The sequence below is a fragment of the Capsicum annuum genome, chromosome 5 (genome assembly GCF_002878395.1).
Source record: "Capsicum annuum cultivar UCD-10X-F1 chromosome 5, UCD10Xv1.1, whole genome shotgun sequence".
NCBI lineage: Eukaryota > Viridiplantae > Streptophyta > Magnoliopsida > Solanales > Solanaceae > Capsicum > Capsicum annuum.
The window spans coordinates 190,238,698-190,303,430 of NC_061115.1; the positions used below are offsets into that span (position 1 = coordinate 190,238,698).

At 37.0% G+C, this 64,733-nt stretch overlaps 2 protein-coding genes across 2 annotated transcripts; one reads left to right on the top strand and one right to left on the bottom strand.

Annotated features, from left to right (window-relative positions):
• The first annotated feature begins 33,683 nt into the window (after positions 1 to 33,683).
• LOC107871049 (carboxylesterase 1) lies at positions 33,684 to 35,268 on the top strand. Its single transcript, XM_016717842.2, has one exon. The coding sequence runs from the start codon at positions 34,179 to 34,181 to the stop codon at positions 35,169 to 35,171; it is 993 nt and encodes a 330-aa protein (XP_016573328.1). The 5' UTR covers positions 33,684 to 34,178; the 3' UTR covers positions 35,172 to 35,268.
• A 16,885-nt stretch (positions 35,269 to 52,153) lies between these two features.
• LOC124898582 lies at positions 52,154 to 54,755 on the bottom strand. The gene is made up of 2 exons (XM_047412221.1): positions 54,351 to 54,755; positions 52,154 to 52,525 (listed from the first exon to the last, which is right to left on the bottom strand). The coding sequence occupies exons 1-2, from the start codon at positions 54,753 to 54,755 to the stop codon at positions 52,154 to 52,156; spliced, it is 777 nt and encodes a 258-aa protein (XP_047268177.1).
• Positions 54,756 to 64,733: the final 9,978 nt, after the last annotated feature.

The window sequence follows — 64,733 nt, forward strand, 5'->3', positions numbered from 1 at the left end:
CAGTCATGGAGCATCTTCCTGACAAAATCAAACCCCCTACCTCATCTACTTCTTCTACAACCTCTTTTTCTTGATAAGTCATCATAGTCCGCTCATAGTTCTAGGGGATGCTTTTTGTGTTGACTATCGAAAGTTAGGTCACCTTTTTGATGATAATAGGTGATGTAAGTGCTCCTTTTACCATCAAAATAGGCGTTCTCGAAGCTCCTACCATTGTTAACTTTGGTTTGTCCTGAGTTGAACCAACAGCCTTTTCGACTCCTTTCACCGTGATCACGAGTTTCACTATGTTTTCTTGGACCTTATCTTTTATCATTCCTTCCTTTCTTAGTGACATTGCTTTCAATGAATCTACCGCATTCACCGATTTATCCTCATTGGTCTGTATTCTGACAATAGGCTTATAACACATTGATGATTTTTTGCCATCATAAATTAACAGCAACATATTGGTTTCAGCATGGGTTGGCAATGGATTCTGGTTAATGTTTGGAACTTCCAAGGCCTAGACCAAAATTTGATTTACGTTGATTAAATCTTGGACAACTCTCTTTAAATACCAGTATTTCTCGATATCATGGCCTGGTATGTCAGAATAATACGCATACCTTAAGAAATAATCAAGATTCCTTGGAGGTGGATTTGAGGCCTTTCTTGGATTGGGCTCAAGACCTTCATCTTTCTCAACCTATCAAACAAGATAGCATGTGACTCCCCAAGAGGTGTGAACTAATTTTTAACGCCTTCGCTTGCCTATACTTGGGCCTAGGTTAAAAACCGGGTCTGGAGAGGTTTTGGTAATTTGGTGGGGTTGATGGATGATTTTGTGGAGCTTGCACGTGCCATTGTAGGTAAGAAGAGGTTTGGGCATATGGATGTGCGCTATATACTGGGTACGGGGGTGGTGGAATAGAATATAGTGGGCTTTGTGAAGGGTAGTAATGGTGGGGAAGAACATATGGAGCTTGAGCGTAGGCTTGGGCTTGGGATTGGGGATAAGGGCGAGGCAATCTTTTAGGATAGGAATGAGTTCCATCTACAATGGTTGCCATGTCCTCTTTTTTCTTCTTACCTCCAAACGCTCCAGAGCCACCTTAAATTGCTTGGGTGGTGGCTTTCAATCCGGCAAAACTATCTATCCGGCCGGTCTTGCTTCCGTCCTCTATCATCTCTCCCATTTTGAGGACTTCAATAAAAATCTTTCCCATTGCCAGGAGTAAATATTGAAAATAGGTCTTATCATGTACCTGAATGAAGACTTCTACCAGCTTACTCTCCTTCATTGGAGGCTTTACCCTGGCAGCCTATTCACGTCATCTTATCGCGTATTCCTTAAAGCCTTCAGTACTTTTTTTCTTCATGTTGAACAAGGATTTTTCTTCAGGAATCAGGTCGACGTTATACTGAAAATATTGCACAAACTCAGTAGCTAATTCATCCCAGTTGTTCTATTTGTCAATATCCTGATCGACAAACCATTCTGAAGCCAGATCGTAAAGACTCTCATGAAAGAAAACCATGAGCAACTCTTCCCTTCCTCCTACATCCCTCAATTGGTTGCAATAACATCTCAAGTGCGCCACGGGATCACTGTGCCCAGCATACTTCTCAAATTTAGGAATTTTAAAACCAAGGGGAAGGTTAACGTCTGGGAACATACAAAGATCTTTATAGGAAACACTCTTATAACCTCCGATTCCCTGCAAATTTCTCATGGCCTATTCCAAACTTTTCAGTTTTCGTGCCATGACTTCCTGTTCCTCTGTTGCAATAAGCTTCTTCGTATCAAATGGAAATGCAGGTGGCTGAGTGTACCCATATGGTTCATTCATCCTCAAAGTAGGTTCCGGGGCATAATACTGATTATATGAAACCTTCAATACTAGATCTCTAGTAGACCGAGGGATTACCATCATCAAACGCACAACATAGGTGGGGGCTTCAGGTGGTGGCGGAACCACGAACATAGGCACTGCAGGTGGCACCGGCTGAGCAGCCGGCCTTGGTTGGGAAACTGTCAAGGGCACACTAGGGGTGCCAGGATAATATTGACGTGGAGTGAATCCTGGCGCGTGTATAGGTGAATCAGTGGGAGCATAGAATTACGCCTGAGAGAGAGGTGAGAAATTAGAGATATTCCCAAGATCTTTAAGGAGTGGAGAAGGAGGCATTCCACTAGCCCACGCCAAATGAAAATCTATCAATTATTGCCTTAGCCTTACTACCTCATTATTGCGTTCTGAACTTTCTTCCCTAGGATCCGGATTCGGGTCAGTGAGCAAATTTTTAATCTCCCTGCCAGCCATGCCAAGATTTGCTTTTGATCTAGTGAAGTATGGGTGACTAGCCAGAGTGCTATAATACCAACCACTTTTATCTGAAAGAACATGCTCATCAAATACAACACCCGTTTGGATTAGGTCACACAACAAGCATGGGAATCATATTTACAAAGATTGTATTAGATTCATGCATATTTCTACCATCCTTTGAGGGTAGCGAGATAATTTTAACATCATCCCAATCTTTCTTATATGCACAATTTCTTCTTTCCTCCAACCACACCTCTTTTTTTCTTTTCGCCCTCACTTTTCTCGTCTTTTCATCGGTCTCTTTTCTTTCACCTTATTCTCTCGTCACTCTTTCTATTTTTTTCTTCTCTCGCTATCTACCTTTTTTTATCATTGTTTATGGCTTTTGCTTTTCTTTAAAAGAGGAAAAATAATGAAGAACGAAGAATCAAAATGATTAGATCGAACCCACAAGTAGATTGCCTACGTATCATGTTGTACATGTATCAGATCTTGCGTAGTTCAGGAAGCACATGTACAAAGTTGAAGATTTTTTTTTTTTGCGAAAAACGAAAAGAAAAGAACAATGAAACATCACTATATTTCATAAAAGAGACGAATCAAACATATTCAAATTTAAGACAACCTTAAAACTAATCAACAAGGACTAAACAACACTCTAGGCCCATAGGACAACATGCGTAACATTCCTTATAAAGACCCTAACATTAAAACAAACTTGACACCGACATAACGAAGACACAACACTACAATGGCAGAAAAGTAAAGGACTCAAACTAAACAAAAGATAGGAAATGCTCTTTCAAACTGGTTCTCTGTGTGATGACTCTGGTTGAGATGGACCTGTCTGTGAAGTTCTTGCTTTTCCACTTAGACTTTGCAACATATCCTGCAATGATGCTTCGATACTCGGGAATAAGATTCTCGCACGTATCCCCGCCTCTTGGAGACTACAACCAAAAAGGTTTTTCTAACACTCTTCCACAGTTCTTATCAAACCTGACAGTTGAACTCTCAAAAGCTCCACTTTGGCACCAGGATCTTCCTTCTCATCATCCTCAACCACAATTGCTTCCCGTATTCGCCTTCTAAGTTGATCTGGTAATGGTCTACTAATGCCGCGGGGTATAGATTATAGCCAGATTTCATAGTTTTGAGTGCACCCCAGATTTTCCAAACCTTCCACGAGGGTATCGACGTCTAGCCTCATTGTGTTATTCTAGAATTGCTCATATTTGCTTTCCCCAAAGGCTTGGTCTTTAAAATACTCTACATCCTTTAGAAGGTCCATTATCAGTGGGACATCTTGCACCCTACCTAACTGACGCATCACCCTTCTTGGACTGTAAGGTCTAGTTTAGTTAAGTCCTATCAAAACTAGAAAGAGTTGCATTTAAGATCTAATCAAGATTCTCTTAGGACGAAACAACATATAGGTCCAAAGAATGTTGTCCGGAGTTCTTAATTCGAGAAATTCAATCCAGGCATTGACTCCCACAGGGAAAGAAAATCTATCAAAACAAATTCTCTCTTACATGGATTGCACTCGATCACCCAGACAACGGTCGATCACATCTGCTTTAATCAAAGAAGGGGTATGAAAATGCTCCATCATCCATAGCTGCAATATCGAATTACTCCCCTAAAAAAATCATACCCCTCATTTTACTTCGGTTAAAGCCTTATATATTTCTGTTAAGACCATTGGTACTATGGTAACCTTATCTTTTTTCTTGAATAAAGCTATCACCACTGATTATAGACGAGTATTGATTCACCTGTCATCTAACGGGAACACTAAGATGCCCAACAAAGCTAGACAGAAAACCTCAAGATGATGCTGTTCTCAGATTTTTTTGGTAGTACAGAATATATCCCAAAAGCAGTCGAAACCTTCTAACAACCCAAATCTAGAAAAAAAAATAGTCATCCCAGCTGCTTGTTATCTTTCAATCCACAGAGTCGAAGAAATATTTTGCGGGTATGATTGTGGGCTAAAATCATCTGTTGATCCATATAAGACAATTGAAACAAACGACATATTTCAGCCAGGATGGGAGTCAACTCACAACTTCCGAACCTAAACACCAAATTGTTTGGATCCCAAAAGGTCAACACAGCTTCTATTAGATCCTAACGAGGCGTGAGATCTAGGAGTGCTGCAAGATTGCCTAACGCTTTCCTCCCTTCATGCTTTTCAAAGTAGTTGAACGTGCCCCACAACTTGATCAACTTTTTAGGCACCTTGACAACCATAAGGACCCTAGACTTTGTGGACAGATCCATCCTGTAATAACAGATAAGACATTATCTCAAAAATTCTAGAAGAGCAAAAAAAAAAATTCCCAACCCTTGGGACTTTTGAAATGAACATATGTCGAGGGGACAAATCACTTCATGACTCTAATTCACCGAACGGTATCACTGAATAAGATTAGCCTACTTAGATAGGACCCACTAACAATACTAAATTACGAGGAGAAAGACCTAAGCTAAGACTAAGACAAAGGCCAAAAATAAAGATCACCGAACCCATCGAGGGTTGCCTACGTATCCCGCCCTGAGGGATGGGAATCAGGTATGCGTAGTTCATCCAGATTGGACAATTAAGGATTAACGAACCAAACTAAGACTTGACCTGAGAGACACGATTACAGACAGACGATAAAAGACGTCAATAAACTTTTTGAGTTTTTCAATTTGACACTTCACATAAAACTGACACCAACGATTATGAAAGAAAAAATCTTTTTGGGTATTTTAGTTATATGAAATGTATAAAACTTCTACCATCTTTTTTGCATTTTTCTTTTATAAAAAGCACCTATTAAAAGAATCTTTTTGAAATTTTCAAATTATGGACGCTTACTAAAGAAACAAAGAAAATCTTTTTGATGTTTTTGTTTTTGAAAAAATGAGTGCAAAAGGTAAAAAATCTTTTTGAATTGTGAAAAACAAAAAGCCATAAAGAACACTAAAAGCTATGAACCCTTTTTAACTCACTTTTTTTTCAAACACACCTTACTTTTGATACATGCTTTCCCCAAATCAGTCTGTCAAATGACCACATTACCCTTAAAGATGCAACATTTAGCTCGAAGGGATGCTTTAAAGGTGAATCTCCTACAAAGGACTATGTGGGCCCTGCTAGGTCTCAATATGATGCATATACGAATAACCTAAAGGCTGACCTACGTTGTGGTTTACTAACAAGGCTGTTTGGGGGAGCATATTTAGGTAATCGTGGATAATATGACTAAGTTTTCTCACTTTTTACCTGTGGGGACTAGTTACTCTGAAGAGGATTATGCTAAGTTGTTTATTCAAGAGATCGTTAAGTTGCATGGTGCTCCAGTTTCCATCATTTCTGATCGAGGTATGCAATTCTTTTCTCATTTTTGGCATTTGATTTAGAAAGTCTTAGGCACACGGGTGAATATTAGCACTGCATTCCACCCTCATATGGATGGACAGGCAGAGAGGACCATTCATACTTTAGAAGATATGCTAAGCGCCTATGTGATTAATTTTGGAGGTAGTTGGGTGGATCATTTGCCTCTCATTGAGTTTGCGTATAACAACAGCTATCACTCTAGTATTGAGGTGGCTTCTTTTGAGGCTCTTTATGGTAAGAGGTGTAGATCTCCTATTAGGTGGTTTGAGGTGGGTGATATTAGATTGTTCAGTTCTAACTTGGTTCACGAAGACATGAAAAAGGTGAATGTGATCAGGGATAGGCTTAAGACTGCTCAGAGTCACCAAAAGTCCTACGCAGATATAAGGTAAAGGAAGTTGGAGTTTGATGTTGATGATTGGGTATTTCTGAAGGTATATTCTATGAAGGGAATAAGATTTGGAAAGAAGGGGAAACTCAGTCCCCACTATCTCAATCTGTACTTGATTTTGAGGAGAGTAGGCAACGTCAATTATGAATTGGATTTGCCTTTAAGTTTGGGTTTTATTCACCCAAGTTTCCATGTGTCTATGTTGATGAAATGTGTGGGTAATTCCACTTTGGTGGTACCTATTGATAATGTTGATATTTTAAATTCCTTGTCATATGAGGAAGTTCCTGTTGAAATTTTGGATAGGCAAGTCCGTCATTTGAGGACTAAAGATATAGCTTCTTTGAAGGTCCTTTGGAGGAACCATAAGGTAGAAGAAGCTATTTAGGAAGATGAAGAGGACATGAAATCCAAATATCCGTTATTGTTCTCAGGGTTGGATAATCGTGCTTAAGGTATGTGTTTTACTACTCTTTTGTTTTCTGACACAGTTAAAGGTTTTGATTGTATTTCCGTCTTACATTTATGCTAATGGATATCTTGACTAATCATTCAGGGACGAATGATCTTAAGGGTGGTTTAATGTAACACCCCAGATTTTTGCCTCTGAAAAAATTTTGGAGTTTTGAGCTTACTGTCCAGGGTACGACGTAGCTGATGAGTCGTGAAGACTCCTCTCGAGTCGTATGTCTCCAATCGTTGTCTGATAAGTAAGGTGTCTATAGTTTCTGCTGACGTCATGACTTTGACCTCACAAGTCATAAGGTGAGGTCACGAGTCATAGGGTGGGAATCGTGACCAAACCAGTGAGATGGCCCAAGGTTGATGTCTTGGTAGTTGTCACACCCTGATGTCTTGGTAGTTGTCACACCCCTTTTTTAACCAAAAGATTCGATTTTAAGGTTTGAAGGGGTTTTATTATTAAGTGACAAAAAGATGAAATTTCTTTCGAAAAGGATTCATTTTATAATTAACTCAGAGTTGCCACTTCGCATAATTGGGTGTGCCAAGTAACTTTTGGAAATCTTTTTTCAAAATATTTTTTGACTCTTTAAAACTGGTTTGTACACGGAGATTCCAGTTAAGAATTCTGCTGATCAGGGGGAAGGTGTTAGGCACCCCTCGATCTCGTGGTTCGACCATGGTCGCTTGGTAGAGCATATCAGCTAATTTGACATTATGAATATATAAACCACATAAAAACACACAAACCAATCAATTAAACAAACAAACAAAACAAATCCAAGATTATAGTGTCCAGTTCGATTATTACAACCCAAAATAAAAAAGGTACTGAAAATTAAACCTACGCTAATCCTAAACTATGCTCTAATGCTTTACCCAATGCCCCGGGTCTTCATCACGAACGTCCTTTGAGTACTAGATACCTCGAGGCATTCCCCGGTGAATAATTATATAAGACCTCAGGGCATTCCCCGGTAAAATGAATACACTTTCTCAATTTTGTGTGTTAAAATAGAAAGAACCATTCAACAAATATTAACACATTCAACAAATCACCATCTTCCATTTCTATAAATTGCCTACCCAAACTTAAAATTTGCCTACCCGTTTAACAATCTAAAACATGATACTATCAATTTTAACAATATCCAATAATGAATCAAATCTAATCAACATTCACCTTATTCGATTCTCAACTCCTCCCCCAAATTTCATTCTTAATTGATGATTACTTAACTCTTTGGTTAACCATTCAATTTTCTCTCTTCAACATCCAAAACCGCATCAATCATACACAAATTGAAGATTCAAACATGGTAAGTAACAAAAACATTCACGTCCACAACATAATCAAAACTCCAGATAAAAAATAGAGAATGAGAGAAGAAATAGACCTCAAATTTTGATTTTATTTGAGTATTATCTGATTAAACACGATGGAGCCCGCACCAAGAAAAACTAAATTCAAACCTTGACCAACAAACTCCGTTTCTCCAAACTCAACAAAGCCCCAACAAGAAGATTTGAACAAAATCGTCGACTGTATTTTCTGGCGGAATCTCCGGCGAGACTCCACGATGCATAAATTGGTGGGTTAATTTATGGCTACCGTTTTTGGTATTTTTTGGTGGCTGTCAAAAAGAAGAGTGTCTGGGTTGGCACCGACGGTGAATTTACCACCAGAACAGTGACGCCGCCGGCTACTTCTCCTTTATTCACGTTCTTTTTATCTCCCTCTCGGTTCTTCTCTGTCTATCTCTCTTTCCTAATATATAATTTTGTCATTGTTTTTTATCTTAATTCAGTACATCTCTCTCAATTTCTCTCACTATTATCCAGTCTACCTCCTTCGATCTCTCTAAATTTCTATCTTTTTCCTTCTCTCACTAGTTTTTCTCTTGATTGTGTGTGTCAAGGGTTATGAAAATGGTAAGATGCAATCTCTGTGTATGTATTTCTGATGGTGAGTGTGTGTATGTTATGAGTATGAAAATGGAGGAGTGTGGGTGTGTGAATGGATCTTCTGTGTGGATATTATATTGTTAGTCCCTTTTTATCGAAGTTGATGAGTGTGTAAATACTGTGAAAGATGAAAACAAAAATCTAAGGGGAGGGGTACACGGGTAGGGGTGTGTAGGTATGGGGTGGGGTAGGGGTGTTAGGTGGTGTGTGGTAGGGGTATGAGGTGGTGTGAGTAAGGTATCAAAATAGATGATGGTAAGACGATGGTAAAAATAGATAAAATGGGTTTTCGGGATGGACAAAATTAAGTGTCTATATCATGCCCCTTTTTGGATGTAAACACTAAGTCTTTTCAGACAAAAAAGTAGAAAACGAGACCAAATTTTGACCTGACCATTATTCAAAGAAAGAAATAGAAGGAAGAAGGACAGCTGAGTTGAACTTAGGACATCCTACCTACCCAAGTTATGAGAGAATCAAATCACAGGTATCTTAAATGGTTGAAAAAAGAGGAACTATACCGAGTTGGAGAGTAGAGTGAGGCCCTGTCGAGGTTTTGGTCCGCGGCTCTGTCATTACATCAAAAATGAAAATTACAAGTTAAAACATAAATAAAATTACAAAAATCCTATCTATGCAGCTTCTTTTGAACTCTTGACTTGTGTTTCATTACCCTATTCTTCAACCGGGCTCCTGACTTGCAATTTCTTTAACTTGTTGCTTGGCTTTTAATTTCTTCACCCTGTTCTTCAGGTGGGCTCCTGACTTGCTATTTTTTAATCTGATGACCTTCAATTTCTTCACCTTGTTGCATGAATTTCAACTTCTTCACCTTGTTGTTTGACTTTCAACTTCTTCACCTTGTTGTTTGACTTTCAATTTCTTTGCCTTGTTGCTTGACCTTCAACTTCTTCACCCTATTCTTCAGGTAGGCTCCTGACTTACAATTTCATTACTCTGTTCTTCGGGCGAGCTCCCGACTTTCAATTTTATCACCCCTATTTTCGGGAGGGCCCCCAAATACAATTTCCTCGCTCTATTCTCTAGGCGAGCTCTCGACTTTCTATTTTATCACCCCTATTCTCTAGGTGGGCCCCCTGACTTGCAATTTCATCACTTTTTTCTTCGGGCGAGCTCCCAATTTTCAATTTTATCACCCCTATTCTTGGGACGAGCCTCCCAACTTGGAATTTCCTCACTTTGTTCTCCGGGCGATCTCCCAACTTTTAATTTTATCACCTCTATTCTTCGAGCGGGCCCCCGACTTACAATTTCCTTGCTCTGTTCTCTGGGTGAGATCCCGACATTTCATTTTATCATCCCTATTCTTTGGGTGGGCCCCCCAACTTGCAATTTCTTTGCTCTGTTCTCTAGGCGATCTCCCGATATTGGATTTTATAACCCTATTCTTTGCGGGCCCCACGACTTGCAATTTTCTCACTCTGTTCTCTGGGTGAGCTCCTAATTTTCAATTTTATCACCCCTATTCTTTGGGTGGGCCCTCGACTTGCAATTTTCTCAATCTATTCTTTGGGAGAGCACCCAACTTTCCATTTATCACCATGTTCTTCAGGTGGGCTCCTGAAATCAAAATCAAAACTAGAACAAAAATTATCTCAAACAAAGATTATGTTAAAGAAATATTCCATATTTCAGAAAAATAAAGTCTCACTTTCTAGGAGTTCCTAAAGTGAAGTTCCATATAACATGAATTACTTTTAAGTTTTTGCCCCAGTTTTCATCAAAAGCTTTTGCGGGTGTCAAACCCAATCAGAACTTCTGCAACAGTGCAAAATGCTAAGATGAATCAAGATCCTGATCAACAAATGTCCCTTTTGAGGGTAATATGGAATGATTGAGACCAACAAGTCCCTCTCTTAAGAATGAAAGTGAAAGGTTCTTGTTAAAAGTGCATCTTTTTAAAATTAACGGTTCAAATTGGGAAGTGCCTCCTAGCTGTGAGACATAAAAGACCTAAATTAGGGAATATATCTCTTAAGCATACAAGATGATGAGTTTTACCATAATTGTGATTACCAAACTGTACAGCAACACTGCTCTTGCATCTGCAAAAATGAGAAATTTCACCTATGGATATTTGCGGTTTGAAGCCTTTGATTTGAAGGCAACAGCTGTTCCTGTTTCATACAAAGAAAACTTGTGAGTTTAAAACAGGGTAGTTTGCTTGTGACTTTGGCATTTGACGAGATTTCTCTTGCACTTTTCCCATTTAGATCTTGCTTCCAATCATTAGCATTCGTCGTTTCCTTGTAGCACCGTTGGTCCAAACTCAGAATATTAAGAGTGACTCTAAAACAAACACAGTATCTCTACTTTGCTATTTTTCTCAGACAATCCTTTTGCGCCTGGGTATTTCCACGAATTTCCAGACTGTTTATTGACAAAACTTTCCGCATGTCTTATTTCAACTCACAATCACGTCTCTTTCATGTGTTGTCCTTTTGTCTTGCATTGTACAATTGAAAAAACTTATAGCCAGTTTTGAAATCTTCTTACTTGCTTTGACATTGATTTGACTCAAAGACACAAAAAATGGCTTTTCATTTGAATAACTGACTCAAGAAAAATAAAATAAAAATAAAGAGAAGAAATAAAAGAAAATGAATGTTCCCATTTGAAACAAAGAATGAAAAATTTATCTAAAACTGATAGTCAACTCTAATGATTATACCATGCATTTTGGATTAAGCTGCCTGATCATTCCATCCAAACTTTCTACCAATTGTTGTTGAGTTTATGGCCTTGAAACTAAGCTGCTTTCTTAGGTCAATTGCATTAAAGACCTTATTCGGCTAGTGGCGCCTTGAAGGGTTTTCGGCAACAAGCCTCTCTCATTTTTATATATCAGCTCACCATTGCTTTATGGTGTCCGTGAGGTTTTTTTTACCTATGAGCTCTTATATTTTCATTTCTCTTAACTCACACTCATCTTACAGTTCTCGTGAGGGTTTTCACCGATAAGACTGTCTCATTTTTATCTCTCTCAACTTACCATCATCTTACGATGCTTGTGAGAGTTTTCACAAATAAGACTTTTTTATTTTTATTTTTCTCTTGATTTCATATGTTGAGGAAGACGAGTATCTCCCAGAATGCATCATCATATACATTGCATACTTTAACGCCCCGAGAACCCATCCCAAAATGTCACATGGTGCTTATGACCCCGAAGGACCACAAGCTAACCCTTTCCTGATATTTGTACCTGTACACTGCATAATATCTAAAATAAATGAGGAAACTAGCCATAAGGTTCAACACCTCTATGAATACTCATAATACAGAAAATTAAATACTAATACATCCATCTGAAAAGCCTCTAAACTGTCTGAACTGTGGAGTTAATGGGATAAGTCCCCAATTAAATCCATCAACTGAAAATAAATAAAGTCTGAAGAAATAATAGTAAACTAAGATTCGTCCTCAAAAGAAGAGGACTCACTGCTACTGCAGCTGACTGGGATTAAACTGCTGAGGATACTCTGGATCTTGTGCCTCTGAACCTATGGTGTCAAATAAAACACCATAGCGCAAATATGTCAGTACAGGAATGTACTGAGTATGTAGACGGGGTAGGCTAATGCAAGGGCTCATGCATGCATAATATCTAAATTGAATAATCATGAAGATGCCACATGAGAACACATACATGAATGTACAGAGCAAGAACACAATCATCGCAACTCTAGATACTAAAACTTAGATACCACTTTACTGTAGACTGAACTCACTACTAACACTAAGATACTGAATCACTGACTCATCCAATACTGATAACTGAGGATCTGGATGTACTTACATCAAGGACTGAATTCTGAGCTTACTGCTTTTGACTGACAGAATTAGAGATTAATTTTTCTAACAGATTATTTCAGAAGCGATTATCAATGATAAGAAGTATGATCATGTCTGAATCTGACAACAAGAATACTCAACAGAATCTGAGATGCATATCAAGGCTTTCTGATGGGAGATCTCTTGATATGATAATAAGAATCTGTATATGAGATCAAGCCTATCTGACGGGATGGTCTATGAATTAATGGAACTATCTGAGTTCCTCACTGAGATAGACGACTGTACAACACAGTCCTAATTTCTGAAGATCGCTACTGAAACTGCAACTATGGGAAGTAGTTACTTAACTGATATGCCCCAACCTACCACAGGTGGGGTCTAACCTATGACCCCCAGCTGGAAGGGTGTCAATACCATGCCATGGGTAAAGACCTCTCTGGTCAAGTTTCTCTGATGGGATGACCCTCGCAGGAAGTAAGCCTGAGGCAATATAATAGTCAAACCTCTCTGCCAATGATAGCCTCTACTGATGGGAGACTTCTACATCCTACGCTGGCTATGTAGTTCTAGAGTTCAGGGATTTCTCCTAACAACTCGGCCTCTCTGATAGGAGAGTCACCATCCCTTCTCTCAGTCGGTGCTAGCTTCTACTCCTAACTGAAAGACTCTGAACTGAAATCTTAACTGAGCACAACTAAACTGAATCTGATACTGATCATGTTTCTTAAAATATCTGACTGAGTTACCCTGAGATTACTTAGTTCCCTATCTGATGGAAAAGATATTGAATCATAGTATCTGACTGACGGTACAGATCTTGAATAGATTACTCGAATTAATTCTAAAACTAGAATTGCATCACTTGAATACTATTAGATCTGAGATGATTACAGGACTGAGGCTAGATTACTGCCGATATAGAGATTACAGAAATAATTAAGATTACTGAGCTTTCTTATGTTCTGCACTTATCTAAGGATACAGAGTTCTACAATTAACTGAGTTTTGAGAATCATGGCTCGACTGGAATTTTCTAGAAATTGATACGGGCTCTAGACAACATCTGTATTATCAGATATAAATACCCCCAGGAGTCGATAGCATAAAAGTAAAGCATAATCATTCATTCATCATCACAATCATCCATGTATCATCATAATCATTCATGTATCATCAGAATCATTAAAGCATCTTCCCAATCATTAACACATCTCTCAAGTAATTAGGAATCGGAAACGTCTATTCATTATCACAGTCGCCAAAGAGTCACTTTAAGCATCTAGAAAACATAATCATATAATAATGTAGGGGAAACATGCTACTAGATCGTACTCCATTCAACCAAGTTTTACCTCAGCTATTTCATACCTATATCAGTCTTGACATATGTTTAGATATCACATAGCTTGGGGAAACTTCTTACTATCATGTCACAACTTATTTGCTAACCACTTGACATGTATTAAAAACTTAGCATGTATCAAAGAGCACATAATCAGGAAATTTACAACTATTATATCTCGACTTATTCACTAGGGTCTATCAACAACCACTTGACATGACCGATTTTACACCTACTTAGGGATTTCATTCTATCTTGGCACATTTCACTCACTAAGGCATTTTATCAAACACTAGGCATGCATGGACTAGCTCACAATTTGGAGTTTCACATTCAACATACTATAATGGCTCTTATGTTTCACCTAAGCTCTTTATCAAACCTATGGGGAACATTATTCACTTATTCAACCATTTCTACACCCAAAAGTCATGAACACATCACATGGAAAAACAACTTCAAAAGGGTCTATCACAAACATCACATGAATTCCACATACTAGGGTCAAAGCTCATAAACTTTATAGGCACACATAAATCAAAACTCAAAAACACATTAAACATCAATATCAACTCATACAAATCATTAACAACTCATATATATAAAAATCTTTTAGTTTTAAAAAGGGTTCTTGAGCTTCTTGGATGAAAGGGACCCAAGAATCAACATCTACATACCTTAACCTTTGAAATTGGATGAATCCTAATACTTGAGACTCTATCCGCACTTGTAATAAATAATACTTGAAGCCCACACTATGAGGAACTTGATTTTGGAAGAAACCTTGAAGAATTTATGGATGATTTTTTTTGAAGGATTAAGGTTCTTGATAAAACCCTAGATAGATATTCTTGAGAGAATTGAAAAAAAAATGATGAATTTAGGGTTTGAATGAGGGTTCTCATATTTATAAAGGCTCACAAAAGGTGGGAAATAACCAGAATATCCTTGTAAAAACTTCTCTATATTGCTGAAAAAAAATAGTTGACGACATCCATGACAGGCCGTCATACCAGTGATAGGCCATCACAAAATGTCGTCAAAAAAAGATCGAATTTTTAATTTTCTGCCTAAGGCTGATGACATCATCAGAAATGTCATCATAAATGTGAAAACGTTGTCAGAAATGTCATCAAAAATGTGACAGGCCGTCAGAAACATTACAGGCCGTCAGAAACGTCGTCACCCTTTTCCAGATTGACATGCTGGAGTAAATTGGGTATAATTCCTTGCTCCGATATCATTTTTTGATGAAATTGGTATCATTGGAAAGATAATTTAAAGATATTTCCTTTGATATATAGTAGGTCCTCTAATTCAATATATACAAGGAGTAATGGTCGATTGAAGTTTACCCAAATTTTGACGGTCACTAAAACTTGAACAATAGGAAAGTTTTCAACTCGTCCATAATTTAGGGGACCTCTATGATCTCAATTCATGCTCAAATAGATTCCCACATGATTCAAAGTATTTCATACTTTGGAGGATATTTCTGAAACATTTTAACTCGGATTTTTGCTTTATCAAATATGCTCTAAAGCTTAAACTGGAAAAGAATTTTACGGGGCATTACATCATCTCCCCTTTGAGAACATTCGTCCTCGAATGTCGCTCGATAGACTGAGAATATGGATCGATAGAACTTACTCAAGAAATGGAAACATCTCAGATCAGGACTATGCAATTGGTACAACTGACATATAGAGTTCTCACACTGGGCATGCATATCTGATGCATGGAATACTCGACTGATGATACTTATAGCTAAATTCTCATAATACGCATGCATATTTGATGCATGGGCTCATAACTAGGATGATATCATGAATACACGACTGAACATACGCTGACAAGATGAACTCTTTCTACTAAATGCGTATATCAAATTCATGAATGTCCAGCTAAGCTGACTTTTAAAAGTACGATCGACAATGCAATGACAACTGATGCTAAATCTATAAAGAAAATTTGAACATGCATCGAGATGAATCTAATGGCATACAACATCATAATACTATAGGGTATCTCCCCCTTGGGACTCTATGTCCCTCTAAACACACTTTGCTGAAATACTGGAGCGGTGCGCAGGGCACCTATAGACTGGGTCATAATTGACCGATCAAGATCAAAAACTCATACATGACTCGTGCTAACATATAGGATCAAAATGGGAGCAAAGGATCTATCAATTCATGTCATAAAGATGAAGGGCTCAAAACATACCCGTGTCAACTTTAAGGAATCCTTCCCGATCAAGGCGAGCCTGAAACGTATGATGTCTACCCCTTTGAGTCAGCACTTTACATTCTCGCCTTCTATGGATTGGCTCACCACACCCAAAATATACATCACTACCAGCTCTACACATACCTTGGTGGCACCTGCCACACTCTCCACAACGCAGATGGGTACGAACACCACTAGCACTACTCTGGGCTTTGGAGCTTGGCGCTCCCTCAAATTTGACACCCCCAAACACAGGTACGAGTACACTAGCATAAGATTAAGCTAGAACTAAGAATCTCCGACTCTACTGAGAACTACTACCACCTTGAGACCCTGACTACGAGAAACCACGACTACCTGTCTTAGCTCTTTTACTCACTCTCTCTCTCTCATTTATCCTATCTGCCTCAATTTATTGTGCATGCATCATTAGCCTAGAAAGATCCATATTTCTACTGAGCATGAAAACTCTACACTCTTTCAACATATCTATGAATACTCATGATACAGAAAACTGAATACTAATATATCCATCTGAAAAGCCTCTAAACTATCTAAACTGTGGAGTTGATGGGACAAGTCCCCAACTAACTCCATCAACTAAAAATAAATAAAGCCTGAAGAAATAATAGTAAACTAAGATTCATCCTCGAAAGAAGAGAACTCATTGCTACTGCTGCTGACTGGGACTGAACTGCTGAGGATACTCTAAATCCTGTGCCTTTGAACCTAAGGTGTCAAATAAAACACCATAGCGCAAATGCGTCAGTACAGGAATGTACAGAGTATGTAGAAGGGGTAGGCTAATGCAAGGGCTCATGCATGCATAATATCTAAATTGAATAATCATGAAGATGCCACATGAGAACACATACATGAATGTACAGACCAAGAACACAATCATCGCAACTCTAGATACTAAAACTCAGATACCACTTTACTGTAGACTGAACTCACTACTAACACTAAGATACTGAATCACTGACTCATCCAATACTGATAACTGAGGATCTGGATGTACTTACATCAAGGACTGAATTCTGAGCTTACTGCTTTCGACTGACAGAATTAGAGATTAATTTTTCTAACAGATTATTTTGAAAGCGATTATCAATGATAAGAAGTATGATCATGTCTGAATCTGATAATGAGAATACTCAACAGAATCTGAGATGAAGATCAAGCCTTTTTTATGAGAGATCTCTAGATATGATAATAAGAATTTGTATATGAAACCAAGTCTATCTGATGGGATGGTCCATAAATCAATGAAACTATCCGAGTTCCTCACTGAGATAGATGACTGTACCACACAGTCCTAATTACTGAAGATTGCTACTGAAGCTGCAACTGTGGGAAGTAGTTACTTAACCAACATGCCCCAACCTACCATAGGTGGGATCCAACCTGTGACCCCCAGCTGGAAGGATGTCAATACCGTGCCACGGGTAAAGACCTCTCTGGTCAAGCCTCTCTGACGGGATGACCCTCGCAGGAAGTAAGCCTGAGGCAATATGATAGTCAAACCTCTCTGATAATGATAGCCTCTACTGATGGGAGACTTCTGCATCCTACGCTGGCTATGCAGTTCTGGCGTTCAGGGATTTCTCCTAACAACTCGGCCTCTCTGATAGGAGAGCCACCATCCCTTTTCTCACTCGGTGCTAGCTTCTACTCCTAACTGAAAGACTCTGAACTAAAATCTTAACTGAGCACAACTAAACTGAATCTGGTACTGATCATGTTTCTCAAAAGACCTAACTAAGTTATGCTGAGATTACTTAGTTCCGTATCTAATGGAAAAGATATCAAATCATAGTCTCTGATTGACTGTACAGAGCTTGAATAGATTACTCAAATCGCTTCTAAAATTAGAATTGCATCACTTGAATACTATTAGATCTGAGCTGATTACAGGACTAAGGCTAGATTACTAGCGATACAGAGATTACAGAAATAATTAAGATTGCTGAGCTTTCTTATGTTCTGCACATGTCTGAGGATACAGAGTTCGATAATTTACTGAGTTCTGAGAATCATGGCTTGACTGGAATTATCTAGAAACTGACACAGGCTCTAGACAACAGCTTTATTTTTGGGTATAAATACCCTCAGGACTCGATAGTGTAAAAGTAAAGCACAGTCATTCATGTATCATCATAATCACTCATGTATCATCATAATAATTAAAGCATCTTCCTAATCATTAACACATCTCTCAAGTAATTAGGATTCAGAAACGTCTATTCATCATCATAGTCGCCAAGGGGTCACTTTAAGCATCTCAGAAACATAATTATATAATAATGTAGGAGAAACATGCTACTAGATCGTACTCCATTCAACATAGTTTTACCTCAGCTATTTCATACCGATATCAATCTTGACATGTGTTTAGATATCACATAGCTTGGGGAAACTTTTTACTATCATGTCACAACTTACTTGCTAACCACTTGACATGTATTAAAAACTTAACATTTATCAAGGAGCACATAATCGGGGAATTTACAACCATCATATCTTGACTTGTTCATTAGGGTCTATCAACAACCACTTTACATGACCGATATTACACCTACTTTGGGATTTCATGCTATCTTGGCACATTTCACTCACTAAGACATTTTATCAAACACTAGGCATGCATGGACTAGCTCATAATTTGGAGTTTCATATTCAACATACTATAATGGCTCTTATGTTTCACCTAAGATCTTTATCAAACCTATGGGGAACATTCTTCACTTATCAACAATTTCTACACCCAAAAGTCATGAACACATCACATGAAAAAGAAACTTCAAGAGGGTCTACACAAACATCACATGAATTCCACATACTAGGGTCAAAGCTCATAAATTTTGTAGGCACACATAAATCAAAACTCAAAAACACATTAAACATCAATCTCAACTCATACAAATCATTAACAACTCATAAACATAAAAATCTTTTAGTTTTAAAAAGGGTTCTTGAGCTTCTTGGATGAAAGGGGCCCAAGAATCAACATCTACATACCTTAACCTTTGAAATTGGATGAATCCTAATACTTGAGACTCTATCCACACTTGTAATAAATAATCCTTGAAGCCTAAACTATGAGAAACTTGATTTTTGAAGAAACCTTGAAGAATTTATGGATGAATTTTTTGAAGGATTAAGGTTCCTGATAAAACCCTAGATTGATATTCTTGAGAGATTTGGAAGAGAAAATGATGAATTTAGATTTTAAATGAGGGTTCTCATATTTATAGAGGCTCACAAAAGGTGGGAAATGACCAAAATATCCTTGCAAAAATGTCTCTATATTGCTGAAAAAAATAGCTGATGACATCCGTGATAGATCGCCAGACCCGTGATAGTCTGTCACGAAATGTCGTCAAACAAAGGTTGAATTTTTGATTTTTTGCCTAAGGCTGACGACGTCGTTAGAAATGTTGTCAGAAACATGACAGGATGTCAGAAACGTCGTCACCCTTTTCTAGATTGACATGCTGGAGTAAAATAGGTATAACTCTTTTCTCCAATATCGGTTTTTGACAAAATTTGTATAGTTGGAAAGATAATTCAAAGAGCTTTCATTTGTTATATATTAGGTCCTCTAATTCGATATATACAAGGAGTAATGTTTCATTGAAGTTGACCCAAATTTTGACGGTCACTAAAACTTGAACGATAGGAAAGTTTTCAACTCGTCCATAAGTTAAGGGACCTCTATGATCTCAATTCATGCTCAAATAGATTCCCACATGATTCAAAGTATTTCATACTTGGGAGTATATTTCTAAAACATTTTAACTTTGATTTTTGCTTTATCAAATACGCTCTAAGGCTCAGACTGGAAAAGGATTTTACGGGGCATTACACATACTTAGCCTTAATATTCTCAAAGATTGATCTGAAGGTCTTTCTTTGGTTATAACTTGGATTTTGGATAAGGTTAGAAAGAAAGGATGGTATTGGGCCCAAACGATACTTGAAGTGCGCTAAGACTTACAACTTTTGGAATTGACTGAAACTATGAGGGTTAAGTCATATCCCAATTTCTTTTGGCTGGATGACTCTAAATTGTTTATTTGATTGTACTGAGCCCCGAGTAGGTCAGCCTACGTATCTTACTCCCAAAAGAGGAGGATCAGGTAACACGTAGTTTCGACAACTTGTTTTGCTTGATTCTGATTTTTTTTTATTTTGTTGACTCTTTTTCTCTTTGAGACCTTTTCTGACTCTATTTTTCTTGACGCTCTTTTCCTTTTTTTTCTTCTTTTTTTCTTTTGTTTTTTAAAATTTTTCTAACTCTATTGGTTTGCTCGATGCTTTTCATTTGATCTTCTCTGGCTTTATCTTGATTTCAAAAGAGGAGTATGAAAGAAAATAATACTAAGGCTCAAATGGGGTAAACAAAGAATGACACAATGTTTGGATAGCAGAATGAAATGGCTTCGTCATATCAATCCTTGAGAATGCAAGTACACATCATGCAATAGGAAGTGAAAGATGAAGATCATTTGCGACACTTTAACAATACTAACTTTAAATGAGCATGTGTGTCACTTCTTCTTCTATACTTGTCAAACATACAACTCCACTTTTGTTGTACATCCCTCACATTGAATGACTCATTCTTTCGTGGAATTGATTTTCTTTATGTTCCTCTTTATATACGATAGCACATTTTTTACCTATTTGAGGCATGTCTTTCAATTGATGGACAAGTTATTCGTGTAATTCTAAAATTAATTGCCTTAATTTTGAAAGAAGGCTTCAACATGGTCACCAAATGTATCAACACTCCATCAATTTCTCGAATGCCTTTTTATTAATTCTATCCCTCTAATTCAAAGTTCATGCTCAAATTAGATTTAAGATCTACCTAAAAATTTCGCAAGCATGTCATATCACTAGAGTCAACATAAAATGTACTATGTAAAGAAAACAAACAAACAACACATATTTAAAATACAAAGGGAAAATAGACATTCTATTTAGTTGAAATGAGAGATAAAAGGGTTTGAACATAAATGACAAAGGGGCAAAACAAGATAGATCCTGAACTACAACCCTGAAATAATTTGGATAACAGAAAAGAAAAGAAAACAAACTACCAGACCCCTTCCTAGTAAGGAGAGAAGTGACTTCCCAAATGTCGAGCTTGACATTTTAGCCATTTAGCCACTGTGTTGCACATCATGACTAGAGCTTTCATCACCATCAGACATATTTCCCTGCACAAATAAGTTCTGGATCCTCATGCTCAACTCATTACTTCCTACGTATTGTGCATCACCATATGCTGGTGAAGGATTCTGTGTGACTCCCGAGGTGTTAACGTTTTGCACTACAATCATTTTTTCTTGAATCATCTTTTCTATTTCTCTTTTCAAAGTACGACAATCTTCAATACTATGACCCTGAGCATTAGAATGATACGCATATAGTACATTAGGATTAAAATTTCTTAAATATGGATTAAGAGTGTGCCCAAGGAGAGGAGTGATCATGCCCCACTATACCAATATCTTAAATAACCTAGCATGTGACCCTCAAATTAGTGTGAGCCTATCACTCAACTTCTGTCTCATTTTATTGTTTGGCTTGGATTAAAAATCGGGCATAGAAGGACTTTGGCATGTTTGTGGAGTTAGAGAATGACTCTGAAGAGATGGTGTGTTCCATTGTGGGTAAGAATAAAGTTTAGCATATAGTTGTGCGTAGTACACTAGATATGAAGATGGGGAAATTGAGTATAATGGATTTGGGGAGGGATTATAAAGAGCTTGGGTATGAATTTGGGCTTGAGATTGACGGTGACGATGACGTCGCCTTCTTGGATATGCCCGTTCTCACACTACTATAGTATCTGCGTCTTTCTCATTCTTCGTCCCTCCAGTTTTCCTTACTTGATTGAAATTTTTCCCAAATGTTTCACCAATTCCTCATGTTCATCTTGCTCTAAATTTTGACATCTCAAAGATTGGAGGAAGGTTGACACATGAAGACGTGCCCAACCTTTGTATGAAATATTTTCACAGCTCATAAGTCCCAGGGAACTTTTCATATCATTTTCTATACTCTTTATTTTTTCAATAGTTTTCTCTGACTCTCCTGACACACTAGGCTTCTTGTTAAGAAATTTTGGTGGCCCACTTAACTTAACTATAGGCTTAAGAGTATAGAAATGATCATCAAGAGTATTGAACGTGGGTCTACTAGCAGTATGTGAAAGCATAACCATTGAGAGACTAGCCAATATGGATGTCTCAGCAGAGGATTGAGCAATAAAATCACAGACGACAAGTGGTGTTATGAATGTAGAAGGCTTATACTGAGGATCTAGAGAAAGAGTGGTGGAAGTATTGGGATGCTTTTGTCTTGGAATGAATTCTGAGTCATGTTTCCATGCATCAACAACAATAGGAAACTAACTTTGTGATTTTAATGAAAACTGAGGTATTTGTAGGATCAATAGCGGAAAATGGAAGAGGAGGCAACCCACTGGCCCAATCTTGATACATTTCCATCATTCGTTGTCTTAGTCTCAAATTCTCTTCTTTTAAACTCTCATTTTCCTGACTCTTTGTTTGATCCATGAGGTCACTCTCTATATCCTTGTTGGACGTAGTTAAACCTTCCTTAGATTTGGTGTGATGTAGAGGACCAGCTACAATTCCACAAACCAACCACCTTAAACTAACTGAACAAGAGATAACAAACGTGTTAGAGTTCAACACTTTCTCAAAACCTTTTTCTTTTTACTTTTCTTTGGAAAAGATCACCGAACCCAATAAGGGCTCCTACGTATCTCACTCTCGAGAGAGGAGAATCATGTGTGCGTAGTTCGTGAAGTCTTGACAAAATGGTCAATTAAACTCTTTTTCCTTTCTTTTTCTGTTTCTTGAAACTTAAAAAAAATAACAAATTGTCAAAAGAATTGACGAAAATTTTTTTGCATATTTCAGGTTTAAATTTCCTATACAAAATGAAACCTATGATTACCAAAGAAAAATCTTTTTGGGTTTTCGATTTTGAATTTCATATGAAAATGAAACTTGAAACTATTATAGGAAAATCTTTTGTAGTTTTCTTTTAAAGATGTATATGACACCTACTCTAGATGAAGATTGAAGAAATTTTTTTTGAATTTTTCAGACTTCTATACGAAATGAAACCTATGATTACCAAAGAAAATCTTTTTGGGTTTCAGATTTTGACCTTCATACGAAAATGAAACTTGAACCTATTAAAGGAAAAAAAATTCATAGTTTTCTTTTAAAGATGTATATGAAATACCTACTCTAAATAAAGAGTGAATAAAATCTTTTTTGAATTTTTGAAATAAGATCCCCGAACCCACAATAGGTTGCCTACTTATCTCACTCCCGAGAGAGGAGAATCAGGGGTGCGTAGTTCATCCATATTAGACAAATAAATATTAAACAAATGACTGAACCTTAACTTAAGAGACATGACCACAAACAGGTGATAAACAACGTCAATAAAATCTTTTTTGGGTTTTTCATTTGACACTCCACATAAAAATGACACCAACAACTATGAAAGAAAAAATCTTTTTGGTATTTTTGCTATATGAAATGTACAAAACTTCTACCATCTTTTTTTGAATTTCTTTTTATAAAAAGCTCCTATTGAAAAAAAATCTTTTTGAATTTTCGAATTGTGAAGGCTTGCTAAAGGAAACAAAAGAAAAATCTTTTTGATGTTTTTCTTTTTATTTTTTGGGAAATGAGAGAAAAAGGTTAAAAAAAATTGAATTGTTGAAAAATAATCCATAAAGAACCCTAAAAACTTCGAAAATCTTATTTGATTCACCTTTCGAAAATCTTATTTGATTCACCTTTTCTCTTTTTATTTTTTCTTCTTTTTTCTTTCCAAACTTTTCCTTGCCTACAAACTTTATTTAATTCTTGCATATGCTTTCCCCAAATTCAGTTCATTGAATGATCCTGTAACCCTCAAAGATGCAACAATTAGCACATACGGATGCTTTAGGGGTGAGTCTCCTACAAAGGACCAAGTGGGTCCCGCTAGGTCTCAATATGATACAGATAAAAATGACCTAAAGGCTGACCTATGTTAGAGTCCACTAATAAGGCTGTTCGGGGGAGAGTACGGTCGATAATGGCTGCGAGAGCTTTCCACCCACTCCATACGCCCGACGACTCCCCCTCCTAAAATAAACGTGACTCAACTAGAGTTCGTGTACACGACGTGTGCACCGGAACTTATTGTAGAAAGAATTAACTCGGGTTATGCACATGATGTCAAATATAAAGTGGTAACACATAAGATAAAAACTGTAAACAAAGAGCACGTAGGCACTCAACAATGATAAACAATAACACAAAACAACACAAAAAAAATGACTATACACCTATAGTGCCAAACTAAGTCGATACAACTCCAAAATAAGCTTGAATTCTGAAAAATCCCCAGCGGAGTCGCCAGAGCTGTCACATCCCTTTTTTAACCAAAAGATTTGATTATAAGGTTTGAAAAGGTTTTATTATTAACTGACAAAAAGATGAAATTTATTTTGAAAATATTTCATTTTATAATTAACTCAGCGTCACCACTTGGCATAATCGGGTATGCCAAGTAACCTTTGGAAATCCCTTTTCATAACTATTTTTGACTCTTTAAAACTGGTTTGCGAACAGAGATTCTAGATAAGGAATTCTGTTGACCAAGGGGAAGGTGTTAGGCACCCCTCGATCCCGTGGTTCGACCACAGTCGCTTGGTTGGTCATATCGGCTAATTTGACATTATGAATATATAAATCACACAAAAACACACAAACCAATCAATCAAACAAACAAACAAAACAAATCCAAGATTATAATGTCTAGTCCTATTATTACAACCCGAAATAAAAAAGGTACTGAAAAGTAAACCTACGTTAATCCTAAACTACGCTCCAATGCTTTATATGATGCCCTGGACTTTCATAGCAAATATCGTTTGAGTACAAGATACCTCGGGGCATTCCCCAGTGAATAAGTACATAAGACCTCGGGGCATTCCCCGATAAAATAAATATTTTTTCTCAATTTTGTGCGTTAAAATAGAAAAAACCATTCAACAAATATTCACACATTCAACAAATCACCATCTTTCATTTCTACAAATTGCCTACCCAAACTTTAAATTTGCCTACCCGTTTAATGATCTTAAACATAATACTATCAATTTCAACAATATCCAACAATGAATCAAAACTAATCAACGTTCACCTTATTCGATTCTCAACTCCTCCCTAAAATTTCATTCTTAATTGATGATTACTTAATTCTTCGGTTAACAATTTAATTTTCTCTCTTCAATATCCAAAACCACATCAACCATACACACAATGAAGATTCAAACAAGGTAAGCAACAAAAACATTTACGTCAACAACAATAATCAAAACTCGAGATAAAAAATAGAGAATGAGAGAAGAAATAGACCTCAAATTTCACTTTAATTAGAGTATTACCCTGTTGAACACGACGGAGTCCGCACCAAAAAAACCTCAATTCAAACCTCGACCAACAAAATCTGTTTCTCCAAACTCAATAAAGACCCAACAGGAAGATTTGAACAAAACCGTCGACTATATTTTTTAGTGGATCTCCGGCGAGACTCCACGATGCACAAACTGGTGGGTTAAGTTGTGGATACCATTTTCGGTGTTTTCTAGTAGCTACCGATGGGAAGAGTGTTCGGGTTGTCACCGACGATGAATTTACCACCGGAACAGTGACATCGTCGGCTACTTCTCCTTTATTCACTTTCTTTTTCTCTCTCTCTCACTTCTTCTCTGTCTATCTCTCTCTCCTAATCTACAATTACGTAACTGTTTTTGCTCTTAATTCATTCCATCTCTCGTAATTTCTCTTACTATTATCCAATCTACCTTCTTCAATCTATCCAAATTTTTCCTTCTTTCCTTCTCTCACTGGTTTTTCTCTTGATTGTGTGTGTTGAGGGTTATAAAAATGGTGAGGTGTGATCTCTGTGTATGTGTTTCCAGTGGTGAGTGTGTGTATGTCATGAGTATGAAATTGGAAGAGTGTGGGTGGGTGAATGGATCTTCTATGTGTATATTGTGTTTTTAGTCCCTCTTGATCAAAGTTGGTGAGTGTGTATATACTGTGAAAGATAAAACAAAAATCTGAGGAGGGTGCACGGGTAGGGATGTGTGGGTATGGGGTGGGGTAGGGGTGTGAGGTGGTGCGAGTGAGGTATCAAAAATTGTTAGAAGTTTGTTTTTTTGTCCTTTTGTGAAGGGATTATCACACGGGGTAGGACACATGGTAAGACGAGGGTAAAAATGGATAAAATGTGTTTTTAAGAGGGAAAAAATTAGGTGTCTACTGTAACAACAAAGACTCCATGATTTGTAGGGTCTGATCATGAGTACGTGACCCGTAATAACTGGCGATAATTTTTCCTATGTTTTATTTAAGGTTACTTTGGTCATTTCTCACTTTTTTCCAATTGTAACCCACGACCTAAAATACTCTAAGGGACCCCAAAACTCCCCATTTCTTAATCTTAAAATACTCTAAAACTCTCTCAAATCCCCAAGTCAAGAACAAGCTAGGGTTTCTAAGGATTTGGCTTCTAGAGCTCTAATTGGTGATTTCCCTCCATACTTCTCAATACTTTCAAGCATGTATCTCTTCTCCTAAACTTGTTTTGTTAAAAGCATATGTTTAGAATTTTTATTCATGTGATTAATTGATGGTTTTGGAAATTGGGTTGAGGTCATTTGAATGTTATTGATGGAATTGTTTTTCCCATGGTTTTTGTGAATCATTCATATTTTGAATTGATAGTTTTTAAACTCATTGGGTGCATGGGCATGGTAAATAGAAATAGGGGTCGTGGAATCCCCCAAATAAATAGATTTGGAATTACAATTGATAATAATCTCAACCCACCTTATGAAATTGGCTTTGAAACATGAGTATATGCATATTGTAATTGCTTTTGGAACTATCTCACTGTATAAAAGGATAATGGAACATATACGGTTTTAAATTGAACCTTGGTAGTCATAGATTCCCTCAATTTTATGGATAATTAACATTGAACCTCGGGGTCGTAGATTTCTCCGTGTGGATGAATGATTGGAGCTTGTGGGGTTGTAGATTTCCCCAAGTGATGATAATTGGATGGCATGTTGATAATAGCTTGCAATTGTAGTTAGTATGATGATACCAACGGGTTATGCCTTAATGAATTATTATTGGTTCAATGAATGGAAATGTGTAAATATTTTAATTTTGGGTTTAAAGGGATTTGTGTGGATGAACCGTGAAAGTAGAGATCCAAGGGACTGATACTGGAGACCCACATTTGTCAGCGTGAGGGTTGGTCTTGATGACCGTGTGATTGTGTCATACTTTATATATTTGTACCCTGGATTGACAATAGGTCATGGATTCTCTGGCCTTTCTTGATACCCTAATTCATGTGGCAAACACGCACTGGGATCCTTTCAGCAGGGTGAGAGCTGGACCCATATAGCCCGTGGGTATAGATGACAGTTTGAGCTACACAGTCTAGGTTAATATTTTAACTCTCTTGGTAAGCCTTTTTCCCTATTCCGGCATATTATATATATGTATATGAATGTGTGCATATGGTTTTAAAATGATTTTGGACTGATTGATCATGAAATTATTTTATCCCTTTCCTGAGTTACATGCTAGCGCTCACCCTACTAACTGTCCCCAGACGTTGTATCCCCAAGCGATGAAGGGTTCAAAGACACTTCTATTTCCTTAAGCAGTGGTAGGTGACTTCTGAATTACCCGTGAGTCAGCTTTGAAGTGGTGATCTTCCACTATTCGGAAGGCCCTCATTTTATGGTCTTGTCTTTACTTAGGTCTTAGACTATTTTGGTAGGTTTTTTATTATGGTTGGGGGCATGTCCCGACTTTGGTTGATATTTGATTTCTTAGAGGCTTTTGTGGACCGGATGTGGGTGTATTTGGTATTGTGGATTCTTAGATCCTATCCAGTTGACTTGTCTATCTTATGATGTGTTAGGAACTCAATTCTATCTTGTTATATGTTCGGAACTTAGTTCTATTTTGTTATATGTTTGGAATTTATACGCTGCTAATTGTATGGTGTTTTGGTTGGCTAGGTTAATGGGAGTGGTCTTCGGTCCTTGGCGAACTTGAGATACCCATCACGACTAGGCCTTGGTTTGGATCGTGACAGATGTGGAACAAAATTTTAATGTCATTAAGAGGTATTGTTGCATAGAATAATATTCATCTTCACTCTATCAACATTCACCAGCCACTACCGCTAACCACCTTTGTCATCACAACTATCACCACCCATTGTCAACCACCTCTACTATCATCAACTACCTTTTTTACCAGAGTTATCACTAACAACCAACACCATCTCCACACCTACCACACTATCATTGTATTATATTTATTTTCACCATCATCATTATTGTCACAACCCCACTACCACCTCTACCACCACTATCAGCTCTACCAATACTTCAGTCAATTCTACTACCAGCAAACTCTACCATCACAACTAGCATTGCCACCAGCTTCCATCGCTATATAGTCAACTATCACAACCACCATCATCATAGTGGCGGCCACCTCTGCTACGTCAATCGTTATTTCTAACCGCCTCCACCATGACAACTAGTATCTATGTCAAATACCTCAATCACATCACCAATCACTATGCATTCTTCAATTATTATCATCAACACCGCCAACTACTAACACCAACCAACTTCAGCATCACAATCACAACCACTACAAATCACTATCATTATCGCAGTCACTAAAACACCAACCACATCCACCATTACCACCATCATTAGCAGCTAACACAAACCATTTTATCCACTACCATGTTACAAGTCATCTCCACCATCATTGGTAAGCAGAAATATTTCAATTTTTATCAAATAATTATTTTTATTAACTTATATTTTTTTCTTGAATTTGATAAAAAAAAAATTAATTTCAATTGTACATCTATCATATTTATAAATAAATAAATTATGCAGATTCAGATGTCGAAAAATAAATCATCTTAATTTTTAAATATTTGGATCTAGAGACAATAATTTTATCACTCAGATTTAGACATCTTAATCTTGATGAAATTAAATTCTCTCGACGTCCCATAGTAGTTGAATACTTCTCATTTTACACAGTGTTTAAGAAATCATTAGTGGAATGGTCATTTTTACTACTATGCCCTTTATTAATGTACACAAAGATAATTTGTTTAAACTTCCAAAGAAGGGGCAAATATTTTTTTCTATTCTAATTTAGTAAGTGATCAACTAATTTGAGACATTTTATTTTCAATAAGATGACCAACTAATATGAGACAAAGGGAGTAAGACTTAAGCCTCACATGCCTTATACAATCAAACCATTGTATACTAACAGTGCCTCGAAATGATGGCTATAGAGAGGTGTTGTTACATATGTATACCAACATTTGATGTGCAAATTTTATTTAGCTGCTATAAATGAAAGTATGCAAAATTAGAAAGAGCATGAATATAAAATATTGGTATAATATACCACAATAATTAAATTACAATTGAAAATATAAAAAAAAAGTAAAGAAAATAAAATAATCTTCTTCTTGGCTGAGGCATGGATATCTCGCTTTTTAAGGAGATTTAAGCCCACTACGACATAAGCTACACTGATCTGGAAATATATCTCTTGACTTGTCCCTCCAAGATACAACTGTAAGACCCCACAAAATTCTACGCTTGACTCAGTCCTTTAAAGCCTACTAAGGGTCCCAGACTTCGAAAATTTAGCTAAGTTTCAAGACTTAGAATCATTTTAGCCTTTCAAATTTGGAGGATTATATTTCCGACCTTCCCGGCCTTAGTTAGCTGATTTTTAAATTGATTCATGGTCAGGGTCACTTGTAGGCCATCTCGGGTGAGTTTCGAGTTTTTTCGACTAGCGTAAGGGCGAGTTTGGATGCTAAAAATAGTGAGGGATCGCGATGGCCCCGCATCGCGAGGCCCAATCAACCCAGCTAGGGGTCGCGTCGTGATAGGTAGTCAACCCAAGTAGGGGTCGCGAAGAGAGAGGCAGCCAGTTCAGCAAATTTTAGTTATGGGTTATGGGGGTAAATGGGTCAATTTCCCCACCCTTATTCACCCAACAACACGAAATTAATCCCCCATTCACCAGTATATACTCACTTTCTCTCAAACTCTCTCAAGAACAAGCATTAGGATTTTCAATTTAGGATTCAAATCTCAATAATTCTACCATCAATCTTCTCAAAAACAAGCATCAAGGTATGTGAAGTGTTCATCCAGGGGCCCCTTTCACCCTTGGAGTTCTAGAAACTCTTTTTTTTAAATCTTAAATCATGATTTCCATGTTGTGGGTTGTTTGTATTCATGTTAATCTTGTTGTGTGATTTCCAAGATAATGTCTTTAATGAATTTCATGAATTTATGTTAGCATGTGGGTTGAAATTTTTGAAATTGAAGTCATTAATGTAGCCATAATGTATTGAATTATTATTCATGCCCAAGTATAATGTGATGCCTCCTATGTGTTTTCCAAAATGCCTATGCGAATTATTATTGTACTTATGTCATTATAGCATGCATCCCTATACATGTACAAGTTCAAGATTTACAAGTGTTTGATAAAATGCCTTAGGAAGTGAATTATGAACATGTGGTTGTTGTTGTGCCTTTAAGATTTATGTTATGCTTTACTCTTTACTCTATCGAGTCCTGGGGGTATTTAATACCCAATAATTTAGTTGTATACCTAGTCAGTTACTGAATAGTCTCAGTCATGTCACAATCAGTAGTACTCTTAGTCGTTTCAGAACTCATGAAAACTCAGTAAACTCAGTATCAATCCAGTCCAGCTTAGTATTCAGTTTAGTGTCTATTCAGTTAGGAGTAGGATTCAGCACCGAGTAAACCCAAAGATGGGGACTCACCTACTAGTAGAATGTATGATCCTTAGAAGCAATCCTTGTGTTCCAGAACTACGTAGCCAGCGTAGGTTGAGACATCAAACCTGCCAGTTGAGGGTTGATGAAGTGTTTTAACTTGTCAGTTGAGGGTTCCACCGTTCTCATTAGAGTACCTACAAGATGAGGGTATCTCTTCAGTTGTCTTTACCCGTGGCACAGTACTGACACCCTTCCAACTGGGATAGGTTGGACCCAAAAATCTATTCAAAAAAGAGGCATGTCGGTTAGATGATTACCTCCCACAGTAGTATAGTTCTATAGAATCATGACTATCAGATACAGTCATCTAATTATCAGTAATTCAGTATTCAGTGTTATCACGATTTCAGTTATAGTCTACGTTTTCATGCATGTACTCTCATTCAGTCATGTTCATGTTATTCAGTTAGTATTGTTCATGCATCATGAACCCATGCATTTCAGCCTACCTCACTGAGCATACTAGTACATTCAAAGTACTGACGCATGTTTTTTGCGCTATGATATTTTATATTATAGGTTCAGACGCACGGGCCCCAAAGCATCCTCAATAGTACAGCTTCTCAACAGGCAGCGTAGTGGTGAGTCCTCATATTTCGAGGACATGATTATTTTCAGCATGTCGATTATTTCAACAGTCAGTCGGAGTTAGTTGGGGACTTGTCCTATCAACTCTATATTTCAGACAAGTTTAGAGGCTTATCAGACTAGAGTATTTTCAGACAGTTGTTTTTCAGCATTCAGCTTTCTGTGCACAGTATTGTTTTTAGATTTGAACCTTATGGCATTTTTCGCATTTACTTCCTTATTCTGTTATTTCAGCATCTTTATTATTCAGTGCTCACAAAAGGCACCAGTCATGGGTTAGCTAGTGGTCCTTCGAGATTGTTAGTGCCGTGTAGCGTCCAGGATACAGACTCGGGGCATTACAACAACAGTCCATCAATGATGTACAACTCAAATAACTAAGGATTAGTTGAAGAATCAAAAGCTCCACCACAAAAACACCTTCCTTCAACATATTAAAACTCTCTTTATCATAGTGAATATAGTTGTAGACTTAGAATATTTTCTTTGTCTCGACTCTCTCTTTCACTAGTATAGTTACTCTCTTTTGTATAGTGCATATAGTTAAAGACTTTGAATATTTTTTTTGTCTCAACTCTCTCTTTCACTAATATAATTTTCACACTTATCATCTTTTCATGTACCTCACAATATACTACAACTCATCTCTTTTCATATTCTTCTACAACAATGAAGTAAGAAACACCACTATTTATAGGTGAGGAATTCATCCTTGTATTAAATAGGAAGAATGTGGCATAGCAAAGTGGGTACATGAACGGTCTTTAGGTTACAAATGTTACAACAGTTACAAGAGTAATTAGGTAGACTAAAGGTAGAAGTTACAAGAACTGAATGTCACATACTACCATAAAATATAATGAGTGAAATAAAGTCTTAGTGGTTAATTATATTAGTTACACAAAGTAAATACACACTTTCGCTCTTAATAATATTCCACTAACATGCATTGAGCATTGGAGAAGTGCAACCATCAACAACACACTTTGTCAATTTGAGATAATGCACTAAAATAAAATAATGCAAACATTAGTGACATTTTTCTCGTGAAGTTATGAAATACACTTATATGCACCATTTAAATATAACTATTTCCTTTATATTAGATACTTGTACTTAAAATTTGTAGTGTGCACGACTTAAATGATGATTACCATAAATATTTTGATATTTTATTTTGTACATAATATATTTCTTACAAAATATTATTACATAATATAATATGCTGCTATAGAGAGGTAATTTTACAAAAAGCGTATCCTATAATAAATGTCATTGTTGTTATAGGTAAAATACCGTTGTAGAGAAGTAAAATATAACATAAAAAAATGATTTGGAAAAAAATCTGACTGCTATAATAAAATGTCATTATCACGAAGTGGCATTATAGAGAAGTCTGCCTGTTATTGATAGATAAGCCTCTCTTGAAACTTTTCAATAGCCTCAATCTATTAAAAAACATAAACACCGTTACATGGATCCTAATTAGTTTAGGAAAACTGATTTCCAATTTTAGGACCCATCGGATTCAAAGTCGAACTTCTGATCAATTTGAACTCACCCTTAGGATTAACGGTCCAAAATCCAAAATTGATTTCATGGATACAATACCCATATTCTATGAAGTCAATCTATAACAAAATTTTGGTTGTGTCAATTAATGAGTCGAATTTTATTATTTCCAAAATTATAATCTTAGAATTAACGTCTCAAATCATAAATCTAAAGCTGAAAACACATTTGAATATCACCATCCAATTCGTCATTTCTGGATCAAGACGTAGGAGTTAAGAAACGTCTACATCGAACTTGTAAGTTTCAAACATGGCAGCTGCTATTTTGACTGCTTTTAGTATTTAAATTGGTAATAGGCTAATAGCTGTCATTTTAGAAGTTGATTCCATGAATATGGAAAAATGCTTTAATAGTACTCCCTCCATATCAAAATAAGTGAATTATTGAAGTATTTATTGGTGTTTCAAAATAAATGAATCATTGAATTTTTTTTCAAATTTGTCCTCATGATTTGACAACCAATTAACTTTTAAAAAGGTATTACAAGGTCAACTTTTTCTTTTTTGGGGTAAAAATAAAAAATTATGTTAAATTTATGTCTTTAATCTTTTTTTCTTAATATGTGTACCAAAATCCAACAATTCATTTATTATGAGACGGAGAAAGTATTGATTATCAATTTAATTGTAGATTGACTTGGTCAATAATAATGTTTTTACTACTCTATATAATATATATAATATTTTTGTGTTTATCTTGTAAAGGAGAAAATAAGATAAAAATAGCAAATACTTTTCCTTCTTTTTTTTTTTTTTGGTGTTGTTGGTTTCCTAAAGATAAATCTTTGTTAGTTTCTAACTCTTAATTTAACTAGAACAACTTATTAAATCCTGAAATATACACCTTAACCAGTTAAATAACCTTAATAACCGTAAAATTAGTAAAGCTGCCATCTTTGAAATTGATTATAGCTCTATTGGCATGTTAATTTGACTGTTCTCAACGAAAACCAAAGTGTTGACTTGCCAACTTTATACAGTAATATAAGGCTACTCTTTGTTGTCTCAAGAATTGCTTTTCATATACTTCACAATCTTCATCAATAAACAATTACGTTAGTTTCACCTTGGTCAATCTTCAACCATGTCTGATCAAAATCATCAAACGATGCCAATTGATCCTAATGTTGATCCATATGGCTATGTGGGTATGGTTCGTCATCCTGATGGCTCCATCACACGTCTACAAGAACCTCTTGTCCCTGTAGACACATCTAATGATCATTCCCAAGTCATCACCAAGGATATTGTTATTAACTCCTCAAAGAACACATGGGCTCGTATTATCCTTCCTCGTCAATTACTCCATTCCACCACCACCACTAAACTTCCTCTCGTAATCTATTTTCACGGGGGAGGATTCGTAGTGGCAAGTGTAGATACACCCATCTTTCAAGGCTTGTATGTGTCGATTGCAAGTGAAATTCCAGCAGCAGTCGTATCAATTGAGTATCGTCAAGCCCCCGAGCATAGACTTCCAGCAGCATACCAAGATTGCTTGGAAGCATTACACTGGATCAAGAACAAACCTGACGAACTGTTAGCCAACTACGCTGATTTCTCCAAATGTTTTCTCATGGGCACGAGCGCCGGAGGCAACATAGCTTACCACTTAGGCATAGATGCTGCCTTGATTTGGGACAACCTCAAACCTTTGGAAATCAAAGGGTTAATATTGAATCAACCTTTCTTTGGTGGGATTGAAAGGACACAATCAGAAGTAAAATTGGCTAATGACAAGATGTTACCCCCAATAGTAAGTGATATCATGTGGGAGCTGGGATTGCCTGAAGGCGCTGACCGCGATCATGAGTATTCAAATCCAATGGTGGGGATTAAATCAAACCCAAACCTATTTGATCAAGTAAAATTATTGGGATGGAAGATGTTGGTGACTGGGTGTGACGGCGATCCTTTAATTGACCGCCAAATTAACCTGGTAAGGGTCTTGAAAGAATTGGGAGTTCAAGTAGAGGGTAGTTTTACTCATGGAGCATATCACGGGTCGGAGGTTATTGATCCTTTGAAAGCTAACGAATTTTCCATTCTTGTTAAGGAATTTATAATTCAATTTTAAGGAGAATAATTGGTTTGAGCCAGCTTATTTTCCATCAATTCACTACTTCCATTGAATCCTATGACAGTCAAAATATTTGGCTGATTGTTTTGCGGAAGGGTACAGTTTCGTATGTTTCTACATTTAATCCGAACTAATTTCAAACGTAAATAAAGTTAGTTAAGTGAATATACCACGTATGCAATGCAGGAACATGGCTTTAAAGTAAAAGTAGTAGCCCTTGAATTTTTTTTAGCAACACTTTAAATTGTTCGATATCTAAAGTTACATCTGTTGACACGTAATTTTATCCCGTCGAAAATGATTCCTACTCTGCTATCACGCACTTTGACCCCATCTTATAATTTTCTTCAAGAAAAATAAATGAATAACCACCTCATCTTTTACTTATTTATTTATTTCTTTTGTTTTGTTTTTATCCAAATAACAAACCCTAACTAATTTTGTCTTATTTTAAAGATTCCAACTACTCACTCAATTAAAAATAGACACCTAACCCTTACCTCTCCAATTAAAAAACAACACATCACCCCTCACATAACCATCCCACCTAGCCTACCCCTCACATTTCTTGCTCAAAAAGATAGGAACTTTCCAGGAAACTCCATAGACTATATCTATACTATAACTATAGATAACAATAGACACAACTTAGAGAAGGGGGATGTTTCTTTAGGCTTATCAACACCTGAAGCACTCTCCATATATTCATATACACGGATATCACAAGAGATTCAGAGATATACACCATTTTTGGGCATCTCTGACTTCTGAAAAATAGAAAGGGAATAGAAAAGGGCCTTTTCTTGGTTCTCCTTCTTCTCCATCTTCCTACATGCACACACACTGGTCTTTTTCACGATCGATACGCACATAGAGGGAGATGGCGAAAAGAGTCTAGAGAGAATAGAGAACGGAGAGAGTAGATCAAAGGAAGAGAGAGAATAGGCAAGGTCGCGACATGAACAGCGTCTCACCTGAGACCTGATTTCTACGTTCGGAAAACTATCCCGACGACTTTTCAGTTGGAGCTGGGTCTTTCTGGCTAGCTCTTCGCCAGAATAGGCTTTTGGGTTCACCGTTCGACTGATCCCCCCAAAAACTCATTAGATTTACTTGATTCAACTCAATTTCGTATATTTCCTTACGGGTTTGGGGGTTCATCGTGCTTCCTATTGTAGGACGCTGTTGGTTCGTCTTGGTTTGGGGGTTTTAGGTTCGGTGCGTCTCATTTGTTTCACCATAATCAGTTTCTGGCTTCTACTGTGGGCACCGAGTTGGATTTTGGTTTGTTGTTGAGGTTTTCTGGTTGGGACTTCCAGGTTGATTTAACTCATATTATCATCAAAAAAGTCATTCTCGAAAGGTCCATTTCTTATCCTATTTCTCAATTAATCTTTATCAATAGATGCTTTATGTGTTGAATTAATGATATGCACGAGCCTTGTTCTAGTTTGGTTTTGATATGTTTGAATCATCGTAAGTGTTTGTTGATGTTGATTGATTATTTGAGTTGAACGTTTGTTTGATGGAGAATTGAGTGATTGCTTAATAAATAATAATTTGGAGGGGGGGATTGGTCTTGATAAAGTGGAATTGGATTAATTTTGGTTGGTTGGTTGAATTGATTAGAAATATTTATTAATTCTCTCGAATATGATAGTACCATGTTTTAGGCCGGATCGGTAGGCAAATTTAGGATTAAGGTTTGCTTGGTCGAATGTTGGAAATTTCGTGGAATATTTAAAATTTTATTGAATTAGTTTGATTTTCTCTCACTAAAAAAATGTAGTCATTTGGTCGGGGAATGCCTCGAGAAATTTGTACTAATTTATCCGGAGAATGCCCCAAAGTATCTTGTACTTGGAGGATGTTCGTGATGAAGGCGCGAGGCATCGGGTAAAGCCTTGGAACGTAGTTTAGGATTAGTGTAGATTTACTTTTCAATCCTTTTTTTAATTTCAGGTTGTACTAATTGGACTGGACACTATAATTTTGGATTTGTTTTATTTGTTTAATTGATTGGTTTGTGTGTTTTTGTGTGGTTATATATTCATAATGTCAAAATTAGTCGATACACTCCATCAAGCGATCGTGGTCAAACCACGGGATCGAGGGGTGCCTAACACCTTCCCCTCGATCAACAGAATTCCTTAGCTGAAATCTTTGTTCGCAGATCAGTGTTACAGAGTCAAAACCATTTTTAAAAAAGGATATCCACGGGTGACTTGGCATACCCGATTTATGTCAAGTGGCGACTCTAAATAAAAAATGTAAATAATTTTTTTTAAAACAAATTTTATTTTTGTCACTTTGATAATAAAACCCTTTTGAAACTTAAAATTATATTTTTTTGGAGTTAAAAAAGGGGTGTGACAGCTCTGGCGACTTTGCTGGGGACTTTTCAGAATTCGAGCTTATTTTGGAGTTGTATCGGCTAAGTTTGGCACTATAGGTGTATAGACATTTTGTTTGTGTTGTTTTGTGTTATTGTATTATCACTGTTGGGTGCCTACGTGCTCTTTGTTTACAGTTTTTATCTTATGTGTTACCGCTTTATATCTGGCATCATGTGCATAACCCGAGTCATTCTTTCTGCAACAAGTCTGCAGTACACGTGTTGTACACGATCTCTAGTTGAGTCACCCTTATTTTAGGGGGGGAGCCGTTGGTGTTATGGAGTAGGTGGAAAGCAAAGCAGCCACTATCGACCATACACTCCCCCGAACAGCCTTGTTAGTGAACCCCAACGTAAGTCAGCCTTTAGGTCATGCTTATGTGCATCATATTGAAGACCTAGCGGGGCCCAATTGGCCCTTTGTAGGAAACTCACCTCTAAAGCATCCCTACGTGTTAAATGTTGCATCTTTGAGGGTAACGAGGTCATTTAACAGACTGATTTGGGCAAAAGCATGAGTTAGAAGCAAGTGTGTAGGAAGGAAATTTTTGAAAAAAGAAAGAAAAAAAAAGAGTGAAAAAAAAAGATTTGGTAGTTTTTAGGGTTCTTTATGATTTTTGTTTTTCACAATTCAAAAATTTCCCAAAAAATCAAAAACGTTAAAAAGATTTTCCTTTTATTTTTTAGTATGCATTCCTAATTCAAAAACTCCAAAAAGATTTTTATATAGTAGTAAGTTTTTATAAAAGAAAATGCAAAAAAAAAAAATGGTAGAAATTTGTACATTTCCTGTAATGAAATTACCAAAAAGATTTTTTCTTCATAATTGTTGGTGTCAGTTTTAGTTGAAGTGTCTAATTAAAACCCAAAAAAAAATTTATTCGTTTGTCTTTGGTTGTGTCTTTTAAGTTAGGGTCAATCTGTTGGTTAATCATTAATTGTCCAATCAGGACGAACTACGCATACCTAATTCCCTTCCCTCGAGTTGGGATACGTAGGCAACCCGTGGTGGGTCCGGTAATCTTTATTTTTTAACCTTTGTCTTAGTCTTAGCTTAGGTTTTGCTCTTCGTAATCTAGTGTCGTTATCTTGTCCTAGCCAAGTATCCTGATTTTATTCAGTAGTACTGTTCGGTAATTTGGAGTCATAAAGTGGCCTGTCCTTTCGACATGTCCGCGTCAAAGTCCCAAGGGTTGGGAATCTTTAGCTCCTATCGAATTTTTGAAATAACGTCTTATGTGTTATTACAGGATGAATTTGCCTGCCAAGTCTAGAGTTATGATGGTTGTCAAGGTGCCCAAAAAGTTAATCAAGTGGTGGGGCATGTTTAACTATGTTGACCAGCAGAAACTGATTAAAATATTAGGTGATCTTACAGAACTTTTGCATACTTTGGGTTTTAATTCCCTCCGAAGATAATCCACTATCTTTCCCTTCAAATAGGGATTGAGGTTTCCAAACCTTCCAATCCACCATTCAAGAGTACCCTTCGTCCAGATCTAATAGAGGTTGTGTTGACCTTTTGGGATCCGAGTAGTTTGGTGTTCAGGTTTGGAAAGTGTGAAATGACTTCTACTTTGGCAGAAATATCTGGTCTGCTGCATTTGTCCTATATCGATAAAGGTATGATTCGAGCTCGAAATCATACTGGCATGAGGTTTTTGCAATGTTGTAGGTTAAAAAGTAAAGATACGTATTTGGGTTGTTTGAATGATTCGTGGGTTTCCTTAGATTTTTTGTTCGCTAGATTCGGGCCCTTGGAAAGTTTTGATTGCTTTTGGGATGAATTTCATATGACTAAGGAGAAGTGGGAGAGAAAGCGTCTTGAATTCTTCACCCTTGCTTTGTTAGGTACTTTAGTATTTCCACTAGAAGAAAGACGCATCAATACACATTTGCAATCTGTAATGATGGCCTTATTTCATGAGGAACAAGGGGACAAGGTTACTATCATACCTATGATCTTAACAGAAATATATAAGGCTTTAACCGAAGTGAAGGGAGGGATGAGATTTTTTTAGGGAAGTAACCTGATGTTGTAACTATGGTTGATGGAGCATTTGCATACACCTTCTCTACTTAGACCGGATGTGATTGACCATTGTATGCCCAATCGAGTGAAAGCCATGGGACAAAGAATGCGTGTTGCCAAATTCTTGCTACCCGTGGGAATTGAGGCTTGGATTGAATTTCTCGAGTCAAGAACTGAGGATGACATTCTATGGAGATGTCTTTGGCTTTGTCCAAAAAAAATCTTATCTGGGTGTCAGATGCAACTCCTTTTTGTTATGATAGGACTTAATTGCATTCGAACATACACTCCTTCTAGGGTAATGCGCCAATTGGGTAGATTTCAAGACGTTCCATCAGTGGTGGATCTTCTAAAAAATGTCGAGTACTTTAAGAACCAAGCCTTAGGTGAGAGGAAATACGAGCAATTCTGGAATCACGCAACAGAGATGGGTGTGGACACTTTCAAAGAAGGTTTGGATAATCTGGGGTACACTCCGAGATATGAGATCTGGCTACAAACCATACCTCGAGGTGTAAGTAGGCCGTTACCAGTGCAACTTAGAGGGCGGATACAAGAAGCGGGCATAGGTGATGACAGGGGAAACGCAAACTTGGGGGAAAAATAGAGTTATTGAGAGTTCAGTTATTAGGCTTGCTCACGAATGTACAAGGGTTTCAGAAAAATCTTTTCAGGTGTACTTCCCAAAAGGCAGGATTACGTGCTAGAAGCTTTTTCCCCAATATCACAATGTCCTTGCAAGATATGCTACAAAGTTTGAATGGGAGAAAAAGAACTTCACAAACAGGTTCATCTCAACCAGGGTCATCAGATAGAGCACCAGTCTGAAGAGGCATTTCTTATCCTTTATTTTGAGTCCTTTATTTTTCTGTCATTGTATTGTTGTGTCTTTGTTAAAGTTTCATTAGGAATGTCACCCATGTTATCCTGTGGGTGTAGAGTGTTGTTTAGTCTTGGTTGATTAGTTTTAAGATTGTGTTAAATTCGAAGTCGATTTTAGTTGTCTTTTTATGAAATGTAGTAACCAGCGTTGTTCTTTCTTTTATTTATTTTTCATCGAAAAAAAAATCATAAAAATCTTCTTCCTTGTGATTTTATGCACATGCCTCCCGAACTATGCAAAATCTGATTCATGTACAATATGATACATAGGCAACCTACTTTTGGGGTTCGATCTAATCATTTTGTTTCTTAGTTTTTCATTATTTTTCTTTTATTTTAAGGAAAAACAAAAGCCATAAAGAATAATAAAAAGAGAGGAAAAGAAAGAAAGAATAATGAGAGAAGGAATAGAAGGATAAAAAAATAGGGGGACTGATGCGAGAGATGAGAGAAGTTATGGCGAAGAAAAAAAAGAGGTGTGATTGGAGTAAAGAAGCAAATGGGTGTCGGAGAACGATCGGGACGATGTTAAAATGGCCCCATTACCCTCTAAGTCCGGTAAAAATATACATGAACCTAGGATGTATACAATGTGATTTCTATGCTTGTTGCCTGACCTAAATCCTAACGAGTTTTGTCTTTGATGAGCATGTTTTTTCAGATAAATGATTGGTTTGTAGAACTCTGACTAGTCATCCGTACTTCACTAGATCAAAAGCGAAGCTTGCCATGGCTAGTAGGGAGATTGAAAATTCACTCATTGACCCAGATCAGGATCCCAGGGAACAAAGTTCATAACACAATGATGAGGTATTGAGACTTAGACAACAATTGCTAGATCTGCACTGAGCATGGGCTAATGGAATGCCTCCTCCTCCACTCCCTGAAGATCTTGGGAATATCCCTAATTGCCCACCGCTCTCTCAGGCGCAATTCTCTGTTCCCATTGAGTAACCGGAGAACGCATCAGGATTCACTCCGCGGCAATATTACCTTGGCACTTCTAGTGTGCCCATGGCAGTTCCTCAACCAAGGCTCGCAACTCAGCCGGCGCCACCGGCAACGCCTGTGTTCGTGGCTCCGCCACCACCTGAAGCTCCCACCTATGTTGTGCGTCCGACAATGGTGCTTCCTCGGTCTGCTAGTGAGCCAGTATTGAAGGTTTCAGATAATCAGTATTAAGCCACAGAGCCTACTTTGAGGATTAATGAATCGTATGGGTACATTCATCCACCTATATTTCCATTTGATACGAAGAAGCCTGTCGCAATAGAAGAATAGGAAGTCGTAGCATGGAAATTTAAAAGTTTGGAACAAGCCATGAGGAATTTGCAGGGAATCGGAGGTTATAAGAGTTTTTCCTATAAAGATCTTTGCATGTTCCCAGACTTTAACCTTTCCCTCATTTTTAAAATGCCTAAATTTGAGAAGTATGCTGGGCACGGTGTTCCCGTGGTGCACTTGAGATGTTATTGCAACTAGTTGAGGGCTGCAGGGGGAAGGAAAGAGTTGTTTATGGCTTTCTTTGGCGAGAGTCTTTCCGATTTGGCTTCAGAATGGTTTGTCGATCAAGATATCGACAAGTGGAACAGCTGGGATGACTTAGCTTCTGAGTTTGTGCAACATTTTCAGTATAACGTCGACCTGATTCCTGACGAAAAATCCTTGGTTAACATGAAGAAGAAAAGCACTGAAGGATTTAGAGAATACGCGATAAGGTGGCGTGAACAGGCCGCCAGGATAAAGCCTCCAATGAAGGAGAGTAAGCTGGTAAAGGTCTTTATTCAGGCACAGGATGAGACCTATTTTCAACATTTACTTCCGACAATGGGAAAGTCTTTTATTGAAGTCCTCCAAATGGGAGAGATAATAGAGGAAGGAATCAAGACCGGCCGAATAGTGAGTTTTGCCGCGTTGAAAGCTACCACACAAGCGATTCAAGGTGGATCTGGCAAGTTCGGAGGTAAAAAAAAAAGAACGTGGCGACCGTTGTTGCTGGACCCCATCCTATCCCAAAAGACTGCCTCACCCCTATCCCCAATCCCAAGCCCAAGCCTATGTCCAAGCTCCATATATTTCTCCCCACCATTACTACCCTCCTCAAAACCTACCATATGTCATTCCACCCCCTCCTTACCCAGTATATAGCGCACAGCCATATGTCCAAACCCCTTCTTACCCATAATGGCGTGTGCAAGCTCCACAAAATTATCCATCAGCTCCACCAAATTACCAAAACCCTCCAGACCCGATTTCCAACCCAGGCCCGAGTACAAGAAAGAGAAGGCGGTCAAAAATCAGTTCACACCTCTCGGGGAGACATATGCTAGCTTGTTTAATAAGTTGAGAAAGATGAAGGTCTTAAGCCCGATTCAAGGAAGGCTTTCAAATCAACCTCCCAGGAATCTCGATTATTATTTAAGGTGTGCATATTGTTCTGACATGCCAGGCCACGATATTGAGAAATACTGTTATTTAAAGAGAGCCATCCAAGATTTAATCGATACAAATCAGATTTTGGTCCAGGATCCCCAGAGGTTCTAAATATTAACCAGAATCCATTGTCAACCCATGCTAAAACTAATATGTTAGAATTGATATATGATGAAAAAGAGTCATCAAGGTGTTATAAGCCTATTGTCAGAATACAGACTAATGAGGATAAATCAGTGAATGTGGCAGACTCATTGAAAGCAATATCATTGAGCTAGGAAGAAATGGGAGAAGATAAAGTCGAAGAGAGCGAAAAGAACCCTTGCTCAAATTTTTCTCTTATCTTTTTTGCTGCATTCCAAGGAACATCGTGATATTATATTGAAGGTATTAAATGAAGCATATGTTCCTAGGGATATAACAGTAAATCATCTTGAGAAAATGGTTGAAAATATCTTTGAGGTCAATCGGATCAGCTTCTCTAACGATGAATTGCATGTTGAAGGTACGGGGCATAATCGGGGTCTTTACATTACAGTGAAGTATGAAGATTTCTACGTCACTCATGTCATGATTGACGGAGGTTCAGGTGCAAATATTTGCCCTATTTTCACTTTGAAAAAGTTGAATATCGGTGTTGAGAGGATCAGGCCCAACAATGTATGTGTTAGGACTTTCGATGGAGAAAAATCCAACTCCATTGGCAAAATAGAACTAATGTTGATTATAGGACCGGTTGAATTCACCATAGAGTTTCAAGTGTTGAATATCGACTCCTCTTACAATCTATTGTTGGGAAGACCATGGATCCACAAGGCCAAGACGGTTGCATCTACACTGCACCAGATGATTAAGTTTGAGCATGACAGGCAAGAAGTGGTTATTCATGGTGAAGGGGATTTGTCCACCTATGAAGATTCTCCCTTGTCTCTCGTTGAAGCAAATAATGTAGAGGAGATATTTGTCTATCAGACTTTTAATACATTATCAGTACGTCGAATTTTTGAAGAGTAGGTTATTCCAGGGCCACAATTATATGTCACTTCTGTCATGATGATAAATGAAATGTTAAAATATGTATTCGAGCCAAGAAGGGGTTTGGGAGTGTCTCTGCACGGTATGGTTCATCCCATATGTCCGAATGAGAACATAGGAACTTTTGGTCTGGGATTTGAACCTACGGCCGAAGATCTGAAGAAGGCTAAAAGAGGGAAAAAGGAAACATGGTCACTCCCTCGCCTAATTCCACTACTCAGTGAATCATTTGTCAAGAGCGGTGTCACAAATCTTGTAGGGTTTGAAGCTGAATTGGTTGATGACTTCCAGAACCTGTTGATTGAAGTTGACATAGTTAAAGCAGGAGAAGGTACCAGTAAGGCAGGTGTGCAGTTCATAGGCCCAGCTGTCCGTCTCAACAATTAGGAAGTCATTCTTCTCCCCATCATGAGGGAGTTTTGGTAGTTCATTTTGTTTTTCTTTCAATTTTTTGAGTTATTTCAGGGTTGTAACTCGGAATTTAGCTTGTTTATATTCCGTTGTTGTTTATTTTTAAACCCTCCTATCTTTTCCTTTGAATAAAATACAATGTCTCACTTTCTTTTGTGTCTAATATATTTTGTTTTTGTCTTTTTCTTTATACAGTTGTCTTTATGTTGATTCTAATGACATAAAATGCATGCGGAATTTTCATCCTGATCTTAAAATCTAAACTAATCAAGATATAATGAAGCAAAAGAGGAAATATAATGAAGAAGAGGCACTATAAGAAATAAGAAAAGAGTTGGAACAGTTTGAAGACAAGTCGAATCCTAATTTGAATGAAACTGAGCCAATTAATCTAGGGAATCAACAAGATGTTAGGAAAACTAAAATCAGTGTACATGCTTTTCCACAGCTAAAAGATGGAATGATTCAAGCATTAATTGATTATAAGGATGTTTTTGCATGGTCTTATGATGATATGCCTAGTTTAAGCACTGAATTAGTCATTCATAAATTTCCAACTGATCCTGCCTTCCCCCTGTAAAACAGAAGTTGAGGAAGTTTAAAACTGATGTAAGTATCAAAATCAAAGAGTAAATTATGAAACAACTTGAACCCAAAGTCATTCGAGTGGCTCATTATCCTATGTGGTAATCCAATGTTGTACCTGTTCCAAAGAAAGATGGCAAAATTTGAGTATGTGTTTATTATCGTGATTTAACAGAGCAAGTCCAAAGGATGATTTTTCGTTGCCCAACATCCATATTTTGCTGGACAACTGTGCTAAATGTGAGGGTGTTTCTTTTGTGGATTGCTATACCGGATACCACAGATTATTCTAGATAATGAAGACGCAGAGAAGACGTCTTTTATCACACTATGGGGAACTTATTGTTATCGAGTAATGTCGTTCAGTTTGAAGAATGCTGGAGCAACATACATGAGAGCCATGACCACTATGTTTCATGATATGATGCATAAGGAGATTGAAGTCTATTTATATGAAGTGATTATTAAATCAAAGAGTCAGGCTAGCTATGTTAAAGATCTAAGAAAGCTCCTTAAAAGGATTCGCAGGTATAATCTCAAGCTCAACCCGGCAAAATGTGTATTTGGAGTTCCATCTGGAAAGCTATTGGGGTTTGTAGTCAGCCATCGGGGTATTGAATTGGACCCTTCAAAGATCAAATCCATCCAGGATCTGTTGCTACCCAAGAATAAAATGGAGGTGATGAGTTTGCTTAGCAAGCTGAACTTGCTTAGCAAGCTGAACTATATCAGTAGGTTCATTGCTCAACTCACAACTACTTGTGAGCCCATTTTCAAGTTGCTAAAGAAGAGTGTTGTTGTTGAGTGGACTGAAGAACGTCAGGAAGCGTTCGATAAAATCAAAAGATATCTGTCAAATCCGTCCGTATTGGTACCACCGGAGCCTGATAGGCCTTTGATCTTATATTTATCAGTCATGGACAATTCTTTTAGTTGTGTCATTCCTTTGGTTGTGTCTTGGGTCAGCACGATGTTACGGGAAAAAGGGAGCAAGCTATTTATTACCTTAGCAAGAAGTTCACAACTTATGAAGCCAAGTACACTCTTCTTGAAAGGACGTGTTGTTCCCTGACTTAGGTAGCACAGAAGTTGAAGCATTATCTTTCGTCCTATACTACTTATCTCATCTCCCGCATGGATCCATTGAAGTATATATTTCAGAAGCCTATGCCAACGGGTCGATTAGCAAAGTGGCAAATATTGATTACCGAGTTCGACATTGTATATGTGACTCGAACCACCATGAAATGACAAGCCTTAGCAGATCATCTTGCTGAGAATCCCATTGATGAAGAGTATGAGCCATTAAAGACATATTTTCCTGATGAAGAGGTATTGTGTGTCGATGAATTCATTATAGATGTTGATCCAGGTTGGAAGCTATTCTTTGATGGATCCGTTAACATGAAGGGAGTCAGAATAGGTGCAGTTCTTATCTCTGAGATGGGGCAGTATTTTCTGGTAACAGTGCAACTTCGATTTTATTTTACCAATAACATGGCAGAATATGAAGCTTGCATTCTAGGTTTGAGGCTAGCTATTGATATGGGAATACAGAAACTATTAGTGTTGGGGGATTCAGATTTGCTCATCCATCAGATTCAAGGTGATTGGGAGACGTGAGATTTAAAGCTAATACCGTATCGACAATGCTTAAAAGATCTATGTCAACGGTTTATGTCTGTAAAGTTTAGGCATATTCCAAGAATTCGCAATGAGATTGCTGATGCTTTGGCCACTTTGCCTTCAATGCTCCAACATCTTGAGAAGGCCTACATCGATCCAGTGCATATACAGAGTCATGATCAACACGCTTATTTTAATGTAGTTGAAGAAGAGATTGATGGCGAACCATGGTTCTTTGATATCAAGTAGTACATCCATTCAGGAGAATACCCAGCACATGCCACTAATGATCAAAAAAGGACTATTAGGCGTTTGGCTAGTGGATTTTTCTTAAGCGGGCGAGTCTTATATAAGAGATCCCCGGATATCGAACTTCTGAGGTATGTAGATGCAAAAAAAGCTTCGGCAATCATGGTTGAAGTTCACTCCGGAGTATGCGGGACTCATATGAATGGTTATGTATTGTCAAAGAAGATTCTTAGAGTAGGTTATTACTGGCTTACTATGGAGAGGGATTCTATTCGATTTATTCGAAAGTGTCATCAATGCCAGGTACACGGTGATCTGATACATTATCCTCCTACTGAGTTGCATGCAATGGCTGCTCCATGGCCTTTCATAGCCTGGGGAATGGACGTGATTGGACCGACTGAGCCAAAAATATCAAATGGGCATAGATTCATTCTTGTGGCCATTAATTACTTCACAAAGTGGGTAGAAGCAGTAACTTTCACGTCAGTAACAAAGAAAGTGGTGGTAGATTTTATTCATGTCAACATCATTTATAGCTTGGAATTCCAAAGATGACCATTACAGACAATGCTGCCAATCTTAATAGTAATTTGATGCAAGAAGTGTGTCAACAGTTTAAGATCGCACATCAAAATTCCACTTCATATCATCCAAAAACTAATGGCGCTGTGGAAGCCGCTAATAAGAATATCAAGAAGATACTATGAAAAATGGTACAAGGGTCTAGACAATGGCATGAGAAGTTGCCGTTTGCATTGCTAGGTTATTGTACTACTGTTCGCACTTCAACAGGAGCAACTCCATATTTGTTAGTGTATGGGACAGACACAGTCATTCCTGCAGATGTATGGGATGACTGTATTTGAGTCAAATTCATTTCCCCAAGTTGTCCAGGGTCAATGATGTGGCAAGACAAGGGCAAGTGTCAGCAATTTGGAACAAAGATGAAAGGAACGAGTGTTGGAGCAGATGTAGAGAAGCCGAGTGTTGCAAGCTACCACTAAGTTTTAACTGACAAACTTTCTTTGATGAAACAGGGGCAAAGTTTTGTTCAATAAGTTCAGGTGCATTTGGGAAAACATATTTGGGGATTTTACTTTCTATTCAGGACCCTCCTGAAAAATGGAACTTTACTTTATGTTCAGGACCCTCCTGAAAAATAGGACTTTACTTTCTGTTCAGGACCCTCCTGAAAAATGGGAATTTACTTTATGTTCAGGACCCTCCTAAAAAATGAGAATTTACTTTATGTTCAGGACCTTCCTGAAAAATGAGAATTTACTTTATGTTCGGGGTCCTCCTGAAAAATGAGAATTTACTTCATGTTCAGGACCCTCCTGGAGAATGGGAATTTACTTTATGTTCAGGACCCCCCTGAAAAATGGGAATTTACTTTATGTTCAGGACCCTCCTGAAAAATGAGAATTTACTTCATGTTCAGGACCCTCCTGGAGAATGGGAATTTACTTTATGTTCAGGACCCTCTTGAAAAATGAGATTTTACTTTCTATTCAGGACCCTCCTGAAAAATAAGATTTTACTTTCTGTTCAGGACCCTCCTGAAAAATGAGATTTTACCTTCTGTTCAGTATCCTCCTGGAAAATGGGACTTTACTTTCAAAAATGATGAAATCCTTCTATATTTTAATCTTTTTTTCGGATAATTTTTGTTCCAATTTTGATTCTGGTTTTAAGAGCCCGCCTGAAGAACAGAGTAATGAAATAGGAAATTGAAGAAATTGCAAGTCAGGAACCCGCCAGAAGAATAGGGTGATGAAATTAAAAGGCAAAAATGGTAAGTCAGAAGCCTGCCTGAAGAGCAAGGTGAATAAATAAAAGTCGAACAATGAAGTGAAGCAATGGAAAACCAAGCAACAAGTTGAAAGAAATTGTAAGTCAGGAGTCCGCCTGAAGAATAGGGTGATAAAACTCAAGTCAAGAGTCAAGGAAAGTTACATAGATAGGATTTTGTAATTCCATTTATGTTTAAATTGTAATTTTTATTTTTTACATAATGACAGAGCCACGGACCAGAACCCCAATGGAACCTCACTCGACTCTCCAACTCGGTATAGTCCACCTCCTTCCAATCTTGAAAGATACCTGTCACTTGATTCCCTTATAAGTTCGGTAGGTAGGATATCCGTTAAGACTCGGTTGCCCTTCTTTCTTTGAATAATGATCGGGATAAAATTCTGTCTCGTTGTCTACTTCTTTGTATGAAAACACTTAGTGTTTGCATTCAAAGAGAGCATGATGTAGACACGTAATTTTGTCCCGTCGAAAATAATTCCTTACTCTATTATCAGGCACTTTGACCCCATCTTATAATCTTCTTCAAGAAGAACAAATGAATAACCACCTCATCTTTTACTTATTTATTTATTTTGTTTTGTTTTTATCCAAATAACAAACTCTTACTAATTTTGTCTTATTTTAAAGATTCCAACTACTCACTCAATTAAAAAAAACAACACCTCACCCTTCACATAATCATCCCACCTAGCCTACCTCTTACATTTCTTGCTCAAAAAGATAAGAACTTTCCAGGAAACTCCATAGACTATATCAACACTATAACTATAAATAACAATAGAGATACCTTAGAGAGAGGGGGACATTTTTTTAGGCTCATCATCACATCAACACCTGAAGCACTCTCCATATATTTATATACACGGATATCATAAGATATTCAGAGATATACACCATTTTTAGGCATCTCTGACTTCTGTAAAATAGAAAAAGGAACAAAAAAAGGGTCTTTTCTTGGTTCTCCTTCTTCTTCATCTTCCTACACGCACACACACTGGTCTTTTTCATGATCGATACGCACATAGAGGGAGATGATGAGAAGATTCTACAAAGAATAGAGAACAGAAGGAGTAGATTGAGGGAAGAGAAAGAATAGGCAAGGTCGCGATATGAACAGCGTCTCACCTGAGACCTGATTTCTGCATTCAAAAAACTGTCCCAGTGACTTTTCAGTTAGAGCTGGGTCTTTCTGGCTAGCTCTTCGCCAGAATAGGATTTTGTGTTTGCCGTTCGATTGATCCCCCCCAAAAACTAGTTGGATTTACTTGATTCAACTCGATTTCGTGTATTTCCTTATGGGTTTGGGGGTTCGTCGTGCTTCTTATTGTAGGACGCTGATGGTTCATCTTGGCTTTAGGTTTTTAGGTTTGGTGCATCTCATTTGTTTCACCGTAATCAGTTTCTGGCTTTGACTGTGGGCACCGAGTTGGATTTTGGTTCGTCGTTGAGGTTTCTTGGTTGGGGCTTCCAGGTTTCTTTAACTCATATTATCATCAAAATTCATTCTTGAAAGGTCCATTTCTTATCATATTTCTCTATTATTCTTTATCAATAAATGTTTTATATGTTGAATTAATGATATGCACGAACCTTGTTCTAGTTTGGTTTTGATATATTTGAATCATCGTAAGTGTTTGTTGATGTTGATTGATTATTTGAGTTGAACGTTTGTTTGATGGAGAATTGAGTGATTGCTTAATAAATAATAATTTGGGGGGGATTGGTCTTGATAAAGTGGAATCGAATTAATTTTGGTTGGTTGGTTGAATTGATTAGAAATATTTATTAATTCTCTCGAATGTGACAGTACCATGCTTTAGGACGGATCGGGTAGGCAAATTTAGGATTAAGGTTTGTTTGGTAGAATGTTAGAAATTCCGTGGAATATTTAAAATTTTGTTGAATTAGTTTGATTTTCTCGCACTAAAAAAATGTATTCATTTGGCCGGAGAATGCCTCGAGGAATTTGTATTAATTTATCCAGGGAATGCCCCGAAGTATCTTGTACTTTAAGGATGTTCGTGATGAAGGCCCGAGGCATCGAGTAAAGCCTTGGAGCGTAGTTTAGGATTAGTGTAGATTTACTTTTCAGTCCTTTTTTTAATTTCAGGTTGTAATAATTGGACTGGACACTATAATTTGGGATTTGTTTTGTTTGTAATTGATTGGTTTGTGTGTTTTTGTGTGTTTTATATATTCATAATGTCAAAATTAGTCGATACGCTTCACCAAGCGACCGTGATCGAACCACGGGATCGACGGGTGCCTAACACCTTCCCCTCGGTCAACAGAATTCCTTAGCTGGAATCTCTGTTCGCAATCAGTGTTACAGAGTCAAAATCATTTATGAAAAAGGATATCCACGGGTGACTTGGCACACCCGATTTATGTCAAGTGTGACTCTGAATAAAAAATGTAAATAATATTTTTTCAAAACAAATTTTCTTTTTGTCACTTTGATAATAAAACCCTTTTGAAACTTAAAATTATATCTTTTTGGAGTTAAAAAAGGGATGTGACAACGTGAAGAAAGTAATTATGTGCAATCTAGCAAACAACATGCTTTAGGAAAATACAATGCAAATTTGCAAGTGCAATGTAAAAACACATAAATTTTCCTGATGCAGTGCACTGTCCATATAGTTGTTGTCAAATGCGGTGCAGATTTTGTTGAATAAAATAGAGAGAGAAATAGAGAAACGCAGAACACAAAAAGATAAAATATTGATTTGAATATGTCGTTTTAGTCATCAAAATAAAGCTTCCTATATGTAGTCTTAAAACATAACGAAGAAATCAAAACATACCCTACTTCCTAAATAGCTGCTAGTTATTCCCTCCTACAAGTTAGGAGCTAACTACCTGAAGACTAGGTAAAATAACCTAAAGGCTAGGCAAGATAAACTTGGTATAACAGAGTCCAAGTATAGTAAAATAACTCCTAACAAACCATCCCTTAAACTTATGTTTCGAACACACTTTACAACACTTCAACTTCTTTGAATAAGCAGACACCCATTATTCTTCTGAACTTCAGAAAGCTTTCCTTCTTCAAAGCCTTGGTGAAAATATCTGCTACTTGGTCTTGACTTTTGCAGTAATACAACTCAACTACACCATCATTTGTAAGGTCTCTTAAGAAATGATACCTTACATCTATGTGCTTACTTCTCTTGTGAAAAAACGGATTTTGGATAATTTGATGGCTGAACTATTGTCGCAGTATATGGTAGTAGCATAAGCTTGCCTACAGTGAACTTCCTCACGCAGCTTCCTAAGCCATATGGATTGACTCACACATGTCGTTGCTGTAACAAACTCTACTTCTCTGATAGATAAAGTTACAATGGGTTGTTTCTTAGATGACCATGAAATGGCATTTGATCCCAGTATAAATAGGAAACCGCTAATACTTCTCCTATCATCTCAATCTCCCGCATAATCACTATCCATAAAATCCATCAACAGTGAACTTTCTTCCCTTTTATACAACAAATCATAGCTGATTATGCCCTATAAATACCTCAGAATGCGCTTAACAGCTAGTAGTTGAGATTGTTTAGGATTGTCTATGTACCTGCTAATAAGATTGACAACGTACATTATATCTGGCCGAGTTGTTGTGAGATACATCAAACTTCCTACTAGTTGCTTGTAGTAGGTTTCATCTACAACTTGGCCTTCTGGATCCTTATCTAACTTTAAGCTAGGATCAACTGGTGTACAAATCCGGTTGCACCTCTCCATTTGAAACTTGAGCAATAAATCTTTCGCATACTTCTTTTGAGAAACAAAAAAACCAGCACTAGACTGGACAACCACTAATCCGGGGAAGTACTGCATTCTTCCTAAATCACTCATATCAAACTCTTTCATCATAGATTCCTTCAATAAATTTAAACATAGCCTCATTGCTTCCAATAAAAATTAAGCCATCAACATATAGATAAACAATGAGAATATCATATTTATTGTACCTGATGTAAAGAGTCTGCTCATATGAACATCTCTGAAAACCTTTCTCATGAAATAAGCATCGATGTGACTGTACCAAGCTCTTGACGTTTGTTTTAATCCATATAATGCCTTCTTCAATCTATACACCTTGTGCTCTTCACCAAACCTGATATGGCTAGGAGGTTGATCAACATACACTTATTCTTCTAGGTTTCCATATAAAAATATTGATCTTACATCTAGCTGATGCATTGGCCATCTATTTTGAGATGCCAATCCCAAAATCATCCTGATTGGATCATGTTTTGCAACAGGTGCAAACACCTCAACATAATCAACAACTTTTGCGACGAGTCTAGCATTGTATTTATCTATTTCTCTATTTTCTTTCAACGTTGTCTTAAACACCCATTTCACACCAACACTTTTTTGACCTTTTGGTAATATTGTAAGTTACCAGGTGTTTTTCTTCTCAATGGCATATATTTTCTTTTTCACTGCTTTCTACCATTTTGGTTGCTTGACTGCTTCATCGAAGCTAACTGGTTCACATTCTACAAGTAAACAAAAATTACTTATGGTATCAATTCCAGTTACCTCATAATCACTCATCCAAACTGGTCTCTTTCTCTGCCTTTATTCTATTTGAGCCCCAGAAGTACTTAAACTTTGATGTGAAGATTCAACCTCTTGTACCTATTCTGGATTATGCTGGTTTATTCTACTGTTGATTTTTTCTTCATCATCAAAATTGTTGGCTTATGTTGCTTAGTTTCTCCTCTATCCCACTACCAAAACTCTTCTTCAGAGAAAATCACATCCCTACTAACAATAATCTTATGTGTTATGGGATTATACAATTTATAAGCTTTTGAACAATTTGCTATTCCAAGAAACACACTTTTCTCCTTTGTCATCTAATTTCTTCTGTTTCTGATCTGGTATATGTTTATAGCAGACACAACCAAAAATTTTAAAATGACTTATATCGGGTCTTCTTCCACTCCAAGCTTCTTCTGGTGTTATGTCTCCCACAACAAAAGTTAAACTCTTATTTAAAATATGTATACTCCAGTTTGTTGCTTCAGGCCAAAACTGTTTTAGTACTTTGCTTCTAACCAACATGCTCCTTATCATATTCATAATTGTGCGATTCTTCCTCTCGCTCACTCCATTTTGTTGTGAAATGTAGGCCACGATTTTCTATCTTTTAATGTCATACGACTCACAAAACTTTGGAAAAGTATGTGAATAGTAATCACCACGTACCTGTATCTATATGCAACACCTGAATCGACTTTCCTTCTTTATTTTTTGCTATTGCGTTAAACTTTTTGAATGCTTCAAAGACACCAGACTTTTCTCCAAGAAAAATAAATCCAAGTTTTCCTACTATAATCATCAATAAAAGTTGCAAAGTACTTTGTTCCTCTATTTGAAATTGGACTTATAGGTCCACAAATGTCAGAATGAACAATTTTAAGTGCCTCACTTGCTCTTTGAGTTCTACCTCTTGGAAAAGACTCTCTGTGTTGTTTTCTAATAACACAATATTCACAAAAGCTGGAATGTTCCTAAAACTTTGGAAGGTCAGTAACCATGTTCCTTTATTGAAGCGTTTTAAGTCCTTCAAAATTCAAGTAGCCATATCGAAAATGCCATAACAAGCTGTCTCATTCAATTAAGCTACTAAACATGACTGCTCAATATGATTAAAGTCAAGCTGAAATATTCGATTGGCAGTCATATTTACTTGTGCAAATAATCCAAGATTAGCATCTTGAATTTTGCACTTCCCATCCTTTATATTCAATTCATAACCTTCCTCTTGTGATTGCCCTATGCTGAGCAAATTAGTCTTCAAGCGTGGCACATAAAGTACATTCGAAATTATATGTACTTCATTTCTTTTCGTCTGTACTTTAACCTGACCTTTCCCCATACCTGGAAGTTTCGAGTCGTCTCCAAACCTTATTTTGACTATAAAAGTTCCATCCAAGGTTGAGAAAGCTTCCTTGACACCAGTCATATGATTGTTGCATTCTGTGTCTAAGTACCACTTATTTCTGATAATCTCCTTCTTTGTTACCAGTAATAGTGATGTCTCTTCCTCATTTTGTTCCACAAAATTGGACGATTCACCTCTTTTAGTTGACATATTTTTCTGCATTCAAACTTGTAATGACTAAATTTATGACACTTGTAACACTCAATATGTGCCTTACTTCCTGCTCCTCTTATGTTGTTGGTTTGGAAATATTTTCCTCGACGTCCTTCCTTTCTTTGGCCATTAGTATTTGTCTGAGCATTTTTGTATCCCTTCACTTCCTTCTTGTCATGCTTACTTACTGGAGTTGAGACCTGAAGAGCTTATTCCTCTTTTTTTGGTTGGATCAATTTTTTCTCATGAACTAACAATGAACTTTGCAGTCCTTCCAGTGATAACTCATTAGTATCGTGCGACTCCTCTATGGCACAAACAACAAAGTTAAAAATTTGGTGTTAGTGATCTCAAGATCTTCTCTACAATAACTACGGCTTCTGACTTATCACCGTGTAGCCTCATCTTATTGACAATGGTCATTACTCTTTAGAAGTAATTTGTAATTAATTCTCCAAACTTCATTTTCAATGTCTCAAATTAAGGAAGTGCCTAAAGTTGCTGCCTTTAAGTCTTGGAAGAACATTGATACTTCCTTCTCATTGAATCCCATATATGCTTGAAGGTATCTTTGTAAAGAATTGTCTCCAAGATTGAACGATCTATAGCCTGAAATAAATTATTTTTGAATTTTAGATCTTTCAATTTCACTCCTTCTATCTCTCCCTTCTGAGTTTCTGTTGCACCAACTTCTAATTATGGTATACCTTCTAAAACTACTTGCCAGTATTCTTTTAATTTTAGAAAGTTTTCCATCAACATACATCAATGGTCATAGTGACCATCAAAATAAGGGATGGAAGGTTGAACAAAGTTCTCTGATGCCATGAGAAAGATTATAAGTATTTAGAAAAAACTATTATAAAGGTTTTATATCCACTTACTGATGCACTCAATAGAAAATTAATCAATTCCAGGAGTTGAACTCGAGAAACGGAGTATCTATTCAGGGTTCTATCCGGGAAGATAGCCAAGATAGAGAAAATTAGAAGAAGAAGAAGAAGTGAAATATTATTATCATAAATGAATATATAGTATTACAAATTGGTATTTATAGTAGTTGTATCTAGTCTTAGCTAACTACCAACTAATTCTTGTAACTAACAAATGGACTTTAACTATTTTTGTGAACTTTCCATTGTGCAACTGAATTCTAACTAACTAATAACAACTTGCAACTTGCATCAATACCCTTCCCATGAGAGCAGACTTGTCCTCAAGGATGGAATGAGGGAAACCTATGTTGGACATCAGTGAGGAATTCCCAAGTGGACTGGTCAGCATCAATATCAGTCCATTTGTTAAGCACCTGAGTAATAGTCTTATTGCCTCGCTTCACCATTCTTCTTTCCAGCATAGTTTTAGGAAATAGACAATAAGGGCTAAAGAGATAAAATACAGGTAGATGATTGATGACTAAAGGAACCTCATACACCTTTTTAACTGAGACACATGAAAGGTGTGATGAATTAAGGCATCGGCTGGAAACAACAACTTGTAGGCTACCACCCCTACCTTAGCAGCAATAGGGTAAAGGCCATAATATTTAGCAGCTAGTTTATTGTAAGGCCTCACAACAATAGAAATCTGTCTATAGGTTTGTAGTTTCAAGTAGACCCAATCTCCAATCTCAAATCTTCTCTCAGACCTGTTCTTATCAGCTAAAGATTTTATTCTCTATTGTGCCCTCTGTATATGGAATTTCAGAAGGCATATAATACCCTTTCTTGCCACTAAGGACCTATCAACCATCTCCACTGATGACTCTCTAACTAAATAAGGAAGATGAATAGGAGGCCTTTGACCATAAAGTACCTCATATGAAGAGCACCTAATAGAAGAGTGATAAGTAGTATTGTACCACCATTCAGCTAGGGGTAGATAGTGAGGCCAATCTTTAGGACTATTAGAGCAAAAACACCTCAAGTAAGTTTCCAAGGTCCTGTTTACTACTTCATTTTGTCCATCAATTTGAGAATGGTAAGTTGTACTTCTTTGCAACTGAAATCCTTGTAACGTAAACAACTCTAGCTAGAAAGTACGGAGAAATATTGGATCCCTATCACGGGGTATAGTGGCAGGCATGCCATGGAGCTTGAATACATTGTCCAAGAAAGTTTGAACTACTGATTGTGCAGTGTATGGGTGTTGCAAACTCATGAAATACCCATACTTCCTCAACCTATCCACCACCACCAAAATTACCCTTTTTCCCTAAAATTTAGGTAATCCTTCAATGAAGTCTAGGTATATATCAGTTCACACACCCTCAGGAATGGGTAATGGTTGTAAAAGACCAGGATATGTAGCAGCATCATACTTATTTCTCTGACAGACATCATATTTATTGATAAACTCTTTAGCATCCCGAGCAAGAGACTTCCAATAGAAAAGTGATTGTAACCTCTTAATAGTAGTGTCCATACCAGAATGTCCTTCTTGGCTAGAAAAATACCACAGCTCAATGATAGTTTTCCTTAATTCTTGATCTACTCCAATCACTAATCTGCCCTTCTATCTAAGTTGACCATGACACCAGGTGAAGAACTTAAAAGGCTGATTCTGCAATTTAGTAATCAATAGTTGTAAGAAAACATCAGTAGACCAAGAATCCTTAATATTGTCATATAAAGGGTCATTAGGAGTAAGGAGGGAGATAGCCAGTAATTCAAAAGTAGGCATTCTAGACAAGGCATCTGCAGCCTTTTTATCCACACCCTTTTTATATTCAATAGGGAAATCAAAATCCATGATCTTGGAAATGCTAGTAATTTGAAAATCAATATGGATATTTTGTTCCAACAAATACTTTAGTGCCTTCTGATCAGTTCTGATAATGAAGGAATTATTTAGTAGATAATATGACCACTTAGAGACAGCAAAAATAAGAGCAAGTAATTGCCTATCATACACAAAAATTGTTTGATGTTTGGGAGCTAATGATTTACTGATATAAGTTATAGGGTGTCCCTGATACATTAGAATAGCCCCAATACCCTTTCCACTTGCATCAGTCTCAACCACAAACGGCTTTGAGTAATCAGGCATGACCAAGATAGGAGCAGAGATCAAAGATTTTTTCAGCTTTTCAAAAGCTATAGTACATTCTTCATTATAACCAAAGTTGTCCTTCTTAAGTAGATTATGCAGGGGTCTACATATTGACCCAAATCCCTTGATAAACCTCCTATAGTAGCTAGTAAGGCCCAAGAAACCCCTCAATTATTTGATATTATTAGGCACAAGCCAATTGGACACTTCAATGATCTTTTTAGGATCATTGGAAATACCTTCAGCACTAATAAAATGGCCTAAATAATCCACCTTAGGCATCCCAAATGCACGTTTATACATTTTAGCATATAATTAAAACTTCAGCATCAGATCAAATACTTTCTTAACATGCACTATGTGATCAGTCATGCACTTTCTATAGATAAGGATGTCATCAAAGAAAACTAGAACTGTTTTCCTTAACAATGGTCTAAATACTGAGTTCATAAGGTTTTGGAAGGAAGAAGGGGCATTGGTTAAACCAAAAGGCATTACCAGAAACTCATAGTGCCCTTCATGAGTTTTAAAGGCAATCTTGTGAGTATCCTTATCATACATCCTCAGTTGATGATATCCGGGTCTAAGATTAATTTTAGAGAATACAACAGCTCCTCCTAGCTCATCCAAAAGGTCTTCTATAATAGGTATTGGAAACTTATCCTTAATTGTCAACTGGTTAAGTTCCCTTTAATCAATACATAGCCTCCAACTTCTATCTTTCTTAATAACTAGCACCACAGGAGAAGCATAAGGATTGGTGCTATGTTGTATCACACCCTGATCTAACATCTCTTGTACAAGCTTCTCTATAATGTCATTTTTTTCTCCTGGATATCTATAAGGTCTCTTGTTAACAGGACATGCAGACTCCACCAATGGAACTATATGATCAAACTTGCCTCTATGTGGTGGTAAAATGGTAGGTAATTCAAATATTTTATTGTACTATTCAATTAAAATTGACAAGTCTGGTGGAATTGAATTACCTTGTTTAGCCTGAATATTATAACACTGACACCCTTCTTCTTTATCAGTTAACAAGGACATCATAAAAAATTGAGTTTCTACACATTCTATTCTATTAATTGTCATTACTCTTGTTATATTAAGAGGTTGACTAGCCCCTCTCAATACATGCTTCTTACCCTTGTATCTGAATTTTATGGCCCTATTCTAAAAATCAAACAAAATCCTGCCCAAAGTGTTCAACAATTTCACTCCTAAAATAATGTCTACATTTTACAATGGTAACAATAAAAAATCAGATGCAAATATGGTTCCTTGCAGAAACCACTGCAGATTCTTACTTACTAAAGTTGTTTGTACTCTTCTACCATCAGCAACACTGACTGACTGGGCTAAAATTGTACTTGGTTTGCACCCTAACTTCTGAGCTACATCTTGGTCAATGAAGTTATGTGTGCTACCAGTGTCAATCAAGACTTGCAAGGGTTTTTTCTCATGATACCCAGACACTCTAATAGTCTGATAGCCAGTTAGTCCTGTAAAAGCTTGAACTGATATTATCATGAGTTCATCTAACTCAAACTTATCATCCTGATCGTCAACCTTCTCAGCCTCTTCAATAAGCATTTCATCTTCTAATATGTCCACCATATAGATGTGCCTGTTAGTCTTGCATTTGTGTCCTAGCACATATTTCTCATCACAAAAGAAGCGTAAACCCTTAGCCTTTTTCTCATCCATCTTAGCTGCAGTCAGTCTTCTTCTATTCCCATTGCTACTAAATTTGTTGGTTTTATTAGCTTGGTTTTCATTGGCTTCTTGTATGTATTAGCAGGAATTAATGTCTTCTGATAGAAGGAAGATTTTTCTTGATTGGGAGTGGGCAAGATAGGTGCAGATAGGGGATTTACAATAGATCTCAGACCCTAAGATTTAGCAAGTACTTCAAATACTTCATCCTACAATCTTTTGATTTTATAGGCCTGCATTAATTTCTTTGTATCTTGGATCCTTACAGCCTTGTTTAACTCTGGTTTAAGCCCTCCTAAATAATATCTAATAAAGTTTTTAGTAGAAAAATTTACCCTGGTCAACAACCTATCAAATTTAGCTTGATACTCTTTAACACTACTAGTCTGAGTTAAATTTTTTAGGGCTTCCATAGGATCCTCAAATTCTTCCCCAAACCTCTTATTCAAAGCAATTACATACTCAGTCTAAGAAGGATCCATCAAAGAATTTCTAGCTTTCATGTATGACCTATGCCAAGTAATGGCCTCCCCCTCAAAATGAATAGCAGCTATTTTAAGCCTTTGATCAAAAGCAGTTTCATCCATATCAAAAAATTGATCCACTTTATACAAATAAGTCCTTAAATCTTGACCTCCAAATTTGGGGAATTCTACTCTAGAGCATCTAGTAAGAAAATTACCAAAGTGATGATTGTCTTTGGGTCTATATTGATGCTGAACCTCCACAGAATAAGCTCTATCAGCTGAAGATTCTGCTCTTCCAGCTTTCTTGTTTTTTACTTGAATGCCCAACTGATTCATAACCTCCTTAATCTCACCCAATTCCTTATCAGCCTGGGAATTGCGCTCATTCACGGTGGTCATTCCTTCCATGAGTTTCTGGAACTGCTCTTGAATCTGAAGTAATTTCTCATCCATTTCTCCAGAAGCTTGCTCTTGATTCTTGTTTCAAGTAACTGGCATGTCGAGGAATGTCTTGCTCTGATACCAAATGATGTACTCAATAGAAAATTAATTGATTCCAGGAGTTGAACTCGAGGAACAGAGTAGCTAATCAGGGTTCTAATTTGAGAAGATAGCCAAGATTGAGAAAATTAGGAGAAGAAGAAGTGAAATGTTATTATCATGAATGAATATGTAGTATTACAAGTTGGTATTTATAGTAGTTGTATCTAGTCTTAGCTAACTACCAACTAATTCTTGTAACTAAATGATGGACTTTAACTGTTTTTGTGAACTTTTCATTGTGCAACTGAATTTTAACTAAAAAATACTTGCAACTTGCATCACTTAGGGCCAAGGCTCGGATACCAGATGTTGAATAAAATAGAGAAAGAGAAATAGAGAAACGTAGAACACAAATAGGAGAAAATATTGATTCCAATATGTCGTCTTATTCATCAAAATAAAGCTGTCTATATGTAGTCTAAAAAAATAACAAAGAAATCAAAACATACGGTAACCTACTTCCTAAATAGCCGTTAGTTATTCCCTCCTACAAGTTAGGAGTTAACTACCTAAAAGACTAGGTAAAACAACCTAAAACCTAGCAAGATAAACTTGGTAAAACAGAGTTCAAGTATAGTAAAATAACTGCTAACAGATTTGTGATGCACCTGAGAAAATGCAGCACACAAGCCATACCGCAGGTTGACCCAAGATTAAATATGAAAAGGGACAGAGAGAGAAATTAGTTCCATTTTACAAAAACAAGACTTTTTCTCAATCCCAAATCGTCCAAGTTTCCTCCCCAATCTCCTCATTGGTTCTCTTTATTATTCATTAATTTTAAGTTTTAACCTTGGTAAAAAAAGCATTTCTCGTGTGTAAATTAAAAATAAAACGTGTATTTGCCTTTACATGCTAAATCATTTTTATAAAAAAGAAGATCGTCTCTTCTTTTGCCTTTCTTCTTTGGGAAATATTCTCTTCTTGAATTCACAACTTATTATAACAAGTAGAAATATGCATTCACTACTAAAGAATTTCCAGACAACACCTTGTAATTTGGCCATCCCCGTGGCATCGGTTGTACAAGTTCAGAAAGAAGGATGGACGAGTAGAATGAGGAAGGCAACTCGATCGATAAAAGAAAAAAGTATATGTATAGCCTAAAGGTGGTGGGTTCAATTGAATTTATGGCAGGAAGTGCACAAATATATGTTTTGGGGGTCGTTATTCAACTAGCATCCGCCTTATGTTTTTTCTAAAAATATACCCTCTTTTAAAAATGATTCAAATATACATGGCTGAAGTTTAAAATATATGTCTGAAGTGCAAATGTCCTAAATTTCAGACATGTGTATTTGAATTTGTGTTACCAAAATATTCTCTTACTTTTTTGTATGGGTGCGATATTAATCCATCCTTTATTTGTATGAATCAAGTTGTGTCCCTCCAGTTGAATATCTACAAACTGAGCAAACAATATCTCCACAATTTTGAGGATATAGGAGAAGTTAGAAAAACATGTGACATTATCTCATAGTTGTGTGGATGAACAACAACATTTTAATGGTAGAACATATTCTTCTTTTTCATATGATATTCTCTACAGGTAACTTGAATTTCTATGCCCTCCATATCATAAAAGAGGATTAAAAACAAGCAAATGTTATTAATTTGTATACATCCTGGCTCTTGTTCTCCTCCCTATGTCTAATATAGCTCCAACTCTAGTCTGGCTTAGAATTTTTTACATAGTAGATAAATCTTATTCTTCATTAAAGCTAGCATCAATCCATTTACCGCGCTAACTAATTATTTATCGTGAAAATTTTCCTATGAAAAAAACTTGTTTCATTAAAATAATATATATCAATGAAGCTACTCCATGATAAATTTTCTGCGCTTACTGCAGCTTATGGGTGACAGGCCAATCTATCCAAGAGTACTATGTATTATGTGTTATCTTCCATAATACGGGTACATAGAATCTGTATAATAGAATAACAACTTCAACTCGAGTTCAAGTATGAACAAGAACACAACGAAGTTGAACAAATACCCTCAACACAAGATCAAAATGATCTTTACAAGAGGTGCATTTTATATTTCAGAAATATAGATGAAACAGAAATTGTTAAGGCCAAGTCGTCCAAATTCACAGACTTTCCTTAAGGAATAATTCCCCTCATTATACCCGAGGTTATGGAATCTTCCTCCCAAGATAAAATGGCCTTCAATCCGACTATAGCGGTACCTCAAATAGGTGGATTATTCAAACACACTCAAGGTTTGAATGAGCACACTTAGAGTATTTTTAAGAAGAAGAAGAAGCTTGTAATTCTGAAAAATTTTCTGTGTCCTAAACCTGTGGATGAAATCAGGTTTATATAGCCACAAAATGCCCCTTTGAAAAGGTGGCAATGGTTCAATCTTAAAGGTATGTCTATTCTGAAAAATTACATAGCTATAGTATTTCATTAGTGATGAACCAGTGTGCAGTATTTTACTGCAACAGTGCACATTTTCATGAAACAGTGGCACCATTTCGATGAAGTGTTGTAGCAATTTATGAAGCAGTGTACCAGTTCACTTGAACCAGCACCTGTTCCTGCGTTTCTGCATGCATCAGAAACATTTCAGCATTCCACGATGAAACATCACAACAGTTCGCTGAAACAGTGTAAACAGTGGCATCTTATGCATGTATGGAGTCGAAAACATTATGCAAAAAAATTCTACTGCATTTCCCTTTGGCATTCTTTGGAATTCAAATAAAATTTGTCTAAAAAATAGATCTTATCGATCGATCATTTGACAAATCCAAATCTGAATCTGAATCCGAATCTGAAGCCAAGCCGAGCGAGCGACGACGACGGTGCGAGGCATCTCTTATTTCTTGCCTCACTTGCCATGTGGATTAAGTGTTCATCATTATAAATACTCCAAAGTTCCATTCTCTCACCAATGTGGGAGAATTAGTGAACTTTCCAATTTGGAAGTACACCTTCTAAATTGGTGTCTCCTTCTTCCACCATTTTTTTCCTCTCCATTTTTCCAATCACACCTTTTCATTAGTATGAACCCAACAATCCCCCACATGAATGCGGAATGGTTATTTTTTTCATAAAATTTTTAGGATAAGTATGTGATCATCAAGTAAAGACTGATTGCATCTGGATAAGTGGGTTTCCCTTTGAACTTTCCATAGTGAACATGCATCGGATGAATTCGGTCAATCGGTAGATTTGATATCTTTGAACCGTCGAGCTTTAATGTACACCTAGACAACACATGTCACACAACCAGCCTTTTACCATTTATGGTTCTTACGGTTTTGTTCTTTTCAACCATGAACATGTCTCGATTTTCATGAAGGCTTAGAGAATAGGCCTTTACTAACATTCTCTTTGAAGCGGATTCCACTTCTCCCACACATAGGTGATTTCTAAATATTCAATCCTATAGATTAAACTATTTGGTCAAATCTGCCAAATTTAAATAATCATTAAAAGACTTTTCACCTTAAGTCTTATCCTTGTTTACTATACAATGTCTACATCATGAGAACGGGTTGGGTAATTGACAATGTTGAACCTGTCAGACACAAATTTGTTTGATATCCTTGAACCTAGCTCTTGGGATCTCCAGTCTGCTAGGTAGAGTTACTGTCATGCTGACTTGTCCTAGGCCTTAAACCCATTCCCTTGGATATTCTTTCCACTCCTTCTCTAGAGAGGCCTTTTGTAAGTGGATCCGACATATTATCTTTCGACTTTACATAGTCTACAGTGATAATTCAACTAGAGAGAAGTTCTCTAACAGTATTATGTCTTCATCTTATATGACAAGATTTATCGTTATACATCATGCTCCCTGCCCTACCTATTGCTGTTTGGCTGTCACAGTGTATACATACTGGTGCCACTAGCTTGGGCCAATACAGAATATCTTCCAAGAAATTTTAAAGTCATTCTACTTCTTCACCGGCTTTATCTAATGCGATAAATTTAGATTCCATTATAGAGCGAGCGATACAGGTCTGTTTGGATGATTTCCAAGAAACTGCTCCTCCACCGATAGTAAATACAAATCCACCTGTGGATTTTACTTCGTTCGATCCGGTGATCCTATTTGCATCACTATATCCTTCAAGTACCGCAGGATATTTATTATAATACAAAGCATAATTTTGAGTGTATTTAAGATACCCCAAAACTCTTTTCATTGCCATCCAGTGAGCTTTGTTGGGATTACT

Excerpts from the sequence above, each read along its gene's own strand:
- LOC107871049 (XM_016717842.2), top strand. The coding sequence starts at position 34,179 with ATGTCTGATCAAAATCATCAAACGATGCCAATTGATCCTAATGTTGAT.
- LOC124898582 (XM_047412221.1), bottom strand. The coding sequence starts at position 54,755 with ATGTCAACTAAAAGAGGTGAATCGTCCAATTTTGTGGAACAAAATGAG. Across the intron at positions 52,526-54,350 it reads ATCTTGGATTATTTGCACAA|GAATCTATGATGAAAGAGTT; the intron begins GTAAATATGACT and ends AATTTATTGAAG.